The following is a 71,415-nucleotide window of genomic DNA, read 5'->3' as shown; positions in this document are numbered from 1 at the left end:
CTTCTGGGTTCTGGGACCCTGCACCACTAGCTGCTGACAGGTAAAACTTGTGACATGGGTGCTTGTGCAACTGACTGTGTCTGTCTTGGGGCAGTTGATTGTCTGTATTGATTCTTTCCTCTCCTTACTCTGTGGTTTTGTAGGTGTTAATTGTTGCTAATTAACTGGTTACATTAGCTAGCAACTGTGTCTTGAGCTGGTCCATGAGTGAATGGTGATTGATTGCTAACTGGTAACACAGTAGCTTAGCAGCCAGGCCTGCAGTAGTTCCTACTCCCCCCCCCCCCCCCCCCCCCGGCCCCCAAGACGGATACAGTTGCACAAGCACCCATGTCACGAGTTTTGCCTGTCAGCAGCTAGAGGTGCAGGGCCCCAGAATCCCCCTGCACCTATCTCCTTGACAGCTGGCAGGTGTTGTGGCTGCTGCAGGGGCTACCGTCCCTGCACCTTTCACCCTGCTGCACCTTAACACATGCAGTGTCACCCATGTCATGAGTTTTGCTTGTCTGCAGCTTGAGGTGCAGTTGCCCCCAAACCTCTGCACCTATCTCCTTGAAACTTGGGAGGCTTCATGGCCTCAGCAGGGCCCACCACCCCTGCAGTTTTCAGCCCGCTTTGTCTTGACAAACACAGGGCTATCTATGTCACTAGCTTTGCCTGTCAGCAGCTTGAGGTGCAGTTCTCCTCAAACTGCTGCACTGATCTTCTTGAAACTTGGCAGGTTTTGTGGCCTCACCAGGGGCTACTACCCCTGCAGTTTTCACCTCCCCCCGTGTTGTAACACATAGACATGACACGAGTTTTCTTTCAAGAATTTGGGGTTGGGTTTCCCCCAAACCACTGTATCAATCTTCTTGAGCATTGGCAAGCTTCATGCTTTAAGCAGAGGCTACAACCCCTGCAAATTTCATCCAAATCAGACAAAAAACAGGAAAGTTATAGATATTTCATTGATTCACATTATGTCCTATGGCCAGATCTCTGAAGTGGCTCTGAAGCTGTTCTGAAGTGCTTCAGAAGCTCCGAACCACTTTGGAAAGTCTAACTAAGACAGCACTTTGATTTGGACATGCTGCTTTAGACACCAAAGCTTCTCCAGGTCTGAAGCACAGTCCAAAGCCTTGCACAGTCCTAGTTTCTGTGACTGGAAAATTATATGGAAACACTCTCTACTTCTCCTTTGGAAGGTTACTGTTCATACCAAATAAGCAAAAAGTAGTGGTGGCACATAGGGGGTGCATGTGTACCCCCTGAGAGCGGTCGTGCACCCCTTCATAGCCAGCATTCCCCACTTAGGCAATGGGCAGGGGGGCTGGTGGGAGCACTGTTGTCCCCCCCTGAGAGTGCCAGCTGAGGAATGGGGGCATCAAGAGAAGCATCTGGCCCTTTTGGGCATGCTGCTGGCACTTCCGGGTCAGTGTGTGCAACTGGCGGGGGGACTCCCTACCCCAGTCAGTGCAATTGGCCACTGAAGGACCTTCCCCCCAGTTGCTGACTGGTGCCTGGAGTGGGGCAAGTGCTCCCCCTGACTCAGGAGGCACCAGTCACCCATGGCAAAAAGCATGGACACTGGGATTCCTGGAGCATTCAGTCTTCTTCCCTGCATGCTTGAATCCTTATTTCTGGGACATTGAAGGTGGTATTTTATAAACCAGAACTGCCTAGTAATGAAATCACTGGAGCTAGTACTGGCACCTGATGGAAGCTGAAAGAGACACTCTATTAACTCCATTGCCAACGGGGCTTCCACTCTGAGTCCCTTCTGGTCCTACTGTAATACAAGTAGCTTGCAAGATCTTTAAAATTCCATTATCTTTTGTTCCAAATAGGCAGGAAGAGACTTGTTCACTGACCAGTTCCTACTGTGGAACTACACCTAAAAATTGCAGCTTCTAGCTAGAGCCCTTTCTGTGAAACAGATGGATGAAAGATGAGTTTTCTTCTGCAAACAACATTTCACTGAAAGTGACCATATTCATAGCCTGTTACACCTAGGTATTTTTATGACAACTAAGCTACACAGGAATTTTTTAACTTTCTATAGCTTATGACCTAGGCCTTTCAGTATAGACAGAGGCATGTGCAACTCTCTCCCTACCTTTCTTTCCAGCTAAGATAGATCTTATCTCAAGAGGAATAAAAGCCAACATGTCTTTTAGTTCTGTGTTTGTACAGTGCCTTGCAGAGAGGGACCTGATGCTATGGAGGTCATGGACACAATTGTAATACAATAATACCATATTTACCTGAATTCAAGTTGACTCTGAATTTAAGACAACCCCCCCAAAAATTAGATTCTATACATAGAATATTCATAAACCTGTTATAATTTTCTATGCGTGGAATCTAATTATTGGAGGGTTGTCTTACATTCAGCAGGCAGTGGGGAAAGCTTGGGAGGTAGTAGGGGACAAAAGTTGGGTGGAAGGTGGTAGGGGAGGCAGTAGCGGGTGGGGTGGTGGGAGGGGCTGTTGGTCGGTGGGTGGGAGGAGAAGGCAGTGTGAGATCAGATTGTGGAACAGCCAGTGTGGGGTGGTGGGGGGAAGCAGGCAGTAGGGGAGTCAAGCAGCTTGACCACTTTCCTCTACACCTTGCCCCCTGCCACAAGGCCCCCACCATTTGCCACCCTGCTGCCTACCATGCTTTACCAACAGCACCTGCCTTCCCCCCACTGCCTGCCCCCCTTGCTGCCTGCCCCAGTCTCTCTTTACTCTGCAGCCTCTGTCCCCCAGCCAGTTATCCTCACTTTGGGTCTGGCAGTCAGAGCAAAGGGAGGCACGTGCGGGGGCAGAGGCTGTTGTGGGAAGAGGTAGAAAGCAGGTGGGGCAGGGGGCAAAGGCTGTAGGAGGCAGGCAAAGGGCAGAAGCAGGGGGTGGGCCAGGCAGCAGCTGCTGTTCCTGGGTTGGGGGAAGAGCTGGACCCAGATTTGCAGCAGCCATCTACTCCCCCTGCCGTCTTGTACTTGAATCCAAGTAGTCCGTACCTGCCCAGCCGCATGTACCCCTAGCCCCTTTCCAAGTACTCCTGGGGGTCCATCGACTACCCTGGTCTAACAAGTGCACCAAAACCCTCCTTGTAGTGTGAGGGAGAGAAAGTGTGGATTGCAACCTGCCTTCTCTGTAGGGGCTGTTTCATTTGTATCATTGTCCCTTTAGTCCTCTCCAGGGGATACAGGACTTTATGATCACTCCACCACCAATTACAATCCCCATCTTCTCCAGACTGTCAGGCTCACAATCACCAGTGAAATGGCTGGCCTAAACAGTGGTGGTGGTACCTGCTACCTTGCACTCTTTTCTTTCCTTCTTCAGTAGAAGTATACAAATAGCTGTACTCTCTTCTTAACCTTGCCTTGGCTACAACGTGAACTTGGGCCAAAGATGTAGCATTTCCTTCTAGCTGTGAAATAACTTTCTACACTGGAACTGGCTCTGAAAGTTGCTTTCAAACAGATGTGTTGTTAGAAACCATTATTTTAAAAGCAAGCAAACACTCATTAGAGTAGGCGGCACAAATTATAGGGCTGTTCTTCTTGAAGAGGGAACAGTTATAGAACCTGCTCCCTCTAGTGTCCTGCAGGGCCTAGGTTGATATGAGATTTCCAAGCACTCTATAAGGCAACATGCATGTATTGCGCTTTTGTACTGTCTCATTCAATTGTTTTGTTTCTGCGTTTTAAAGGGATGCGTATTTTATCTGTAAATTACACATATGCTGAGGAATGGGCACAGCAAGAGGAAATGAACTAAACTGAAAAAGGTTCAGAGAACCACTATTTACTGTCTAAGAAAACTTCCTCAGAGTAAGAGACTAAAAAGCCCAAGCCATTTAATTGGACTAAAAGAAGATCAAGGGATGGCTTGATCACAATGCACAAGTGCCGAATTATAGAAACATTTTCTGCTGATTGAGGACTCTCAAGGCATTAAATGATTCAGTCACCAGAGACTGAAGTTAGTTAGTCAGAATGGAAACAGGTACACCTTTTCCCAATGTGGGTAATTACTGACTGGACTAAAGGCCTTGTTGCATGTTATTCTTTGAGAGGCTCAAATGTTGATTGGTGTTCAAAGCAGCTGCACCTTAAGGCTAAAAACCTTCTCTGACTTTCCCCCGTCTGCACAGCTGTGACTTTCCACTAGAGGGCTGGTGAGCCAGGACAAGATTGTTCCCCTGTGCACTGTGAGAGTGTGAGAGATGGGTTGGGGGTGGGGATGGTGGTGGGGGCAGGAATTTGAAGCTGGGACACAGAGAGTTAATGGGACAGGGTGGGTAATGAAATGGGAGATGGAAAGGAAATGGGGATGGGGGAAGGGCAGTGAAATAAAGCAAGTCAGCCGCTGAAGGATCAAAAAAGGTTAAAAAAAGGTTAAAAAGAAATAAAGAGGTGGTAAATTAAAGAAGGTCTCATGTTTTAACACATTGGTATTTGGGATGGGGGGAATGGGAGGTACTGATGGTGCTTCCCTGGGGTGGCTGGTAGGTGGAAGTGGTTAGAGAAGGCACTTTTGGAGGAGATACTGCCCCTGTCCCAGGAAGGAAACCCCAGCTCATGGGGACCTGATCTGGCCCCTACCTTGTTCCCCTCCCCCAACCCCCTAGACCCCACTCCTGGACCTGTCTGTGCCCTGAGACCTGGCTAGTTGGCATGTGCTCTGTATGCTGTTTCACAGGGTTGAACCCCGGAGGGGTGGAAAGTTCACACACATAGAAGCAGGAGGGGGAGATGGATTGGAACCAAAACCACCTGCTGGGAAGTATAGTTGAAGGAGTGGAAAGTTCGTCCACATAGAACAGGAGGGTAGAGAGGGGACACTGCATCCTAGGATGCTGGAGGAATGCAACTTGGGTGGCTCATCTGTAGGGAGTTGGCCACACGTTAATGAATCATGAGCTAGGTAACACAGATCAGAAATAAGTCTGCTCTAAAATTAGCATAACGTTGAGCCATCCAACATTAACATTAGTTTCAGATGTTAATGTTTGGACAAGAGATTACAAATTCCAGGGGCCTCCTAAAATTAATGTGTAACAAGGCCCTAATATAAAAGGGATCTTGGTCCCCTCAGGTCTTCATATTAATACTGGGTGGTTCAAGTTTATAGGTAGATGCAGGAATTGTGTCTATGATAGCTGGTATGCAGCTGATCAAGCTAAGTCAGTGGTGCCCAACCTTTTGGCTCTGCAGGCTGGATGAGTGATGCAGGGTCAGTCTGTGGGCCAGATATGGTCTATGGGTCAGATCCAGCACATGGGGCCATGACCTGACCTGATACACAGGGCTGGCCTAACACATAGCCCCAGATCTACAATTTGGCTCCAGCTCCACAAACTGGATTGTACTCTGTGCCACACTATGCCCTGTGCACAGGGTCATGTCACTTGGCCACTAGGGCTTGGAAATTTAGCAGTGTAGAAATTGTGGCAGTGTTAATCTCTGGACTCATGGGGGGCCTCATAGACCTTCATGACATGGTTTCATGGGCTAAGGGTTGAATATCCCCAAACTAGGTGATTGAGCCATAGAGGTACCACATGTCTGGACCCAGATTGGCCTTTGGATTCTGTCTCACTGGCCTAAAGAGGTGATGGAAGATCTGGGCAGCTTCCACTCCTCCAAAAACTCCTGTCTAGGCATATGCTTCGAAGGTCTGGGTGACCTCTCATGCATACACCATGATCCAGAAGGATCAATGGTTGTTAAATGTATGTGTGAGAGAGAGAGGAGCTGGCAAAGTGTAGGACGTGCTTCTCACATTGCTAGGTTTGGTCTTGAGCAGGGAATAGAGCATCAGGAATAAATCTTAGCTTCTGCATTCAACAGAAAAAAGATCACCCAGGTTATCTGTTCAATGAACCTTGTCTTGCTAACCATGAGGCTATGTTATACTGCTAGAAGCTTTTTTTCAGAGTGGTCCAGAAGAGTAGCTGGGTGGTCATGATGAATGTGTATCACAGTGGGCCCACACATTCATTAATGCACCTTATATACTGTGCATTTTGTTTAGTACTTGCTTAGAATGTGCAGTCACTAGAGTTATCGCACAGTAGCACTGGTGCAGTTTTTTCTTGACACTTACTGTGTATTAGCCTAATAACACTGTGCAGTAAGCTATTAGCATATTTTTTAACCACCACATTAATGCACAGTGTTATTGGGCTAATGCACAATAAGCATCTTACGTAGATGCTCCCAGTGGGTGGGTCTGGGGAAGCCTGAACCAGATGCCATCTTCCAGCCACTTGCAGGTGGTTAGTATCTGGATACACAGTAGCAGAAGGAGAAGAGCTCCTTCTCTGTCCCAGCAGAAAGTTCCACTAGCACATGCTTTTCAAAAACTCAGGTGCCAAATGCCTGCTGTAGGCAGAGCTAGAATTATGAAGTGCTTGGAGAGGGATCTCTACAATCCACAGGGCTATGGCGATTCTGCATCATGGGTGACTGGTCCCTCCTAAGACTTGGGGGGCACAGTTTGTGGGCAGCAGTGTCAGCAGCATTGGTGGTGGGCTGGTGACCAGCAACCACCCAAAAAAGCCGGTCGGTGGCAGGAGGTGGAGAGGGGAGGTAGTGAGCAGCGACTGCCTGCAGAAGCCGGCAGTGGCGATGGCAGGGTGGTCAGCAGTTACTGCCCACAGAAGCCAGCATTGGCATTAGCAGCGGCCAATCTCAGGCGGGGCATGTGCCCCCCTGTACATCCCTACCAGTCACCTATGTTCTGTGTTGATGATCATCTTTTATCTCAGTTACTGCAACTTCCTTCTCATTAATTGTCTTGTTTAGGAGGAGGATTTGTTAGTATCTTGGAGGAGCGGCTTTCAGTGTAATGACATAGGTGACACTCACTAGTAAAGGGCCACACAGAGCAGTGGAAGTAGAGAATAACTGTAGCATCAGCATTGAAGGGGCTAGGACTTATTTGTCTGAAACACTGAGCAGCATAGGATCTGGCCTGTGTCTTCCTTTCTCACCCCAGGCCCTTCTGTCTTTCTCAGGATGCCTTTGTTGCCTTCCACAAAGATAAGGAGCTCGTGAAAAAATATTTGAAACCACTACAGATTGGGGAGTTAGCACCAGATCAACCTACCTCTGAGCCCAGCAAAAATGTGAGTGCCTGGAGAACCAGATGTGGGATAGGATATGGGCTCCTATGGGGGAAAAAAATTATGGACCAGCATCTGTGATCTCCAATATACTGTGCATTCAGCATTGTATCACAGATGGGAGTGCTGAGGTGCTCATCTGGGCTGCTAATACATGAAAAAATCTTGGAATCACATACACGTCACATGGAGTTGCAAGTGGTTTACACGGCTCATTCTATGTCACTGAGACCCCACTCAGAGCTCCTCACTAACATATACCCTCATGTATACCAGTGGCTGTTAACAATTCTGTATGCTGTCTGCTACAATGAACTACCCAGGAGGAGAAGCAAAGCAATAGAATATCTCTTGTGGCTCTGAAGGATGCTCTGTGCACAGACAATGCAGTAATTTTGTATGTCTCAACAGAAACTGCTGGTGGAGGACTTCCGTGAGCTACGTGCCACTGTTGAGAGGATGGGACTCCTGAAGCCTAACTACTTCTTTTTCTTCCTGGTTTTCCTGCACATCCTTGTACTGGATGCCGCTTCCTGGCTCACTCTGTGGTACTTTGGCTCATCCTTAGTGCCTTTCCTCATTGGTATGGCACTGTTTGTTACTGCCCAGGTAATTTTATGCAAATCACCACCACAGTTATGGGCTATTCCATTCTTCAGCATGCATTTTCCCTGTAGTTTCCTCTCCCTAGACCAGGGGTGGGCAATTATTTTGGGCAGAGGGCTGCTTACCCAGTTTTGGCAAGCTGTTGAGGGCTGCATGGGTAGCCCCACCCCTTGACAGGTGCTCCGCCCTCTGGTCACCATCTTGGGACCAATGTCCCAGGGAGTGGGGCATAGGCTGGCAGGGGTCTGTGGAGCTGGGCTGGGCTGCACCAGCACGGAGAGGAGGGGAGCTGGCTTGGCTCCATAGAGCCCCTGCTGGCTGGGACCCCACGCTCCTGCCACCTTGCTCTGGGCCCCACTGGCACTGGTCCTGGGACAGCAGTGTGGGCCCCATGCTCCTGCTGGCTCCCATGCCCACTCACACCCAGTGGCCCTCAGCTCTGTGATACAGGTGGGGGGCAGTGCACAGCCCTGACCCCCTGTTCACCGGCAGGGAAGAAGCTACTACTGAGCACGAGGAAAAGTGGCCCCTTGCCTGCCCTGTGGCCAGCACTCCCTGCTGCAGACCAGTCAGCCAAACCTCAGTCCCTGGAAAAATCATGGAGCAGGTCCTCAAGGAATCCATTTTTAAGCACTTGGAGGAGAAAAAGGTGATTAGGAACAGTCAGCATGGATTCACCAATGGGAAAATCATGCTTGACTAACCTGATTGCCTTCTATGATGAGGTGACTGGCTCTGTGGATGCAGAGAGACTGGTAGATGTGGTGTACCTTGATTTTTGTAAGGCTTTTGATACAATCTCCCACAGCATTCATGCATCTAGGCTAAGGTAGTATGGGCTAGATGAATGGACTGTAAGGTTGCTGGAGGATTGGGCTCAGAGAGTAATAATCAATGGCTCAAATGAGGTGGTGCTCTCCCCTACCCTGGGGGTCTTCAAGCGAAGGCTGGATGTGTATCTAGCTGGGGTAATGTAGGCCCAGCACTCTTTCCTGCTTATGCAGGGGGTCGGACTCGATGATCTGTTGAGGTCCCTTCCGACCCTAGCATCTATGAATCTATGAATCAATGTCTAGTTGACAGCTGTGGAGTGGAGTGAAGTGCCCCAGGAGTTGGTGCTGGGGAGGTTTTGTTCAATATCTTCATCAATGACCTGGAAGATGGCATAGAGTGCACACTCAGCAAGCTTGCAGATGACACCAAGCTGGGGTGAGTAGTAGATATGGTGTAGGGTAGGGCTAGGATTTAGAGTGACTTAAACAAATTGGAGGATTGGACCAAAAGAAATTTTGTGAAGTTTAGGAAGATGTGCACAGTCCTGCGCTTAGGATAGATCAATCCCATGCACTAGCACAGGCTGGGGGCTGACTGGCTGGGCAGCAGCTCTGGAGAAAAGGACCTGGTGGTTGCAGTGGACAATAAGCTGAATATGAACTAGTAGTGTGCCCTTGTTACCAAAAAGGCTAAACGCATACTGGGCTGCATTGATAGGTGTGTTTACAGTAGGCCAAAGGAAATGATTATTCCTTTCTATTCAACACTGATGAGGCCACATCTGGAGTACTGTGTTCAGTTTCAGGCCCCCCCATTACAGAAAGGACGTGGGAAAATTAAAGAGAGTCCTGTGGAGGGCAGCAAAAATGGTGATGGGGCTGAGACACATGACTTATGAGGAAAGATTGAGCATACTGGGCTTATTTAGTTTAGAGAAGACTGAGGAGTGCTTTAATAGCAGCCTTCAACTACTTGAAGGTAGGTTTGAAAGAAGATGGAGCCAGACTGTTCTCAGTGGTGGCAGATGACAGAACAAGGAGTACTGGTCTCAAGTTGTAATGAGGGAAGTTTAGGTTAGACATTAGGAAAAAATTTCCTACAAGGAGGGTAGTAAAACACTTGAACAAGTTACCCAGAGAAGTGGTGGAATCTCCATCCTTGAAGGTTTTCAGAACCCAGCTAAACAAATCTTTGGCTGGGATGACCTAATTGGGGACAGTCCTGTTTTGAGCAGGGGGTTGGACTAGATGACCTTTTGAGGTCCCTTTGAACCCTAATTTTCTATGATTTTATGGTCTTCCTTTGAAGTTGGTGGCTGCCTAAATAATGCTCTGGATACAGTGTCAGAAGTTATGAGCATTTTTCCTGGTATACTGTATTTTCTTGCAAACAACACACAGGCTTTTCCCTCAAAAAACAAGATGCTGGACATATCAGTGTGAATTATATATGAGATGTATGGTAAGAACAATTGCTGCTGGTTACTCCACAAAAGTGACATCTGCATATGATTCATAGGGAGCAGAACAATGAGCAGGCTCAGCTTCCTAGGTGATGCTACTCAATTACTTATTGCAAGAAAAGATCTTTTCTTTTCTATTCGGCCTTTGACAACCAAGGTGTATTTTTTATTCTGGAGTGTGTGTATGTGAGAAAATATGATATGTTTGATGTTGAATGAAAATTGCAAATATTGTAGTTGAAATGTCTAAATTGTGGATGGAAGGCCAATGATGCCACCAGGATTTTGTCACCTGTTTTTAGTTTAAATATTAGGCCAAGCAAGTAAGAACTCAGTAATTCACAGGCCCAGTTAATTGCCAAGCTTCTTTTTCTACTTGAGTATAGCACTGCTCAGTGTTTGTAAGACATCTTAATATAAATGCAGCAGGACTCTGGTGTCCTTTTGGCTGTGTTTGAATGAGATTTGCTACTAGAGTATATGGAGATGCATCTGTTTTAGTACTGTTGGGGAGATTACTGAATACTGTGCCAAAACAGACAGTGAGGCTAGTAGTTTCTTGATTGTATTGAATACTTTTTGTTGTACAGTCCATCAGACCCACATGTTATTTTGAATTACCAATTAGTCAGATCAAGAGCAAGACCTTATAAAGGGGGATAAGACAAAATGTCTCATTTGTTGATTACAATAATTAGACCTAGAGGTTCAGACACCACTCATACAGATGCACACACATCAGCCTACACATCATTACACTAAGACATACACAAACACAAAACAACCATTCCATTCAGATATTATAGTTACCAGCAGCAGTTGTTCAATAGGAGTACTGGGGTGGCTGGTCCAGGCCTACTGAGAGAAGATGCAGATGTCCGTTCACGCCACTCTGAACTGCTATGTCCGTATTCCAAAAAAGCAGCAGTTGAGAGAGACTCACCCAAGCCGGTATATTCCAGAGTCCTCTTTTATAGGGATTGGCATCCTTTGTTTAGCACTTTGGGGTTTTTTCATACCCATTTTCTGTTTTTACAGTTGTTTCTCATCCATGTTCTGCTTATCTCAGCCCGAGGTCAGTTTGGTCGTAAAAGTTGGTATCACAGCCTTGGAGTGTCCTTGCTGTCCATCTGTCAGGAAGTGTGCATTCCTCCTCCTCATTATCTCCTTTGTGCCCTAGCCCTCAAAGGGATTTTTCAGCCATCTTTTAATTAGTTTACTGACTAGTAACTTACACATTTGGCACCTTGTTGCTTACAAACACAGTTAAATCTTCTTTTCTTGTCTCTATGCCATCCTCTCACCATTCACCCTTTCACATAGACTCATACATATGGGACATGCAGAGTTCATTCACTTATGTTAAATGAAAGAATACAAAATGGAGTTTGCAAATTACTTACAGGACAAGAGTAACATGGTTACAGTTCACTACTATTACGCTGTATGTTAACATCAGCTATATTCATTCAGTTTATGCTAGACACATACTGAGTCTATTATGGAAATTTCTTAATAGTTTTGCTAGCTAGGCTAAGTTTGGTAAAATTTTCCTGTTGGCCGTATATGGGGACCTACCCAAATTGTGATGGAAGTGCGCTGCACAGCAGTTCCTTTAATGTTCTTGCTGCATATTCTGTCCCCAGCCCTGCCACTGATTGACTGAGGAGACCTGGCAGCTGCACTGCTCACTGATGATTGGTCATGAGGCAAAAACCATGGTTTTAAATATGCTGTGGTTTTTGCCTCCCAGCTGATCAGTGGTGAGTGGCAGGGCTGCCAGGGCCCCTCTGCCAATCAGTGGAGGGACAGGGGTGGGCAGCAAAAAGAGCAATATTAAAGGAGCTGCTGTGTAGCACATGTCTGCCACAATTTTGTTAGGTCACCATCCATATCCAATAACCATTTTATGACAGGAAGGTCTTTGAGTCCAGGTGAGGCATGTAATGCCTTTACTTTGTCCAGGTCTGACTGACTTTCATTTTTTGCTAATGTTATGTCTAACTCATTATCTTTGCCTTCCCACATTTATATTTCTCATTTAAAGTGAGACCAGATTGTGGGAAGCATCTCAAAACAGCATGTAAATGATCATCATGTGGGAAACATCATCAAAACTTCCTTAAACCTGTGAAAACATGAGTACATATTGCTTGTATGGTTTGTCTTTTGTTGTTAAATGAATCCATTTTCTCTACTAGACCTGGCCTTTGTGCTTCTAGCAATCCCAGTGTTGGTCTGAGGCATGGGGATGCTCAGGTGACCTTTTTTTGTCACTCTCACTGTTCATGCTGTTTGCGTCCGTTTGCTCTACGGTGCTGCTATCTGCAGATACTCTTTCTTCATTGCCCCAGGAGGCTGACTCAAATTTGTGTTTGGATGTGGAAGCTCAGATGGGTTTACTGTCACCTAGGCAGTACACCAGCTGCGGTCTTTAACAATCAGCCCAACTTAGTGAAACTTGCCTTTGACAGGTACCCCGCTCCCCCCCCAAGGTCACTATGAAAAACAAGTCTTGCAGAACCTGTACTTGCAGTGCTCTAGTCTTGTGCCACTGTTTAACTGTCTTTTTATCAAGATGTCTATTTCTACTTGTCTCTTTTGCCACATTTGGTTCTTTTTATTTCTGCCCCATTAACAGCTCTTACTTTTAACTTTACTTCTCAAGTCATCCAGCTACAGCTTTTGCTACTTCCTTCTTTGGATCAACTTCTTTGATCATTAAGTGTGTTTTTATTTTTTTTACCTTTCTTATCAGGTCATTCAGCAGTCTTGTGAAGCCTTCTTTTCACAAGCTCCTTTTTTTGGATGTTTAGCTTAACTATTTTTGCCCTAACTGGAAGTATGACATCCAGTAGGAGAACTTTTAACTCTTGCACACTTTTGCACCATGTAGTTAGGCTGTAACAGAATTTTCTTTTTTTTCCAATTTTCCCTTGAACTGGCTACAGACTTCTAGTATTAGTCACCCCTTTCAGAATTTTATCTGCTCTCTGCAGCTATCCATCCTAAGATCAATTGTACTCTTTTGTAGTGATTGCAGTAACTACAGCCCCAATATCTATTTTGAATTAAACAGTCCAACCAGTTGTGGATCCAGTAATGGGGCAAGTGGGGTGTAGCCCTCCCACTTTCACTCACTATGCATGTGATGCACATGGACTGTATCCATTTATCTGATATAGTTTTCTGCACATGTCTAATGTACTGGTCATGTAATTCATTCATGTTGTCTCTTTATTGTGTCTCTCATCTTAACTTTCATTAAAGCTTTTGTGAGTGTGAGTTCTGGATCCAACTGCAGTTGTGCTGATAAGCTGGTGTCTCTGGTGCCCACAACAGTTCTGTCTATCATGAGTTCTTCTTTCAAAACTACATAATAGCAGTGTTTAGCCATAGTGGGCACGTCTACATGTGCAAATAATCTGGAAGCAGTTTTCTCTTAAGTAAACTACTTGAGAGTAAACTCTTCCAGGCACACATCTACACATGCAAGCATGTGGGAGCAGATTTGCTGCTCCTAGCAGCAAACTACTTCCACTCCTGGCAGCCCTGCAATGGGCCCCTGCAGCAGCTAGGGGGAGCTCTAGGTTCCCTCTGGTTGATAGTCCAGGAGACAGCTGTCTCCTGGGAGCTGGCTGTTGCTGGGAAAGACTCTGCCACCATAGCTCAGGAGTTGAAAAAGTCCCCCTGCCCTGGTAGTTAGGGAGCTCCCAGCCTCTGCTCCATGATCGTGGAGATCTTCCAGCCTAGATCCTGCTACCACAGGGCTTAGGCTGCATGATATAAGGATCTCCCCATGCCAGCCCCATGACCACAGAGCTGGCACTGGGGGGGAAGGATCTCCCAGTGCTGGCCCCAGGACTGCAGAGCGGATGCTGGGAGATAAGAATCTTTCAGCCCCAGCCCTGCAACTACAGAATGGGAGCTGTGAGCTCCCTGCTGGTAGGGAAGGGGGACATTGTCCCTGCTTGGGATCCAGTGGCAGACCCTGGCCTAGCAACAGGCAGCTCCTTGGGGCAGGAAGTTGACTGGGAGATGTTAGGCATCTACATGTGCGCTACTGTGTAGTTACTAATCATGAGTGAATTTGCTACTTGCATTTGCAGGTAGGATTTACTCATGATTAGAGCTAATTACTGTGCAGTGAACATCTGCATGTATAGCTGTAGATGCTTGCTGTGCAGATTGGCTCTAATGTGCAGTAAAGCATCTTGTGTAGACAGTCTCTGTGTGAACCTTAGTGATAAAATCCCTGGTTCCTGGAATCTCATATTAAATGTGGCCATTTCATATATAAGATTTGGACTGTCTGTAAAATAGGCATCAAAAGTGTCTTTTTTTTTCTCCGCAGAGAGGGGAAGGGCATGTAGAATATCATCCCCAGATTATCCTATGGCAAAGACAAGGATACTTACTGATATTCTTTTGTTCTGTCTGATAAGCTTGAAACCATCTGGAACCTCTCAAACCTTCTGCCTCAGTGATGCCAGCTGCTTGCTTTCTCACAATCAAACTACTCTAACACAGTCATTTTTGTTATGGTCTCCATAGCTGCACTGGATTTCAGCTTGTCTCTTCCTTACTGCAGTTTGCAGAGTCTCCCCTGACTCTGTCTACTTTCTGGAAGTTTGGGGACTCCTCTCTTTCTTTCTTTTTCCTTTTTTGTTTCTTAAAGAGAGGGATCAAACTCCCTTTTGATACCATGTAGTGAGAGAAAAAGATACATGTCCCCACGGTGTGGTTTCTAATCTGGTGCCCCTTCCAGTGACTGCCTGATCTTTATTACTGTCTCTCTAGACCTCTGTAGTGGATGTAGAGGACCAGGACTCTGTGATCACACCACCATAACAGTGATGCTGGTTAACTGTGCAGATAATGCATATTGCTCAGTATATTTGTAGTTATGTTGAGAAGGAGGTTTGAAGGAACTCACTTTACTTAAGGTCAGATTTTTCCTGCCTGACACAAGGCACTGAACGCTATAGGGGTGTTGGCCATGCTAACCTCTGTTAGTATGATCTAACCTCCCCTTGCCAGCAGGTCAAGGGAAATGATTATTTCCCTCTATTCAGCACTGGTAAGGCCACATCTGGAGTCCTGTGTCCAGTTTTGGGCCCCCTACTACAGAAAACATGTGAAGAGAGTTGAGTGAAGGGCAACAAAATGGTGAGGGGACTGGGGGACGTGACTTATGAGCAAAACCTGAGGGAACTGAGCTTATTTAGTCTAGAGAAGAGACTGAGAGGGGATTTGATAGCAGCCTTTAACTACCAGAAGTGGGGTTCAAAAGAGGATGGAGCTAGGCTGTTCTCAGGGTTGGCAGATGACAGAACAAGGAGCAAGAGTCTCAAGTTGCAGCAAAAGAAGTTCAGGTTAGATATTAGGAAGAATTTTCTCACTAGAAGGGTAGTAAAACAGTGGAGCAGGTTACCCAGAGAGGTGGTGGAAGCTCCATCCTTGGAAGTTTTTAAGACCCAGAAAGACTAAGCTTTGGCTGGATGATCTAGTTGGGGATGGTCCTGCTTTGAGCAGTGGGTTGGACTAGATGACCTCCTGAGGTCCCTTCCAGCCCTCTTTTTCTATGATTCTATGATTCAAATCTTGGGACATCATGCAGTTGTACTCAGTCTAGTGAGCTTTGGTCTATTTCAGTCCCAGTCCTTCTGAAGAGGAGGTTGTGTGAGCAGACTATTGCTGCTGGAAGTGATTCTATTCCAAGAAGTGAACATGAAATATATCTTTGAGGAAGTGGATTTTGTCTTGGCAGCTCATTTACCTCCTTACTCTATTTCACTAGATGGCTTCCTTCATGGCAGTCTTCCTGCCATATCAAGAATGGGGCTTATCTTTTATTGTTTTCTGTCCAGAGCTCATGGCACATATTTGCAAGCCAAACTTCCCATGTATTCCCATAGGAATATGAAGCCCTCTGGAGCTCAGGACTTGTCAGAACTGACAGATCTGGATATTTCTCCTATATCTAGCTCATCCCTTTGGAATTACTAATACTCAGAGGAGCAGCATACTTCTTTTTTTATAGGCCAACTAAAGTTCCTGAGCCCTGCCCCATACTCAACTGTTGTCAACAAAAAGAATTTCTTATGTTCTGCAATCTTACTAGTTCAAAAATACATGTATAGGCAGCAGAGTGAAAGTGAAAAGAAAGGGTATTCTCAGGATTTGTACTCAGGATATCAGATTGTGCTCTTCCCAAAGTGGGCTGCAGGGAGTGGTATTGAGTAGTAAACAGTGGGCAAGATGTTTCTGGGCTTGAATACATGGGAAGCTTACAGTGATATCACCCTGGCTCTTTTTCCTCAGTGATTCTTTTGTCTTTCAGGCCCAGATCAATTGGTTTCAACATGATTTGGGGCACTTTTCAGTTGTCAGCAAAACTACATGGAACCGGTTGCTTCACATCCTTGTAATGGGTGTTCAGAAGGTATGTATCAATCATGGGAATGCTTTGCAGAGCTGATCAGAATTGTTCAGCAAATGTAGGAAGCCCTAGATTCAGGCAGGAATCTTTTTGAGGGATTTTATTCTAAATGAAGCAGGGAGGGAATGTTTTGCAGCTCTCCTGGATCAGTGAATAAATGGCAAAATGCATATTTGATAATGTGATAGTTTAAGTCCTCTGGCTGTTACAGGGAATGTTGGCCAGTTGGTGGAATCACCTGCATAACCAGCACCATGCAAAACCGAACTGCTTTCGCAAGGATCCTGATCTCAACATGCACCCTATCTTGTTTTCCTTGGGAAAGACTCTTTCTATAGAGGTGAGTGTTAGGACTGTCTGACAACATCTCAGGCTACTGAAAGGATATAATGGGGAAAAAAGAGGTAAATCTAGAAGACTGTTAGATGTGGTATCACAGCCATGTCCAGTTATTCGCTCTGAACAGACATCAGTCTGTCATGCCTGGCTCCAGTGCCTGGTTCCCAGAGTCTTCTATGCCTCCCTTGGCTTGCCTCAAAAGAGCTACTCTGTTCTGCCAGGGAGGTACATAGCACTCCTATTTTCTCAATAGGAAAACATATACACTTCTGTTAAGTCATGTCCTAGTAGTCACAGATGGGAGAGGACTGGGTGGACCAGTATAACTGCTTACAGCAGCTCTGACTTAAATGTAACGTAAGCACTGTCAAGAGGTGCCTCGGGCCTAGTGGTTAGGACACATGCCCAGGAAGTTGGAGAGCTAGGTTTCAAGCAACAGTGAGCCTGAAAGACTTTGATTTCACTCTGCTGTTTCCCAAGAAAATCCTCCAATTCCTAGGCTAGGGACTAGGTGAGGCTGTGGGCATTCTCCATCTCTCTTGCTGAAGATAAGCTACTAGGCAGTAAGGTACTGTAAAAGCCATGGTAAAAGAAGGAGAGCATGCCATATAGAGTGTGACCAGCCTAGTCACTTATTTGATTTACATGCTGCTTGTCTAAACAAAGGCTCAGGGTGGTTTAAAATAAGCAAGCTGAATAACTTAAAAAACAGAGAGTGACAAGAGAACAACAACAACTTAAAAGGGAACTAGAATATCAAGATAAAACAGAGACTTCCAAACAACATCTCGTCCTAGGTTTGGTTGATAAATGCCCAAATAAGAAATTCTTACAGAACTTACAAAAGATGTCCAGGTTTGGGCTCCGCTGAGTCTCAAGAGGGAGAGAATTCCAGAGAGCTAAGAAACAAATGCCAAGAATGACCTTCACATTTTTACCAGAACTGACATACTGATGATACGTGTAGGAGGTTGCTCTCTGCTGACCTTAGGGATCGCCATGAGGCATAAGAGGTAAAGTCCCTTTGGCATGTAGGGCCAAGAATATTTAGGGCCCTATAGGTCAAAGCCAGAACTTTGAATTACACTTGGAAAGCTATTGGGAACTAGTGCAGATTCTGGAGCACTGGAGTTATTTGTTCCTGGTGACCTATTTCTGTTAGAAGGGGGGACGCTATGTTCTGCACTGGCTGCAGCTTCTGGATGGTTTTCAAGGCCAGCCAGCCATACATTGCAGTAGTCTAGCCTTAAGGTTGAGAAGGTATGGTTGACAGTGAACGGATCAGAGTCTGAAAGAAAGGGTTACAGCCTTTTTACTAGATGGGGCAGGAGAAAGCTATATCAACCACCTGAAGATCCAGGTGCAGCAAAGGATTCAGGAGCATGTCAGGGTGAATCTGAGCAACAAGGGGAAACTGGATCCCATCAATGATAAGTGTGTCCTAGTTCCCACTAAGTCAAGTGGTCTGCCCACCACCATCATCTCCGGCTTATCTAAATTCAGTGTCAATTGTTCACTTGCACCCAGTCCCCGAGTGCAGCCAGGCACTAGGAAAGAACTGAGATTGTGGGATGATGGTCGGAAGAGAAGGAGAGGTAGAGCTGGGTGTCATCAGCATACTGATGACACCTCACTGCACAGTTTTGCCCACTGGCCTCATATACACATTGAATAGTAGGGGCAATGATACAGAGATCTGGGGGGCCTTAGGAAACATTCTGAGAGGAGGGTGACACTTGCCCATCACCAACCTCTGAGGCCTCCCTGCTAAGAAAGAATGGAACCAATTTAGAGCTGTCCCTCAAATACCCACCTGGTCATGTAAATGCTTTATCAGCACCTCATGATGCTGCTTCTCTGTACTCCTTCTTCTCTTTGACCTTAACAATCCTCTTTGGGAAGATTAATAGCGAAGTGGAGATGGGTTGGTAGATGACTGATTGGGAAGTGTCTGATAAATTCTTTCAGTAGCCCAGGTATCCTACTATGGTCTGGTCTCTTTTTGTAGCTAGGAAAAAAGAAGAAGAAGTTCATGCCTTATAACCATCAGCACAAATACTTCAGCTGTGAGTATTTTCCGTTTCCTGAAGTAACTTGGGGACCTCTCCTAGGACTGACTACAGATTCCTCTGAAGAGGAAGAGAAGAAATATTCCCTTTTATGTTGCAGCCTGATGGGTGATCTTAGTATTTTGGAAAGTTGGAATAGATTTCTTTGCGATTAATGATTCTAGGATGTGGTTGCTATATTGTTCTTGTTCTTTCCTCCAGTTTTGGCCCCAGCTTTCTTAGTTCCCTTCTTCCAGTTCATTATAATCCATTTCTCAATCAAAAGAAGGAAGTGGTTGGTAAGTATTCTGAGCATTATTCAGAAAACTTTGCAAAATGTAGCCACAGTATATCCCTTCCTGTATTAACCTCTGTCCCCTTGTAATGCTTATCACACATGGGAAGTGATAATGGGGTCTAGAATGTAGGAATCAGCCTGGGCCTGTTTTAATGGAAATGGATATGGCTCAGCCAGTTTGTGTGAGAATACGGTTCCCCAGTCACATAAAAGTTGATGGATGAGAGCTACCGTGTGTGAGGGTGACTGGAGATTACAGGAACATTTGCTAGGGCTTGACTTCCACTGGGTCAAGGATGGCATATTACAAAGAACACATTTTTGTGTCATAGTTTGGCTTATGCAAGAATGAGAAGGAGAGTGCAATGTGGATGAATCCTTCTTTCAATCTTTTGTCAGGAATTGTTCTTGATTGTAACCTACAACATCCGCGTCTGTCTTATGTATGTTCCCTTAATGGGATTTAAGAGCTTCATGGCATACTACTGGCTGGCCAGGTAATATTTGCTGCCTTTTTTGTCCATTTTGATGCTAGTCTATCCCTTCCCTGTTGTCACTTTTAGCAGTTTCAACATTGGAAGGAATAATATAAGACTATTCATATCCATTGTTGATTTCTAAGTTAATTATGGTCAAGTAAGAAAGGAGTTGGAAATTGCTGTGGATCACTGAGTGATGTTCTCTGGTAAAAATGTAGTGATGCTCCAAAGATCCACCAGAAGTTGGGATGTAGAAATGATGGGATCGAAAGTCCTGCACTGCAAAGTAATGTTATTGTATAATCAATATAAAACATGATTTGAGTTTGGGTGGGGGAATTTTTTCAGTGTATTACAAATTTGACTTTTAGAACTTGCTACTAGAAAATCACTGTTTTCCAGGCAACAAAATGGAGCTTTTAACAGTCAATTTGGAATAGATTGGCAATGAAGGCAGTATTTGTATATGTGTGTATGTGTATTTGTCTGCTCAGGTACCTAGAGAGCACCTGGTTTATCTGGGTTTCACAAATGAATCACATCCCAATGCACATTGCCTATGATCAGAACTTGGACTGGGTGTCTACTCAGGTAAGATCCTCTCCACTCCTTGACACTTGGGGTCTGCAGATGTGAGTCTGAAGTCACAGACTCTTGCTCTAGGAGCTGCAACTCTAATTTGGACTGGGGGTTTCTTTTTGTGATGCAGATGAAAAATCACAATGGGCCTCCAAATTTAAAGGACAGTTGTAGCAAATGCATTTTAACAAACTGATTTGAAAATGTGATATTTTTTGTGAAAACCTTAATTTTCAGTGACAAAACTTGTTGTCAAGTTGACAAAACTTTCCTCAAATTTTCCTTGACTAATATTAATGCTAAGACCAACGCTGTGACTTTACTGCTTGTCCCAAAAAAGGAGAAGCAACTGGATTCATCTTGGATGGAATTTTTTTTTAAATTATTATTCGAGGCATCATGATGTAGTGAAATAAGGAACAATGTGCAAGCACTAGCCAATTGCCCATCATGAATGAGGGAGTGTTTACATACCACCTTCTCCCCCCCTCCACTCACCCTTTGGGGCTGGCCATGTAAACAGTCCCTCTGCTGCTGCTGCCTCCTCCTCCAGCCTCTGGCATGGTGGCTCCCTCCTCCCCACCTGCCTCTGTCTCCTCCCGTGGAGCAGCCGGGCTTCCCTCCACCTGAGGAGGTGGCGGCAGTGGCAGTGGCTCCTCCTCCACACCCACTCATCTCCACCTCCTCCATGGAGCAGCAAGGCTTCCCTCTGCCTGAGGCAGTGGCGGCAGCTCCCGCCCCCCGGCCCGCCTGCCCTCCCTCCCCCTCCCATGAGGCTGCGGGGCTTCTCTCTGCCTTAGGTGGCAGCAGTGGTGGCAGGGGCTTCCTCCCCCCAGCCCACCCTCCTCTTCCTACATCTCCTCCCATGGAGCAGCAGGGCTTCCCTCCACCTGAGGCGGTGGTGGCAGCAGTGGCGGCTCCTCCCTCTGCCCACCCGCCCGCCTCCATTGCCTCCTGCAGAGCAGCAGGGCTTCCCTCCACTTGAGGAGGCAGCGGTGGTGCCTGAGGAGGCAGAGCGCGCGCAGTTGCCCAAAAGTGTTACAGACAGACAGACGCACAGACAGACACACACAGAGACAGACCAAGCCCTTTATTATATTAAAATAACCATATCTACACTAGGGGATCATTTTTCATAACTATTTCAGTTAATAAACATCAGTAAATATACTACCAGTATAATTACATAATTAATTCTGCTCCAGCTGAAATAGTGGAGAGAATTCAGAATAACTATTTCTTATCCTTCAATATGCATCTTTCCTGCCTACTCAAATGGGAGCGGTGAGGTAAACCTTTTACGGGGTTTTATGGACAAATCTATATCGTTCCTGAAGGAAAAGCAATTTCTTTAGTTCCTGTGGGCTAAGGCAATAACTATCTCATATCGCAGCCTATCACTCTCACCCAAACCTTGGTCCTGTGTTCAAAAGAGTGACAGCTCCAATCCCCCATATCAGATATCCATTCAAGGCAAGGGAAAAGGTGCGAGAAGGGCTGGTGCTGAATTATATTGATGTCTAGACAGAATTAAAATGGTACGTTTGTTTCTCTTTATTTTCTACTCCCAGCTCCAGGCAACATGCAATGTGAACCAATCCTGGTTCAATGACTGGTTCACTGGGCACCTGAATTTCCAAATTGAGCACCAGTGAGTATGGGTATGGAGAGAGAAATGAGGATGTAAGGGGTATCTCTGAGTAAGATTATCCAGCACCCACATGAGAAGCCATATCCCGAGGGGGAAAGTATTATTATGTTCCTTTATATACGTATGGGGTGTCCACACCTGGAGAATGGTGTGAAGTTTGTATTTCCACAGCTCAAAAAGGATATAGAAGAACTAGAAAGGGTAAAAAGAAAAGCAGTGAGGATGACTAGTGCTCTCCCCATATCGAGAAACTTCTGCACAGAAGAGACAAAACAGGATAGAATTTTTCAGCTTAGAAAAGAGACTCTTGAGGGAGGGGGCATGATAGAGCTCTACAAAATTATGAAATAATGCAGAGAAAGTAAATAGGGATTTATTATTTTCTGTCTCCCACAATATGAGAAGTAGGGGACCTAAAATTGAACCCTGAGGCAGTAGGTTTAAAAATAATAAAAGGAAGTTCTTTTAAACACAGTATGTAATCAACTTGTAGCATTCATTTTCACAAGAAGCTACAGAGGCTGGAAAATTAACCAAGTACAAAATGGGATTAGAACAATGCCTGGAGGAATGGTCCATTAATGATAGGTAGGAGTGCAGCCTCTGAATCAGAACTTCTTTAACCTTTGAGTGCTGAAAGCTGTGGTGGGAGAGGAGCAGGGAATGGAAAATATTGGATGTAACCTTTTCATTCTCTGCATACCTCATCCTTTTCCAGCAGTAACTCTGCTTCTGTGTGAGACAGGATACTGGGCTAGAAGAACCTATGGTCTGACTCAGTAAATGGCATTTCTTATGTCCCTATGTTTAATTAGTTTGGTACCATGGGGAGAGAGGGGATTCTTTTGGGACAAGTAGGAAGAGGGAAGCAAAGTCTTGCCTCTCTTCTTCTCTTCACAGCCTTTTCCCTACGATGCCTCGACACAACTACTGGAAGGTGGCCCCCTTGGTGAAATCCCTCTGTGCTACACATGGCATTGAGTACAAATCCAAGACTTTACTCACTGCTTTTGCAGACATTTTGCAGTAAGTGTCAATTAAGAGAATGGTTTTGACTATAGTGCATAGCTAGGCACAGTCAATAGCTGCAATGTAGGAGAAGTTTGAGAGAGGATTAAAGTGAGTTAACAGAGACATTAGTCTGTAGATGGGATTCAGAAGCTTAGGGTTTTAGAGTCTGTGATGTGGACCTTTTCACTTTGTGTCATCTGTTCAGACCCAACTTGTATTATCATAGATTCATAGATGTTAGGAGCTGGAAGGGACCTTACAAGATCCTTGGGTCCAGCCCCCCTGCACTAGGCAGGAAAGATTGCTGGGGTCAGATGACCTCAGCAAGGTGGGCATCAGGATGCTTTTTGAAGATCACCAGGGTGGGTGACTGTACCACCTTTGGGGGAGCCTGTTCCAAACTGTTGGCACTCGACTTGTAAATAAGTTTTTCCTTATGTTGAGTCTGAAGCAATCTTCAGTCAGTTTGTGCCCATTGTTTCTTGTCTTCCCCTGGTGGGCCTTGGTGAACAGATGCTCCCCCAAGCCCTCATGTATGCTCCTAATATACTTAGAGATTGCCATCAAGTCCCCTCTGAGTCTTTCTTCTCCAGACTGAACAGTCCCAAGTCTTTCAGCTTTTTCTTGTATGACCTGCTCTCTAGACCTCGAATATCAATGCCTTCCAAACTCTCAAACTAGTCCTAAATATCTGAAACTGCTGTCTGCCCTAAAAAGAAAAAAAAAGTTTAGCCTCCTCTTAAATACCCATAATGCAAAGCTGTGTAAAAATAGTTAGGCTAGAAGGTTACCGATTGTGAAACTCCCTGTAAATACAGGCTGTGTCCACACCTGCAGGCACATGTAGTTTGTGGTGCCACAAATCTCTTAAATTGTGAACAGTGATGCTAATTTGCAGTGTGGGGGCAAAGTTGCTACTGCGATTTCCCAGTAGCAAAAAACACCTCTGGAAAATAAACCGGCACAAAGCACGCCAAAATATTGTGACCCAGGACAAATGTGGAAAAAGAGGAGAAGGCAGCTCTGGGCTGGCTGCTCCCCTGTCTTTGTGTACCACTCCCCAGCTAGCTGGGGTGCAGGGTGCCTGCCAGCTAGTTCCACACTGAGACACCTTGTGCCCAGCCAGTGCCAGCCCACAGCACATGGAGCCTGGCTGGGAGCCAGGAGGAGCTGGGCCCAAACAGTTGGCTGACAGCGGGGCAATGTGTCCTGCAACAAGGTCTACATGGGGTGGTGGGGCATGCACGGTGACTCAAAGTACTGGCACACATTCGTGGCACTACTATTTGGGTTACTGCAAGCTCACTTTCCTGCTCATCTGGATGCAGACGCTGAGTGTAATATTCACCACTCCTGTAAATACTTTGGCAAATGGACAGTAGGGTGCCTAAACAGATATTTCAGTTCAACTTCCATGTAAAACCAAGAATTGAATTAAAAATAAATGATAGTCATTGTTACTTATTTTTTTTCACCCAGTATTTAAAATGAAACCCAAAGGATAACATTTACAAAATCATCTTAATTTCTTGGATAACATTGACAACATTTCTTAATTTCTCCAAAGTCCCAATTTAAAAAGTGCTGTGAGCAGTTTGGAGCCCACATCAGTTCAACTAAGTTCTAAGGATTTTTTGAAAAATATATCTTTAGGCCCTAAACTGCAGTTTGTTTTCTGTAGGCACCTTGCAGGTTCAGTAGCCACCCCACATGCAAAATGGATTTGGGCCACTGGCAGGAGAGTTCCTAAAGTCCTTTAGGAAGGATAATTTATCCAAAAAGTACATATTAAGAAATATACATAGAGAGATAACAGAAGGGGAAATCAAGAAAATATGGCTACCCTGTCTTTTTTTCAGAGATGTTTCATTTGATTGTTACTAGAAATCTTTTTCTTCCTTTTTAAATTAAACACAGAGCTTAAGCTCAAGATATTTTTAAAGAATTCACAACAAACAGAAAGAAGCCTTCATTTTTTTAGCTAAATTGTATTTCACATTTTATACATTTTAATAGAAACTCCTAAGGCTTTTTACATTTGAATTTAATTAATCTCGTGTAGTAATTTTTTAAATTTTAATTAATAGATGGAATTTGTTGGATTTTGATTACAAATTACTATAGAAGCAGATTACCCAAAGTAGGCAATGCTACAATAAATAAATAAAAATCCTCTGAATAAATACTCTGAATTTCACGTTCACAAATGAAAGTTTCCAGAACCAATACCAAAAAACAAAAACCTAAAAAAGGAGTATTAGCATGAAATACAATTCAGTATAACAGAAACAGCAGAAAATATAAAATGAAAAAACCTGAAATTTAATCCTTTGTTTAAATGCCAAGCAAAATATGTGAAAGGACAGAAGACTGAGCAATTGTTTAAATTCAATTTTCCTGAAAACTTTTCAGAAATATCATAAGCTCTAAGTTGATCCAGAAAAGAGGCTTTTATTTTTCCTTCCCTCCTTTATTTTAACCAGTACAACCAGCAGAAATGAAAATATTCTGTTATGGATACTATCCTGCTTGCTATAATTTTCTGATACTTACTTTCATTCTTAATACTTATTACTAGGGCTGTGCGAGGCTTCAGACACAGCTTCGGATCTGGAGAAGCTTCGGATGCTTCAGGGTGTGAAGCAGCACATCCAGGTCAAAGTGCTGGCCTCGTTTGGCTTTCCGAAGCGGTTTGGAGCTCCCGAAGCGCATCGGAGCTGCCTCGGAGATCCGGCCATATGGTATAATGGGGAGACGATAAAATATCTATAACTTTGTTGTTTTTTGTCCGATTTGGATGAAATTTTCAGGGGTGGTAGACTCTGCAGAGAGGATGAAGCCTGCCAAGCTTCAAGATCAGTGCAGGGGTTTGGGGGAACCACTACCCAAATTATTGAAAGCAAAACTCATGTCACGTCTAGGCGTTACAACATTGCAGGGTGAAAACTACAGGGATGGTAGCCCTTTCTGAGACCACAAAGTCTGCCAAGTTTCAAGAAGATCAGTGCAGGGATTTGGGGGGAACTGCACCTCAAGCTGCGGACAAGCAAAACTGGTGCCATGGGTGCTGTGGGACTGACTGTGTCTGTCGGGGTGGGGGGCAGGGAGGGTAGACACTGCTGCAGGCCTGGCTGCTAAACTGTTGTGTTCTCAGTTGCCAATCAATCAATCATGGTTCGCTCCCAGACCAGGGATTCAGGGACGGGCTCAATACACAGGACCTGGCTACTACACAGTGACTTAACGAGCATCAATTAGCACCTACAAAACCAGGCTAAGGAGAGGAAAGATTCAATACAGACAATCAACTGCCCCAAGACAGATGCAGTCTTGGCACGAGTTTTGTCTGTCAGCAGCCAGGGGTGCAGGGCCCCAGGACCCCCCTGCACCGATCTCCTTGACAGCTGGCAGGCATCACAGCAGGGGCCACCATCCCTGCAGCTGTCACCCTGCTGTGCCTTAGCACATGCAGTGTCACCCATGGCACAAGTTTTGCTTGTCGGCAGTTTGAGAGGCAGTTCCCCCCAAACCCCTGCACTGATCTTCTTGAAACTTGGCAGGTTTTGTTCCCTCAGTAAGAACTACCACCTCTGCAGTTTTGACCCCCCTGTGGTGTAACGCATAGCCATGACATGAGTTTGGCTTTTAAGATTTTGGGGTAAAGTTCCCCCCAAATCCCTATACCAGTCTTCTTGAAACCTGGCAGATTTTATGCGCTCAGCAGAGGCTACAATCCCTGCAAGTGTCACCCAAATTGGACAAAAAACAATGAAATTATAGATATTTCATTGATTCCCCATTATATCCTATGGCCAAATTTCCGAGGTGACTCTGAAGCTTCAGAGCCGCTTCGGCCATATAGAGGCAGAAACTCAACCCAGAGCTCCGGATTGGATCCCTGGCATCCAAAGTGGCCAGATATGAAGTCAGATCGGGTCACTGCTGACTCGCACATGCCACCTTAATCAAGGCCCTGTTTCTGCAGACAATCATGTATATAGCTTCTCTACTGACAGTAGATCCAGTGACAAAGTAAAGCAAATAATGGTTAAGAGGATGAAAGCCTAAGGCTCAAGTCCAGGAACCTTCCCTATACTAATGTGCGAAGAACTGGCCACAAAATGCCGGGAGGAGTCCTGACACTACTATTCAGATGAAAGGAACCATTCATGTTCTTCCACTCTCTTGGTCCTCATTTTTCCAATTATGTGAACTCTTTTGGTCTCTCCTCTCCTGACTGACCAAGTAGCTATACTGAACCTCTGTCTACATGGTGACCGTTCACATCCAAGTCCCTCCTCAGTCTATCTCTGCCATCAACTCCCCCAACCCCCATTGGCTCTGTACCATTATATTTATTTTTTCAGGGAAACCATAACTCCTTCCCTTTTTCCTTCCACCCCATTCTCATTCACTTATTTTGCCAACTTTATGGTCCCCCTACATGGGCAGATCTAGGATTTTGAAAAGGATGGTGAAGATGATGTGTGTGATACATCATCACATAACAGAATACATTTTTGTTTAGTTAAAAAGAAACTAGAGGCCTTACTAATATGTTTGGAGCCTAGGGCTATATTATTCTGTTCAAGTTAAAAAATGTATTATTGTATTAGAATATTCATTAATTTGGTCTATTTTATATTGGGTGCATTTATACAAGATACTAACTGTGCAGTAGCTTAATTCTACTGTGCAGTAGTGTGCAGGGAAAACCCCATACTAATATGCTACTGTGCAGTAGTATTAGGGTACTGCACAGTTATTGTCACTAAAAAGCCATGCACTGGTGCTACTGTGCAGTAGTACCAATTACTGCATGTTGATTTAGTCCTTGGTTATGCAGGTACTAAATTTAATGCACAGTAACTATGGCACATTAATGCATATGTAGAAGCACCCATTGGGCACATCTACACATGGTCATATGCTGCCTTTTTTACTGTGCCATCATTTGGTACTTCATTTTGGAAGTATACAGGAGGGTGCAGTAACAGCTGTACTGCTCTGTGTCAGCAGCTTGGTTATCTTTGGCCACTACGTTGCCATAGCAACACACTATACCAAAGGAGTACATTGCTAAGGCAATGTAGTAGTAGCATCATAGATTTTGCCAACAGATGCTACAGTGCCATAGTGTCTTGTGTAGATGCACCCATTATGTGTTAAACCCCCCCCCCCACAGCAACCTAGTTAAAAATAAGCAAAAGATGTTACTTCATTTGTCTTGTAGCCATTGGAATAAAATATATATCCAATTTTCAGATTCACAAAACAAAATCTAGCCTTCTTGACCACCCTGACAGTGCATTTAGTGCTTCACTTGGCACATCTACGTGTGCAAATAATCCGGGAACAGGAAATACGAGTGCCAGGACTGCAAAGTCTGCAAAGTTGTGAAATAGTGTGTCAGGACTTCTCCCGGTATTCTGTGGCCAGTTCTGGGCACATTAGTACAGGGAAGATTCCTGTACTTGAACCTTTGAACATCATCCTCAACCATTATTTGCTTTACTTTGTCACGGGATCTACTGTCAGTAGTGAAGCTATACACATGACTGCTTAATTAAGGTGTAGATAAGAATGAAAGTATCGGAAAATTATGGCAAGCGGGATAGTATCCAGGAGCAGCTAACAGACAGCAGAATTGCAGAAAAAAGGAAGGCTTGGTTAGTTGAACATTGAAATCATTAAGAAGGAGAGTGGGTCATTAACACATGTGGAATTAAACATTTGGAAGGAATCAGGTAAATTACAATGAGCCTTGAAATCAATTGACCCCATCACTGCTACCTGCATATAAATGCTGCTGCCGCCACCAGGCACTTGGTTTTAAACTTTGGGTGAACCAGGAATCAAAGAAGAGGTGCATTTGCACTATTGCATGCCCCCTTCCCCTGGATTCACCTCTGTCCCCCTCTTACTCATGGTTTCAATCCATCTCCCACCTCTTCCTTTCTGAAAATGCTTCTTTCACAACATTATTTTTTCATCTTCCCACTTTCTCCACTGAGACCAAGAAGCAGATTGCCCCCTTCCAACATTAATATCATCTTCCATCTCATTTTGCTTTTGCAGCTCCTTGAAGGATTCTGGGGAACATTGGCTTGATGCCTATCTGCATGGATAAAAAAACTACAATTCTTCATGGGGATCCTTTCAATGTACAGCTGCAGAGACAATTGGAGAGTATGGTGGACTTTGGGAGATAAATAAGCCTTGTCTAGTGGACTGCAGAACTGGATAAGATTAATTTTAGTATGATTAGGGGACTGAAATATTTAAATTTAGCCTTTTTCTAAATGCAAGTCACCATTTGCTGCTCTTGCTGAATTTAGTGACATGAATGGATGAGATATTGGCCTGAGCCTGGTAGAGAGAGACTTTTAGCAGTCTCTTTCTCTCTTAACATTACTTGCTGTAAATGGAGGAAGGAGACTGCCTGATTACTTGCCTGAGTGAAAGAATTTTAAGGAATATTAAGTCTTTCTGAAATGCTGTAACTTGGAAAAAAGTCACAGGAGAGAGCCAACTGAAGAAGACACAGAGAAATGTTGGTGATGGGAAAGGGGAGAAAGAAATCTTCATTGTTAAGGACAGAAATTGCACATAAACTGGTATAAGTGATCGGAAACTGGTTCATATAGGTAACACGACAGCAGTTCAGTGCATATAAATCACCTATAAATATAAAAAATGGCAAGAGGAGGCTGAGGGGGGGGCCTGGTGGCTGCCTACAAACTCATCAGAGGAGATCGTCAGCAAATAGGAAGAGCCCTATTCTCCCCAGCACCACCTGGAGTGACAAGGAATAAGCTGATGGAGAATAGGTTTAGGTTAGAGATCAGGAGGCAATGTTTTACATTTAGGGTGGTCAGAATCTGGAACCAACGTCCTAGGGAAGTGCTCCTTGCCCCTACCTTGGGTAAATTCAAAAAGAGGTTCCATGATCATCTGTCTGGGGTCTTATGAGCCCAGCATTCATTCCTGCCTGTGGTGGGGGGTCAGGCTAGATGATCTGATCAGGTCCCTCCTGACCCTAGCTACTATGAAACTTCCAAAGTGACTGAAACCAGTTTAAGATAAAACCAGATGGATGTAGTATCAGACTTAACTGATTTAACTTAAAATGGTTTATTGAACTTCTGTCCCAGATCCCCTCCAGATTTAAGTTAACTCAGTCTCTCAGCATCCCAGGATTCTTTGCATCTCCCACACAACCTCTCCCTCCCTGCTCCGCAGGGTGGATAGGCTAGTCTTGGCTCAAACTTTTTGCTCCACTTGAGCAGGGAGGCATGCTCTAGTGTCTGGCCTGGGCCACTGCAGGCATGTGGCTGCATTTCTGGAATCACAAGTGAATATAATCACTTGCTTATCAGTTCAATCTATGCAGCTTAGACTAACCTGTGAAGATTGAACTGATTCAGCCTCGGGCTTTTTTGACTATCTGTACTTAGCCCATGGACTTCCTGTAATCCTTGTAAAATAGGAACAAAAACCAACAGATGGGTTGAGCTCAGGCACAGGACCAGAGAAGCTATGTCACTAGGAGTGTGCACAGTATCCCTTATTTACTTTTAGTGTGTTTGTGTTTTTTCATAGCTGGTCTGTGTTGTTTTCCTATGCGAGATGTCATACATATTTTGATAAATGTATTATTGGACAATCAGTACGTGGGTAAAGGATAGTGGTTAATAAGTTATTAATATATAAATTTCACCTACCACAAAGCTTAAAAAATAATTATTCAACTGTCTTGTGTTTATCCTGAACAACAGGAAATGTATGAGAAGTACCACCACCTACACATATTCTATAGATTTCTTTGTCAGAGGCAGAGGACTTGGAAATTACACCTGTTTGTAGCCAAGCAAATTGGGAGGAAACCAAACAGGTTGTTCAGGGGAAGAAAAGAAATGGCAATTTTACTCAAACACATTTAAAAGTATATTATGATGTTCTGGTATCTGAACTGAGAGATAAGTTAATGCATTTGATGTCAATGAAAAATTAAAGTACCATTTTTACTCAAATATAAGATAAAATTTTTTCCCCACAATCAGCGCAGGGAAAAAAAGCTCCCCTCTTACATCCACATACTGAGAAACTTAATTAAATATGCTGTCTATCAATAAACTGCTGTCAAAATCTCAGTAATGGAAACCAATTATGAAGTTGATTAAATGCAGCCAACACTGAGCATGATTACAAGACACATGGCTCATATTGGGCAAACATTGATAGGACCCTACCACAAGAATATATTAATGCAACCTATCTGAAAAAGATATATGGTTATGCCCAGTGTTGCCAAGTCTTACGAGAAATAAAAGCAGTACTGCCTTTAAAAACAAGCCCCAAACAAGTACAACCCTTTTAAAAAAGAGGGGGTGCCTGCCAACTTGTGACTCTCAAAAAAGTAAAGTTAATTAAAAAAAATATAGGAAGCCCAATTCTGCTTGTTATAAGTGGACTTGTCAACACTGGTTATGCCCATTGTGCTCAGTCCCCTTCAAGCACTAACTCTTTTTCAACTTATGGTGAGCCACTGGATTGAATATATTTTGACTTCTCCTTTTCTCCCACAGCGGAGAAGTGCTTTTCTTTCTCATTTCCAGTGATTCCTGTTTATTCATCAGCCTTAAATGTCTGGCGAACATCACCAAACAGGACCTCAAACAGTTCACCCAGATCCCTCTCTAGCCCCCTCTCTCAGCTTGGCATGTATGATTATTGTGGCTCCATCCTTCATGAGGCAGACACAGACAAGGTTGGCCACCTCTGGGCTAGGTATACAATAGCTGCTATGGATAAACCTAACTTTGTAAAAGAATAAAACTATTCAAAAGGGAAGTGGGTTATTATCATCAGTGAACGATGGAGCGATTAGGTAGGTTATGTAGGTTTTAATAATTAATAAAGCCATAGTCTGTGCTAAATTCCTGGGGTGGATGTTCAGTAAAGTTGGGAATTTTTATTTGCAAGTCAATTTTCTAAAGTTACTGTGTCAGTTTCCTTTCAAGACAGGGACTGTGAGGCCAGAGGTAGAAAGGCTGTTTTGTTAAAGATGTTCTCCCACTGGTGACTGTGTGTTTTGGTCCTTCATCAAAATTCAGTGAGCATTCATTCTGGAATGCAGGGGTTCTTACCCACATAGCTTCCCAGAGGGCATGTGGTGTATTGGACAGGGTATGTGATGGTTTTGATGTGCATGTGTAGGATCCATGGATTTTTATGGTTTTCTAGCAGTTTGTTTTGGTCATAGTGATAGAGGAGCATGACCGTGTGCTGACAAACTTTGCATTTTGTTCTGCTTGGTGTTGTTCATCAGAGGGTTTTTTTTTTCTGATGATGGGGTGGGGGTTGGTATTAACTTGTAACTGTTTAATGATCTTTCATAAAGGTTAACATAGCATGGCTATCAATTAATCCATGATCGTCACTGAAGATACTGCTGACTGTAAAAGGATTGACAATGTCTCTTTCTCAAAAATGCAAGACAGTGAAGCTTGAGGCACTCAATACCAGACCCATGCCATAAAATAATAAGAGTGATGGTTCCTCTAAAAGGAAAATTGTTGGCAGAGACCTGACACTCTCACCACATGTGTATTTTCAAGCTAAAAAAAAAAGCAAGAAAAAAAGGCTGAGCCAGGATGACTAAAGAAGGCAAGGAAACTACTTATACATTTCAACTGAACTAGCAACTAAAGAAAACAAAAGACTAAATATATATCTCAAGCAAAACATGTAAAAGGTGCATTGAACATAGAAAAGATGTCCTGTATGTGACTTCCTCATATATCTCAAAACAGACACCCAATGTTTAAGGTCTTACAAATGTTTCAATCATTCAATATCTGTCTGAAGTTCTGTAAATAGGTACAAGCTATTGCAAATTTGCCCCATTAATAAACAGATACCCAGACATAGGTCTAGTAACCAATGCTTCTAGGTAACCTGTTTGGCTACTTAAGGCCCATCACATTTAATTGACCTATAACTTCAGTAGCTGTGAGAAACACAAGTCTTCATACCTGGACAAATCCAAAACCAGGAGCCAGGTAGTTTAACAATTGTAATGTGATGGTCACCCTTTTCCTCCCTGTTTTGTTTGGACTTTAATCAACCAACCATCAAAAAATAGTGCTTTGAAGCTATACCGTTAAAACAGTATAAAAAGCAAGATAGAACTGCCAGCAAGGTGTGCAGTCCAGAAAAGATCAAGAAACCACACTGCACCCAACCCACAAGTAAAGGATCTTGCTTGGTGAAGGCTGCAAGACAGGACCAGCTTCCCTCCTTGCACTGGTGAGAAAACATGCCTGCAGCTTAATATGTACTAGGACTTTGCGTAATACTTTTTCCCAATATAAAATAAGCTATTTTTCTGCCATTTAGTCTTACAGCTTGTTGGTAGTTTTTAAAGCAAGCCTTTCTGCTATGAATCAGCTGAGTGTTGTGTCTGTTCTTAAAGTACTAGATCTAAAAATCCAGTGTATAACTGCAACAGATATCTTTGATGTTAATTAGCCGTACTATGAGAAAACTCATCGTTAATGGCTGTGTGAATGTTGTGCAGAGGTGCTAGACAAAAGTAGACCTGGCAAAGATTGGGCCATATTGGTACAAACATATCTGGTTAAGGAGGTGGTATGGTTGAGAGACATGTGTTCTTAGGAATGCCACAACTTCACCACAGGGGGAAAAACCTGCCCAGGAAGCAGGGGAGGGTTTCCCCTAACTGTAATTGATGTGATCCAAACTAGGACTCATACTTTCTGGCCTAGTGTCAGTGCCAACATACAATTATGCTGGTAAATGTGTACAGCTTAATACATCACAGTGTTGCAAGTAGAAATAACTTTTTTGATAAAGCATAAAGGAGAGACACTCTTGCCAATAGCTAACTTCATCCAGTGGCAAAAGAAAGAGATAGGAACAGCAGCAGAACCAGGAGTGAGGTGAAGGGAATATGGTTTAGCCACATCTCCTTTTGGCTGGGCTGTGCATGTGCAGGGAGCTCTGGGCTCAGCAGGTAATCAGCATGACCTCTGGCTGAAGGCAATGCTTTCACACAGCTCCAAAGCCCAGCGATGAACACCGCCAGCACTCATTCCTGTTCTTTCCCTGGACTCTGGAAAGTTGGTGGCTCCAGCCATAACATGTGTTGATCTGCTGGGCTTCTGCCAGAGCTCTGTATGTGCAATGAGCTCTATGAGAAAGCATGAGTCCCAATTTGGATCACATCAATTACATTGATCCACCCTCAGGTAGATGGTGTTCAAAATGCTGTATTCACATCCTGGAGCGGTGTCTTTGAAAATGTAAGTCTCTACCTGACTGTTAGGATATTGAGTTTAGTGTTTATGGGAGTCCAGATTGTAGTCACCTTCAATGTAATATGGTTGTGTAGTTGATTAAGGAAACTTGAGAAGCAATAAAAACAAAGCATAGAGTTTAAATAAAGCATGCCTGAAGCAATAAAAGAAAATGAAAGGGTGGAACATGTAGGCAGCAAGGCAGGCCCTGTTCATAGGAGTTAAAAGATTGGAGGTCTTAACTTCTACAGTAGACATGTTCATAGAATCATAGAAGTTGGGTCGGAAGGGACCTTGTAGATCTTCAAGTCCAACCCCTCGCCTGGGCGGGAGAAAAGACCGGACTCAAATGAGTCCAGCCAGGTAGTCATCAAGCCTCTTCTTAAAGATCCCCAGGGTAGGAGCCAGCACCACTTCCCTAGGAAGCTGGTTCCAGCTCCTAGCCACCCTAACTGTGAAGTAGTTCTTGCGGATGTCTAATCTAAACCTACTCTCCAGTAATTTGTGTCCATTGTTCCTTGTTATGCCAGGGGGCGCTAGGGGAAACACCATATCCCCTAAACCCTTCTGGTCCCCCCTAGTGAGTTTATAGACAGTCACCACCTCAGCCTTCTCTTGTGAAGGCTGAACAGGTTTAGGTCCCGCAGTCTTTTGTTATAGGGTCTGCCCTGTTGTCCCCGGATCACGCGGGTGGCCCTCCTCTGGACCCTTTCAATGTTGTCCACATCCCTCCTGAAATGGGGCGCACAGAACTGGACGCAGTACTCCAGTTGTGGCCTGACCAGCGTTGCATAGAGGGTGAGGATCACCTCCTTGGCCCTGCTAGAGATGCACCTGTGGATGCATGACAAGGCCCGGTTAGCCCTGCCAACCGTGACCTCGCATTGTCGGCCCATGTTCATCTTGGAGGCAATAATGACTCCAAAATCCCTTTCTGCCTCCGTACTCTCAAGAAGGGAGTTTCCCATTCTGTAAGTGTGCTGCTGGTTTCTACTGCCCAAGTGCAGCACCCTGCACTTGTCAGTATTGAAACACATCCTGTTTATGTCAGCCCACTCCTGTAACCTATCCAGATCTTGCTGCAATCTTTCCCTCCCTACTAGTGTGCTAACCTCACCCCAAATTTTGGTATCACCAGCAAATTTAAACAGGTTGCATTTCACCCCGTCGTCCAAATCGCTGATGAAGAAATTGAACTGCGCAGGCCCAAGGACCGAGCCCTGGGGGACTCCGCTGCCCACTTCCCCCCAGGTTGAATATGACCCATCCACCACCACCCTCTGAGTACGACCCTTGAGCCAATCTGCAATCCATCTGACTGTGTAGGCATCAATGCCACGGTTGCCTAGTTTTTTAATGAGGATGGGGTGGGAGATGGTGTCAAAGGCCTTGCTGAAGTCAAGAAAGACTATGTCCACAGCAACACCTGCATCCAGTGCCTTTGTGACCTGATCATAAAGGGCAATCAGGTTGGTCTGACATGACCTGCCCCTAATGAAACCGTGCTGGTTGCCCTTGAGCATCATCCCTGAAGCTGGCCCATCACAGATGTGCTCTTTGAGGATCTTCTCAAAGAGTTTCCCAAGGATAGAGGTAAAACTGACGGGCCTATAGTTGCCTGGGTCCTCTCTCTTCCCTTTTTTGAAGATGGGGACTACGTCGGCTATCTTCCAGTCATCTGGCACCTGGCCCAAGCACCTTGAGCACTCGTAAAGCAGTGCCAAGGGTCCTGCAATAACCCCAGCCAGCTCCCTCAACACCCTGGGGTGGAGAGCATCTAGACCCGCTAATTTGAACACGTCCGGCCCATCCAGAATCTCTCTAACCCAGTCCTCCCCAACCTGAGGTCTGGAGGCGTTCCCCTTGAGTCCATCTGGCATCACAGTGGGGAAGTCCCAGTCCCTGCACAAGAAAATGGAGGTGAAGAATTTGTTAAAGAGTTCCGCTTTCTCCTCTGGCGCAACTACCAGATTGCCCAGTGTACTTTGCAGGGGCCCCACATTACCCGGTGCCGCCTTTATCCTCCCTATATATTTGAAAAAAGACTTTTTATTATCCTTGATCTTGGACGCTAGTCTTAGCTCTATGTCCGCCTTAGCTTTCCTGACAGCCCCCCTACAGGCCCGAGGAGAGGAGTTATACTCCTCTTTGGAGATAGCACCCCCCTTCCACTGGGCGTATGCCGCCTTTTTGGTAAGCAGGCATTCCTAGATGCCCTTGGTGAGCCAGGGGGGCTTTCGGGCACTCTTGCCCCCTTTGCTTCTTGTTGGGATGGTCACCCCTTGGGCCCTGAGTATCGTTTCCTTAAGGAACAACCACTCGTCCTGGACACTGAGTTCCCCTGCCCTCAAGGACCCCAGCACCTCTCCCACTAGTCTCCTCAACTTGTTGAAGTTGGCCCTCCTAAAGTCTAGGGCTACCGTCTTGCTGCAGGCCCTTAACACCCTGTGCTGGATGGTGAATTCCAGAAAGTGATGATTGCTATTGCTCAGGTGGTCAAGAACCTGGAGGCCCCTTACCAGGTCATCGCCTGTGGCCAGGACCAGGTCCAACAGGGCATTTCCTCTGGTGGGACTGTGCACCTCCTGGATTAAGCGGAGGTCCTGCATCTCAGCTAGGAACCTCCTAGAATGGTCCATACTGCCTGACTGTTCCTCCCAGCAGATGTCCAGGTAATTAAAATCACCCATGACAACTACATCCCTTGTCTTAAGTGCCACTGCAAGCTGGACTGAAAATTCCCGGTCCAGCTCCTCCCCTTGGTTGGGGGGTCTGTAGTAGACCCCCACTGTCAAATCGCTCTCCCCACGGTCCCCTTGAATCTTAACCCAGAGGGCTTCAGCCTGCCCTTCCTCTGACCCCATTCTGCTGGCAGAGGATGTGTAGTGCTCCTTGACATAGAGCGCCACACCCCCACCTTTCCTTCCTTCTCTATCATGCCTGTAAAGCTTATAGCTCCTAATGCTAACTGCCCAATCATGGGACGAATCCCACCTCGTTTCTGTTAGCCCTATGACATCTGGGTTTGAACTAGCTATTCTGAGGGTGAGTTTCTCCTGATTATTCCCCATACTGCGAGCATTGGTATATAGGCATTTAAGGCCTTGCAAGACTGTGTGTGCCACCCCCCATTTAGGGGGACTTGTCTGGACCCCCGTTCCTTACTTTAGCACTCCTTGTCTTTGTCACCTGTCTTGCTCGGATGGCATCTCCTCGTCTTCCTGTGGCTCCCTCCCCCGGCGAGGCTAGTTTAAAGCTTGCCATATGAGATCAGCCAACCTGGAAGAGAAGACATGCTTGCCTTTAGGAGAGAGATGAAGCCCATCCCACCCCAGCAAGTCCCCTGCTCGAAAGCATGGGTCATTATCAAGGAACCCAAAGCCTACCTGGCGGCACCAGCTGTGTAAGCACCAGTTGACCACGCCAATGCAGGCCTTGTGTCGCTGTCCCCGCCTACTCACCAGAAGAAGAGAGGAAAATACTACCTGAGCCCCTGTCTCCTTCAGCTTGTCTCCCAGAGCCTTGAAATCCTTCATAATGCCATGTTACATGGCTATGTAAATACTACCTAGATAAATAAAGGTGAAATATGACTTGGACTTCCTTGTGGATTCCTTATTTGATGGATGACCAGTTTGTGGTACAGGGAGTCTGATTTGCAAAGGTATTGAGCACCAGCACCTGTAGCTGAAGTATAAGGGGGCTGTGTATTTAACATATATAGTGCTATAAAAAGTTGAAAAAACCTAGTTTTGACAATCCAAAATTAGTGGAAAATGGACAAGTTTAACCTTGATCTCTTTGTGAATCATTCCCCATCTCTAAATCAGAGATGGCATTAGACCCATAGAATCATAGAGAAGTAGGGTCATCCAGAGCTCATCTAGTCCAACACCCTGCTTGAGGGAGGATCATCCCTATCTGAACCATCCTATGCACAATCCATAATCAACTGTGTATGACTACCATCAATCCTGACACAACACAGACATGACACCGTATCCTGCCATAAGTAAAGCAGGGGAACCATGGCAGCCAATGTCTGGCTTCTCTAAAGGTTATTGTAGAGATGAGGAGAATATGATGATACTTACAGAGCTGGCAGGAGCCAGCAAAGGAAAAAAGAGCTCCCAGGTAGCTACAGTTCTGGAGCAGCTGCTCTGTAGTGCTACAGTGGCCCCAGAAGGAGAGAGAGATGGGAAAGACCCGGATGAAAGAAGGAGGAAGGCCACATGGCCTGGAACCCAGGAGCGGGGGGAGGACAGCTGTAGCAGTGCCAAGTCAGCATTCAACTGGCTGAGGAGCTTGGAGGAGCTACACTAAGCTGGGAGCTACTGGCTGTAGATGAACCACTGGAGATGCAGTGCAAAAGACGGAACTACATCGCAGAGAGGAAGGGCTAGCTGGGAGAAAACGGCTGAGCCCTTATGGAACAAAGTAAAACTTTTCCTTTCAATCTCTCTTATTTGAGGGATACACCAAGCAGGCATCTATCTAGAACGGCAGAGCTGGGAGTCAGAATACCTGACACAGTTTGCTGTGTTTAAAGGGGAAGGAAACCCTTTAGTGGATTTATATATCATGAAGAAAAAGGGAAATTTAGAGATTTCAGCCCAGAGGGGCCTCGTTTAATTTCATTTAGCTAGAATTACTTGTTCTATTTCAAGAAAAAAAAAAGGGGATTTAGCTTTTGTTAGACTGGACACTAGACTTACCTGAGTCAGATGAGGCAGTCTGGTAGTCCTCAGGTACTGAAGTCCATCGCTCCACTAGGTAAGGCATTAGAGACCCTAGAATATAAATAAAATAAATTTAATAAATAAAAGAGAATCACTAAAAGGAACAACCACTGTCAGTTTCAGTTTAACAAAAGCCAGCTAAATTTCTGGGTATCACTAAGCTGGGTTATATGGGAATTTGGACCCCCAGGAAAAAACAGTCCTAGATAGTGGTGTGAGGTCATGTTTAAAAAAACCCAAAAAACTCAACTCTTTCCAATAGAGATCTTATTCCAACATCAAGACGTGGCAGGAAACAGTCGGGATCACCACTTATACGGCCCTGCAAGTGATCACGATACGTATGATTAAGGTCAGGATGGTTTCTGTTAGCTTCACTGTTTGTTAAATAATATGACAACCTCACAGTTATCATCATATGGTCAAGAGACCCCAGGTAGAGGGCCACATTCCTTGCTACAGAGGAAGGCAAAAGCCCTCACTCTTTTCCCATGTGATCATGGGGTAAAATTTCCTTCCTGACCTGCAAATATTGCAATTGGTCTGACCCTGAGCAGAGGGGTAAGACCCTCCAACCAGAAGCCTCTGGCTTTGGTCCCAGCGGGAACACTGACACATCCAGTCAAAATTCCCAGCCTTGGCTACAGCCAACAGCCAGTGCTTCTGATGGAGGTTTAAAAACACCCTGATATGTGTAGAAGAAAGGGGCAGCAGGGGCACTATTAGTGAGCCTTACCAGTGTGTTGGAAAGATAAAGTCATTAACAATTGCAAGCACTCAGATATTATGATGATGAATACCTCAGATAAAGCCCATGAGAAAATTAATTCTGTGGAAGGTGGTATTTTGTGCAGTATCATTTAGGCCTGGGGAGATCACATGGTGAATAATGGGTTAAAAAGTTGCCTCAAATAGCTACCTGTTTTGTGCACACTGTCCAACTGGTGCATTGACTATATGGAGTGAACACATTATGTTTTTTAAAAATAAAAGGACTGCGTTGTTAGAGTGTCTTGTATATTTGCATGTAAAGAGGCAATATTTAAAGAGGCAATAGCAACCTCCAAGCTAGAATTAATGAAATATCTACAACTTTTTTGTTTTTTTGTCTGATTTGGATGAAATTTGCAGGGGTAATAGCCTGTGCTGAGAGCATAATCAGTGCAGGGGTTTGTGGGGGAACTGTACCCAAAATTTTTGAAAGCAAAATTCATGTTACGTGTATGTGTTAAGCCACAGTGGAGTCAAAACTGCAGGGGAAGTGGCCCCTGGTGAGGCCACAAAGTGCAGGGATTTGGGGGGAACTGCACCTCAAGCTGCGGACAAGCATAACTCATGACCTGGGTGACACTCTGTGTGTTAAGGTGCAGCAGGGTGAAAGCTGCAGGGATGGTAGCTCCTGCTGAGGCTGCAAAGCCAGCCAGCTGTCGAGGAGATCGGAGCAGTGGGGTTCTGGGGCACTGCACCCCTGGCTTCTGACAGGCAAAACTTGTGACATGGGTGCTTTCGCAACTGTGTCTGTCTTGGGGTGGTGGGGGTTGTGGGGGAACTACTGCAGGCCTGGCTGCTAAGCTACTGTGTTACCAGTTACCAATTAGTCATGATTCACTCAGGGACCAGCTCAAGACAGTTGCTACCTAATATAACCAGTTAATTAGCAACAATGAACACCTACAAAACTACAGACTAAGGAGAGGAAATAATCAATACAGACAATCAACTGCCCCAAAACAGAGACAGTCAGTTGCACAAACACTCATGTCATGAGTTTTGTCTGTCAGCAGCTAGAAGTGTAGAGCTCCAGACCCCAGAAGCCCTGCAACTATTTCCTTGACAGCTGGAAGGCTTTGTGGCCACAGCAGGAGCTACCACCCCTGCAGCTTTCACCCTGCTGCGCCTTAATACACACAAGGTCATCTGTGTCACGAGTTTTGCCTGTCAGCACCTTGAGGTGCAGTTCCCCTCAGCCCCCTTCACCAATCCTCTTGAAACTTGGCAGGCTTTGTGGCCTCACCAGGGGCCATCATCCTGGCAGTTTTGACCCCACTGTGGCTTAACATATAGACGTGACATGAGTTTTGCTTTCAAGAATTTGGGGTGCAGTTTCCCCCAAACCCCTGTACCAATTATCTTGAAACTTGGCAGCATTCATGCTTACTACAGGAGCTACCACCCCTGCAAGGTTCATTGAAAGCAGACAAAAAGCAACACAGTTATAGATATTTCATTGATTCCCCATTATACTCTATGGTCGTAACTCTGAGGTGGCTCTGAAGCTTTGGATCGGATCCCTGGCACCTGAAGTGGCTGGATCCGAAGCTGGATTGAATAGCTGCATACTCGCACAGGCCTAATGATAAGTCCTGCACTTAGGATGGAACAGTCCCATGCACCAGTACAGGCTGGGAACCAAGGGGCTAAGCAGGAGCTCTGCAGAAGAGGACCTGGGTTTTATAGTAGAAAATAACCCCCAGGTCAACAGTGTGCCCTTGTTGTGTAGAAGGCTAAGAGCATACTGGGCTGGTTTAGCAGTTCGAGGAAAGTGAGTTTTCCACTCTATTTGGCACTGGTATGGCTACATCTGGAGTCCTGTGTCCAGTTTTGAGCCCCTCACTACAGAAAGGATGTGGAAAAGTTGGAGACAGTCCAGGAGAAGGCAATGAAAATGGTTAGAAGACTAGGGCACATAACTTCTGAGGAGAAGCTGAGGGAACTGGGCGTATTTAGTTTAGAGAAGAGAAGATTGTGGTGGGATTTAATAGCAGCTTTTAACTACCTGAAGGGTGGTTCTAAAGATGATGGAGCTAGACCAAGGGTGGATAATTATTTCAGCTGCAGGGCCACTTAATAATTTTTAGGGCTTGTTGAGCCACATCCATCTCTCTCATCTCATCTTGTCTCTGTCTCATCTCATTGTCTCATTTCTCCTTGGCTCTCCGTCTTGTCTCATCTCTCTTTCTCCCTTCTCTCTCTTTGCCTCCTCTCTCTTTCCCTCTCTTCTGTTCTGTCTCTCTCTTCTCTTTCTTTCCGACACTCCCTTCCCTCTTTCTTTTCTTTTTTCTGTCTTCCCCTCTTCCCCCTCCCCCTTCTTCCAAAACCCACCAGAGCTGTATTTTCCTGTAATTAGTGAGTGTCAGCCTCAGCTATGGATGCTGACAATAGGTTCAGGAGCCTCCTAGCATCGTGGAAACTCTGACTTGGAGCTCTGACCTGCTGGCAGCTCTGACCTGCTGGTAACATGAGTCATGGACCTAGGCAGGAGCTGCTGCCATTCTGGCTGGGTGGCAGCATCAGTTGTGACACTGTCAGCAGGCTCCACATTGAGGCTCCAGAGCCTGGTGGTTGCACCCATAGCTGGTGCTGCCACCCAACTCCTTCCTGGGTCCACAGCTGACACTGCTGACAGGCCCTCCCTGCTGGCACTGCTGATGGATTGAGGCTCCAGGCAGAACCCCCCACCACACTGGTAGGACGGTGGTGTCAGCTGTGGATGCCAGGCTCCTGACACTGCTTACTGGCAGTGTCCAGAGCTGACACCTGCCTGCCCACTGCAGCAGAGGCCCCACCTGGGTCCATAGCTGACAGCTGATACTGCTGGGTGGAAGCAGTGCTGCCTTCCCACCCAGCATCAAATGGTGGCTGTAGTTGCTGGCCACCCGTGGGCCAGACCAAATTAGTTGGTGGCTGTCCACCTGTTGTCTGGGTGGAATCTGCTGGTAGGCTGGATCTGGCCCACAGGCCATATTTTGCCCACCCCTGAGCTAGAGTGCTCTCAATAGTGGCAGATGACAGAACATGGAGCAATGGTCTCAAGTTGCGGCAAGGGAAGTTTAGGTTAGATATTAGGCAAAAATTTCTCATGAGAAGGGTAGTAATACACTGGAACAGGTTACCCAGAGAGGTGGTGGAATCTCTGTTCTTGGAGATTTTTAAGATCCTGCTAGGCAAAGTCTTGGCTAGGAGGATTTGTTGGGCATGATCCTACTATGAGCAGGGAGTTGAACTTGATGATCTCCTTCGGTCCCTTCCAACACTAATTTTTTATGATTCTATATGATTCTAAACCAGCCCTTTTGTGGTGCTGAATAGTTAAATTTCAGTGCATTGAAAATATAATAACAGAGTAGCAAGTAAATGCAAACACCAAACAACGTCTCATATACAGGCTGTGGGAGCAGTTGGGCAGACATGCCGGGAGCTGACATTAGCTCTAACAGGCATCATGTACAGTCACGTTTGCACGTCAGGCACTTACTTAAAAAAGCTTAAGGTGTTATTTAATCAGCATTGCCCTAGGCTTTTTTCTTTCTTGTTTTCTATTTGGGTGGTACCATTCAGGATTGGTTGAGTTTGCTGGCTTGCCTAGGCAGTTTCTAGTTATAGAAATTCTATCCCAAGCACATCTGGCTGTCTGAAACTCTTACCAGTGGCACAGCAGTATGCAAATCCTCTTGTGCTATGGAATGAAATTCCTTAGAGTGGGAAGGCCAGTCATACACTTTTATATTGAAGGGTGTGTCTGAGATAGTTGGAGCCAATGGGCTGGCAGAGTTTCTTTTCAGGGTGTGTCATAGAATGTAAGATGCTATGCATCAGGTAATAAGACAACTGGTTCAGTTTGCATCAGGGCAATGTGGCAGCAGATCTGGGAACAGGACATCTGAGTGTGAAGAGTGTAGCCAGCAGTGAAGATGCCACCACATTCTGGCCCCTCAATAATTATATCAGAGCCTGTTCCAGATTTTCCCCAACTTTTTACTTGGGAGGAGATTGCAGTCCATACTGGCCAGGGCTGTGGGACCTCAGGGCAGGACCGGTGGCTGGTAATTGACAGGAAAGTCTATGATGTCAGCAAGTTCTACCTGGTGCACCCTGGAGGCAAGAGGATGATCAGCCATTATGCAGGGCAAGATGCTACGGTAAGACTTGCAAATAGGAAGCAGCACAACTGGATGGTGTTTTATCAGCTACAATACAGAGCAGGATGGCATGATGAGACCTGTGGGAGGGTATCTGAGGTTTTCGGCAGTATGCTTGGCTGCCTGACAGAGTGACATAGTTAACAAAAGAGAAGGAGAACAGCGAAGAAGTCAACATCCAGAGAGGTAGTGCAAGTTATTATTTAGGATAAAGGACCTAGGGAAGACACAAGATCCTAGGGCAGATTATGAAGGCAGAGGCATTATTTTGAACCGGTGGGCAAAGCTGGAGAAGTGTTAAAGGCAGAGATATTTCAAAGACATGCATGAAGGGAAAGGCTGGGAACATGGAGGAGGAATGAGCTAAGGAACAACAAATAACCATGAAAAATTCTCCATATTTAAAATAAATCTGCTGGGAATTTCTTTTGGTATCTTTGGAGCTTATTTTCTATGAATGAACTTACAGGGATGTTCAGAGAAAAGCTTGAGAAAAGCTCACAGCTTATTTGCAGAATGTTATATTTGCTGTTGTAGTTGTGTGTATTCTCCCTAGAAATGCAGTCTGTATTAGAGCATAATCTTGAGAGATGAAAGAGCCAGATTTAATTCCCTGCCCCGACAGGTATTTTCTGTGACCCTCAGCAAATCTCACAGCTTCTCTGTGCCTCAGATATCCATTGGTAAAATGTAGATGGTACTTCCACAGGAAAGCTTAAACAAAGTGGACAGCTTATTTGCAGAATGCTATAGTTACTGTTGTAGTCATGTATAGTCACCCTAGAAATGTGGTCTGCACTAGCGCATTAGCTTGAGATCTGGAAAAGCCAGATTTCATTTCTGCCTTGACACAGAAATTTTCTGTGACCCTCAGCAAATCTCATAGGCTTTCTGTGCTTTAGTTATCCATCAGTGAAATGTGGATAGTACTTCCCACCTCACAGAGTGCTTGAGAACAAAACATTAAAATTATGAAGTGTTTAGAATCAAGCTTATAGGGATCTTATACATTTCTATGAAACTTGTAACATTTATAAGGAAGTGGGACAACTTTTCCAACAGGGAAACCATGCAGTGTCTAGAAATGAATCACTCCAAACTTCACCTTTAAGGTCCTCCTGAGGGCTACCTTACCCTTATTTCCAACTTCAGTTGACTCTTTAATTGAATTGTCTCCTGTCTACTATCACCTCATCTATATCTGAAACATTGCTATGTACTGTTGTTTTTTCTTCTACAATAGCAACAGAAGCCTATCTCCTTTGCTCTGTACTCACCAAAGAACCCCTAGTTGGTGCCATGGTCACTTCCTACTAGTTGGCTCTAACCTACTGTAATGAAATTAAGAATGCTTTTTCATCTTTTGTTCCATGAAGATTAGCACATCAGTTCCCAGGCTTTTATGGGGAGTACAAATCTCAGTAGTCCTGCTTATACTTAAGTCTGAGGAATATATGATAATTTCCCTTTCACCTTAGGTCAATGACTTGGGGGGGGGGAAGTAACAAGGGTCCCACAGAAAAGTAAAGAAGAAACAACAACTAGTTGTAGGGGAATATTAGGGCTTGTGTCTGTGTGAGAAGAGCAGAAGAAAAGCATATGGATTGCCTCAAAATCTCCCAACAGGCAAGAAACTATGTTTTGTGTGTTAGGGTTTTCCATTAGTCAACCCCTCCCGCTTCTCTTTGCCTGCCTGTAGCTCCCCAAAGCCTCTCTATTTCTACTTTGCTCTAAAATCTTAGAGCAACTTAGATAGTTTTTGGTTGCGCTGCAGCTGCAGCGAAGACTATGTTCTGCATTTCTGCTTGCTTAGATTCCTTTGGTTTCTCTCGCGGCTGAATTTCCCCAGTTTTGACATACATTAGAACAGCTGTTTACATATGCAGCTTGGCAAGGAATTAACTCTAATAAGCCCCAAATGTCCTGGGAAAAAGGTGTCATTTTTGGTAAGTCACAGGTTCTTCATGGGTACTAAGGGTGAAACAATGCATTTGTATGCCTGTAAAATCCCAGAATAAAAAGGTTCTTCTTTGGGGAAATCAGTCCTCTGTTTTTAGCCTGAGGGTATAGACATTCCTAACACTTAAAACATTTAAAATACAACTTTAAACCGCTGGGACCCTAGATGAGCAGGCACTTTAGGCTGTTTTAAACTTCCCGGAACATTTCAAAAGCACACTGGAAAAATGGAACGCTATTTTAACCTGGTCCCCCTTGCACCAATTTAATGTTATGTGTAGACACCATGCATTTTTGCCTACTGTCTTGTCATTCCTCCAGGCATCCCACACTGCACTGCTCCTAACCCATAGGACCCGGTGCTTAGAACTCATACCAATGTGCATGTGGGCACTTCTGCCCAGGGACAACTGTGAATTGGTTCCCAGTCAGTGACATTCTTGAAATGGTTAAAGTGAGATGTCTGTCTGCACCCTAAATGTTCATCTTTCAGTATGAAGTGAAGTAGGCAACCATTTCCTTTTACTGTCTCATTTCAGTAAATTCAGATAGATGTTTCCCCTTTGCTCTTCCCAGTCCTTCAGTTGTTAATACTGAATTTCTTTTCTACATAGTATGATGCAGTGATTAGATAGTGATGCCTTGAGACATGACAAAAACAGATGCACTCCTATTTGTTCCTGCTTTTTATTGTCTAATAAGAACAAAACCCAGTAAATCTGTGTTTGTAGAGTACATCACTGCAGTTCAGTAAAAATAATAAAGATACCCCATTGAACCTCAGAAATTGTTGTGGTCTGGTAACATTTGAACTGGCAGCATTAGGAAACAGTGAATTTCTCCAAAAGCATGCCAGCTCCACCTACAATGCACCTGTTTCAGTGGAGGGAAGGGTGATCATTTGCAGTTTTATGAGTGCTGAGGGCTGGAGGTGAATAACCCTCTGTTATCACAGGTACACAGAGAAATATATTTTGATATTGCCCCTTAGAAAGAACTGAGGTGGAGCAAGGTCTTTTTGCTCTGAATCCAGTCTGTACCCTGGGAATGAAATAAAATGCAAGACACGTTAGAGAGTATCATTCACTGCCTCATGGTCCCAGTGTGAATTTTTTAATTGGTGTATCTGCCTGCTCAAGACTGTCAGGTTGGCAGTAATGCCAACCTTCATGAAAAATCATGAGACTCCTGATTTCCAAGTCAAATTAACTTTGACTCATGATCTTAAGATTTTGTGATTTTTTGTGTAGAGAGTGCCAAGCTGGTAAGTCTATGGAGGGGAAGGGGAAATGGGAGTGGGAGAGGGAAGGGGGAGGGGGGACAGATCAAGGTCCACGGTGAGGGAGGGAGTGGAGCAGGGGCTGGGGTGAATGGGGCTCCAGGGACAGGGGGAATCATGCAACAGAACTGCAGGTGGCTGTCTGTGCGTGTGTGTCTCTGTCTGTGTGTGTGTGTGTATGCATGTGTCTGTCCCTAACTGCAAAGCCACAGGCCCCCCCCCCCCCACAGCCCTGCTCCTGCCCCTCACTCCTGACCCACAGTACCCCACATCCTACCAGGGTGTGTGGGGGACCCCCACCCCCAGGCTCCAAAGCCTGCACACACACACACATAGACCCCCCACATGTTCAGAAATAATGCCCCCACACACACATACACACACTTCAAAAATAATATCTCATGATTTACATTCCAAATCTCCTTATTTTCAAGAATTTGTCTCATGATTTTTGACCTGTTGGAGTTGGCAATACTAGGTTCAGAATCAGCAGTGAAATGACTGGCCTAAATAGTGGTGGTATTTTTTACTACTTGAGCACTCACTCTCTTCCCTTTGCCTTCAGTAAAAGCATAGAAATTGCTATATTCTCAGAACTGTCAAGGTTACAACATAAACGTGAGCAGAAAATATACGGTTTCATTCTGGATGAGAAATAACATGCATATTTGGAACTAGCTGCTAGAATTGCTGCCAGAAAAGTTTGTTGCTAAGACTCCTTTGAAGAGTCAATATGTTCTAAAAGCAGGCACGCCTCATTAGAGTGAGTGGCATTAAGCAGGCTTTATGAGGCTGTTTTTGAAGGGGCAGTGACTATAGGAGGCATGGGTGCCACAAGTGGCACGAGCAGCCTTCATGTGTGGCATGCAATAAAACAGGGAAGGAACAGAAAGCAAAGTGTCAGAGAGAGAAGCAGAGCAGGAGATCAGGCAGGTAGCACAGGGCTAGGAGTAGAATGCAAAATAGCAGACCAGACAAGGGAAGGGGATCAAAGTGGCACTCTGGGAGGGTGCATGGCTAGCTCTGTGGCATCCTTGCTCCCTCTGGTGACCTGGGAAGGCTTGTTTGAGATGAGCTTTTAAAACACTCTGCAAAGATTCATCTGTGCAGAGGAATAACTGGACCCATACTGGTGGCAGTGCATGGGGAAGCAGCTGCAGCAGGTCAGCAGCACTGAAGCTGCTATTTTGTGCCCTGCCCAACCAAGTTGATGCCCAGGGCCAGTGCCCCAGTTGCCCTCTTTTAGTTGTCCTATGGCATGTGTGAATTGTGACTTGGCACTGTCTTGTTCAAGTCTTTGATTTCTGAGTTTGAAAGAGATGGGTATTTTGTTATGTAAAACTCATGTTCTAAGAAGTGAGCACAGAATGAGGGAATGGAATAAATTGGAGATGTTCAGAGAAAGACAGCTTCCCACCTGAGAAGCCTTCCTCATAGTGCAAAACTAAGAAGTCCAAGTTAATTAATTGAACTAGAAGAAGATTGAGGTGTGGCGTGATCACAATGTGCAAGTGCCAACCTGTAGAGAATTTTTATACTGAATGAGGGCTCTTAAGGCTTTAAATGAGTCAATCAAGAGAAGCTGAAGTTAAATAAGTTCAGACAGGTAATAGGTACAAATTTTACCAGTGAGGGTAATTACTGACTGAATTAATTTAAAAGGGCTTTTGTGGATTCTTGGTCTTTTGAGATCTGTATATCAGGGTTTGAATTACACTCCAACTCTTGGCGGTGGGGAGGGTCTGCAGTGTGAGGGCGGGTGCAGGAAGGAACCACCGCCACCACTGCCGCTGCCACCTGAGCTGCTTAGTTTCTTGTGGGATGAGCTTTCATCTCTTATGGGGGAGGCTTTTGTCTATTATAGGGGGGCTCAGCTCCCCCATAATTTGAATCCTGTGCATATCAATAGTGAGTGGATCTCCAAAAGATTGGGTTAAGCTGAGCCAGCAATTACAAGTAGGTGCAGGAATTGCTGGAAGCATCCTATGGTTACTGGTATGAAAGTGATGAAACTAGGTGATTCTAGAGAGAACTAGGTTCCTTCTCACCTTAAAACCTGTGAAAAATATTGCCTGAAAGGGAACAATCTTGAATCTTGAACAGGAACAATACCATGTGGAAAAAAAGAAAGGTACTGAGGGTTGTGCAAAATAAAACGGAATACTAAAGGCACACATTGAAAGGGGGTGAAAGAAATGAAGAAACTGAATGGGGAAGGAGTTTGGGATGAACTGGAGTTGGAGGAGTGCAAAAAACAGACAGACAGAAAGTATAGTTCTAGCAAGAAAGAGCAACCCAAATGTTAACCAGAGTCATTTCAGTAAAGATTGGGATGAATCTGGGGATACTGGGTGCATCTACATATGCAGTTAATGCACATGAATAAACTACAGAAGTTATAGTTCTGGAGTTTTTTGCTCCTGGGCATGCTGAGAGATGTGGGTGTTTTAGCATGGGGCTGCACCCTCATGCCCCACCAGCCCCACCCTGCTGCACATGGAGCCCTGTTGGAGCAGCCCTGGGTGGGCAGGGAACTGGGGCTGCTCCGCAGCAACCTCCCAAGCAGCTTGCCAGCCCAAGGATGGTCTGACTTGGCTCATGGTACTGCGGAGGGGCTGGCTAGGGCATGAGGGTGCTCCAGTGTGGGGTTGGTTGGCAGGCAGTCCCTGCACTAAAGCACACTGATGCCCCAGTCAGCCTTGTTACTGTCTACATATGTGCTGCGGTGAATGAAACAAGACTCCCAGAGGCTGCTACTTGTGTTTAGCTGGACTACTTTGTGGTGGCATTTATTAGTCTACTGTGACCCTATAGGGTTGCACATGTAGATAGTAATATTCTACTGCAGAGCTAATTAGTCAGATCTGAAGTAAATGTCTTGCGTAGATGCACCCAGTGTAGCTCAACAAGGTTGGAAAAAGCCACTTGCCTACCATTTCCAAACTAAGAAGATTTAATCTGAGCAAGTGCAACACCTGTGTACAATACCCTAAGCAAATCACTTACCTGAATTTACTGTATTGTTTTGCATATCACATGCACTCTCTCTGAAAATTAGCAGCCCAAATTGGAGTGCATGCCTCAAGTGAGGAAACTGATTTCTGCACCTGAATGGAGGCAGGGGAATGCTGAAATGATGTCATAAGGCAAGACTCAGCACGACTCAGCTAGATCATAACCCTCTGGTTGCATGGAGCAAGAGGGCACACCATCAGCACCATTACCTCTCCCCTGCTGCAGAGCTGATACCTACAGGTTTACCCCTTTCACAGCCAGTGCCAAATGGGCAGTTGTTGTTGACAAAGAAGAGGGAGTGATACTGATGATAGGAATGCCCCTGCTCCAGGGTTCAACTCTAGCTGAGCTGGTGCCCTGCACAGATGCTCTGGAAATTGTTTGTCTTCCTTCTGTCTTCCCAAAACAAGGAGTGTGCCTTATTTAGTGGTGTGGGATATGTTAATAAATATAGTAATTACAGTGCTTACATTTCTGAGAATAGGTGAGAAAGAGACCTTCATTCTGGTAACCCTGCAGTAATAGCTTTATAATATAGTCATGTAGGTGTACTGAGTATTATACAGGCAAGTTAAAAAACAAGGTTCTTGCTCCTTAGCAGCTATCCTCTAAGGCAGTAGTTCTTACACTTTTTAAATTCAAAGAACCTCTAGTTCAACTTGAGGCATCCATCATTAGACTTGAGGCACCCCTTGGAAAATGCCAGTTTTTACTTTTCATTCATTTTTGACAAAAGAAAAAGAATAGAGCAATTCTTTGGTTACAAGAAATTCAGATAAACTATAACAGATCTGAAGGTTTTGACATTATGGATTCCTATTTGAAATCCCCAGGTTTATTTATGAATCATGTTCACACACCTAACAATAGGAATATTGACACACATGAATGGGTCTAAAGGCCATGGCACCCTGGGAGAGAATTAATGGTCTAAGGACTTAATCCAGTTCCCACAGAAAGGACACTCAGGGTGACAGTCTTTTCTTTACTATCTGCCCAGTTGTCTAGAATTTGTCATCTACATGGTTGTCTAGGGGACAAAAATGCCATTTATGTACAGCTTGGAATTGTACCCTGGCCACTTAATCCAGCATGCATGGACGATTACATATGTACTCAGACTTGGCATAGTCCCTGGAAACAAAATGGGAGAGACTCTTTTCCTTCAAATAGCTACATGGCTAAAGTACTCATTTGGGAAGCTGGAGGTCCTCTGTTCACCCTCCCCCACCTCATCCTGAGGAGTTAAGTGATTACATTTCTCTGGTTTTCCATACAGCGAGCTATGCACTGTACCACAGCCATATTCCAATTCGTTTTCCAGTGCTTTTTTCAAAGCTGTTCCCCTGGACAGCCATGAGTGGAAGATTTGTGGGGCCTAGCTAAAATGTATAAGCCAACAGGTATACATTGGTCAGCAATGTAAGTGCTGGACCGAAGGAAAGGAGTTCCAGGTTCTAGCAAGGTGCTTATTTCCAGTAAGGCAGAAACTTACCCCAGTGTTACTTTCCACCCATTTTTTTTCAGTGGCTATATTAGTAACTCAGCTTCAGAATGAGCACTGAGAAAGCACTAGCAAGTAGCTGACCTATGGCCTGGTGGTTGGGATCCTACGTTAGGAATCCAGAGGCACCCAGGCTCAGATCCCTTTTGGGGAAGAAGGGAAGGGACTACAATCCCAGACTCCCGGGTGACTGCACTACCTCCAGAGGTGTGCAATAAGAATTAGGTGACCTGTCAATATATCCCTGTCATCTGTTCACCCAACACAGGATGTAAAGCAGAATAGTGATGGCATATCTTTCTTTCCACATTCCTAGTTTATAGAAGTTATGTCTCTATTGGGTTGCAGGCCTCTCTGTTTGTCTGCTTCGTGTTTTACAGATGGAGGAATAATGGTTGGACATGGGTTTGGAACTGTTAGAGGAAAACTTGCCATTGAGTTTGTCTCTGGTTGTAAGAAGGACTAGCTTTGTGATTATTCATATCTGTTGAAGGAACAGACAAAGAGAAGGACATGTCCCTCATATCATGAGGGCCAGTCATGAATAGGGATTGGAATATCAGGACCTCACCCCTGGATTCTGTTTTCTGCCATGGATAGGGAGTCCCCATAGGGATGTGTTCACTGAAAATTGTCTTGCTAAGGGTGTGGTTATATTATACCTTAAGTGGATTTTTCATGGTGATTAGAAAAAGTAGTAATAGTCCTGCCCTGGAGATCAGGGTGAATGTGACATACTTCGGGGAGAAAGAGAGGGGGAAGGCCAAGAGGAAGGTGAGTTCAAAGTATGAGTTACTGGTTGCTTATCAGAAGTAACCCCTTTATGGTTATTTTTATCTCCTGTGGGAGCAGGCAAAGGGTGGAACACATCTTTCACATTGTTAAGGCTGGCCCTGAACATTGATCAGAATATCAGGAGCAAGATCGTGGAGTGTATTTGACAACAGAGAGAAACACCCAAATGAAACTTGTCTCGCTGTGTGTGCAGCTAAGTTATACCAGTAGTAACTTCATTTTGAAATTCGTCCATAAGAGGAGCAATTCTAGCCAGGAAGTTGTGATGTATAACAGTGAGTTAGTCCCTGATAGTCTGAATGGGCTACCATCCCCTGAGCAGTTGCAGATTGTCGTGGGAACTTTTGGGTACACTGCATCAGTACATGGGGACAGAGGAAAATTGCACCACCACAAGCTCCTCAAAAACTCTGGTGAAGAACGCCCATTGTAGAGCAATGGTATTGACCTCAGAAAGAAGTCTCTACCATCGAAATTGCAATGGAGATTCTTGGTTGATGATCATCTTCTGCCTCAGTTATTACGATCCGTGCCTTCTTCATTGTCTTGTTCAAGTTGAGGATCTCTTAGTATCCTTGAGGAGAGTCTTTCTGTGTAATAAAGCAGATGACACCCAATAATAGAGGGCCACGCGGAACAGGTCTACATCTTCTCTTTCTCATCTGTCTTTCTCAGGATGCCTTTGTTGCTTTCCACAATGATAAGGCGCTGGTGAAAAAATACTTGAAACCACTGCTGATCGGGGAGTTGGCACCAGATCAACCTATCTCTGAGCCCAATAAAAATGTGAGTACCTGGAGAACCAGATGTGGGATGGGATGAGGACTCCTATGTTGGAAAATGAAAAATGAAATGGACTGGTGGCAAGACTCAACAAACTGTGCATCCAGCATTGCATCACAGATAGGAGGGCTGAGAAGCCCACCGGGGGAGGTAATGCAGGCACAGATCTTGGGTTCAACCTCCCCTGGGGTTGTGGGCATGTCACATGGTCCACCCCATGTCACTGGGACCACACTCAGAACCCCTCACTGTCATATTCTCCAGGATCAAACAGTTACTGTATATAGCAAAGGTTGTCAATCGTTGTATTTCCCCTTTGTCACAGAAATGCCTGTTAAGGGAAGGGATAACAAAGTGTCTCCTCTTGCTCTGGAGGCTGTTTTGTAACTCCAGAGATTGCTTTTCTGCACAGTATGCAGTATTAATGCGGTAATGTATTACTGCAACATTAATGCAGTAATGTTTTGTTATCCACAGAAACTTCTGGTAGAGGACTTCCGCGAGCTGCGGGCCACTGTTGAGAGGATGGGACTTCTGCAGCCTAAACACTTCTTTTTCTTCCTGATTTTCCTGCACATCCTGGTACTGGATGCTGCTTCCTGGCTCACTGTGTGGTACTTTGGTTCATCCTTAGTGCCCTTCCTTGTTGGTGTGGCACTGTTTACTACTGCACAGGTAAACTACCCAACCCAGCAAAACAGCTGAGGTTATTTTTTTCTTTGTCATGCATTAGATAGTTTTGTTCCAGCCACCCCGACCTGTAGTTTCTTCTGTTTAAGCCCTATAACCTTTCTGGTAGCAATCAGGTACCTTCTTCATTGGGTTTCTGTTAACATTGGTTAAGTGGGCATATAAAGCAATGTCTTAGAAGTATTTGGAAGGGGAGTTTGAAGAACTCATTTTCTCTATGGTCATATTTTCCTGCCTGATGAAAGGTAGGGAACATTACATGACTGATGGATGTCCTAGCCTTCTTTTCACAGCCCATGATTCTGGGAAGGAGTGCAGAAATGCTGAGCGTAGGGAGCTTGGATCTCAGTCTTCCATGTAGGCTTCAGTGGGAACCTGAAGGGCTAGGTGGCATGAAGTGCTGCATGAAGTAAATCTGTTTCATGAATTGAATGGGAAATACGTTTTTGAGGAAGCAGAGCTGGTGCTGACAGCCCAAGTCCACCCTCACTCCAGTCCACTAGACACCTGTCTTGCTGTATCAGAATTGGGGCTGTCCTTCTCTGACTTCTTGTTTCTGAAACTCAACACATATTCTCAAGCCAAGACTTCTATCTGTTGTTATAGGAACAATGAATTTACTAGAGCTCAGGACTTGTTATTACCAGGGATCCTGGTTTTCTATTATAAAAATTGCATATTCTCTGATAAAGCCCCCAAAATCCATTATTAAAATGAAAAGTCCCCTGCAGCCCCCCGAGCCCTGCTGGTGCCTCTCACTGCCCCCACAAAAGCTCCCTGCCCTACTCATGCCTCTTGCCCCCACCCACAGTCCCTGCCCTGCTGGAGGGGGCTTTCAGCTGCCAGAGCTATGGGGTCAGGGACCCAAGTCTGCAGCTCCCTGCCCCCAACAGCAGGCAGCTGCAGCAGAAGCATCATGGAACCAGATCTATCACTGCTGCTGCCTGCTTGGGTGGGGGCAGGGCCAGCTTCTGTCTCCCCACAGCCCTGCCTTGCTCCCCAGCCATGACCTGCAACCCCCCAGCCCTGCCAGAGGGGCCCTCAGCCCCCTGCAAGCCCCACTTGCCTCAGGTTCCAGAAGCAAAGAGTGAAGCTGAGTTGAGCAGAGCTGTGGCTGACTGAGCACCTCAAGGCCTGCCCTTCCCTCTCCTCCTCCTCCTCCAGGCAGAGCTGGGGGTTTCCTGCCCTGCTTGCAAACAGCTCTTGCAGGCTGGAACTCAACCACCCTGCAGAGCTGTTTGCAAAAGCAGGGAATCTGTGGGTTTCTCTGCTAAAAGGAGAAATTCACATTTTCTCTGATAGAAAGGGGAAATCCATGGTTTTCTCCATTTTTCTGTGGGTTAAATGGAAAACCAGGATCCCTGGTTATTACTAAAAGACCTGTATTTTCCTCTGGTCTCCAGCTGATTCCTTTGGAATTACTAATATGCAGAGGGAACAGCACACTTCTGGCTTTTAGAAATGCAACTAACTGCCTTTTTTGCTTTGCTGCTGTTTGAGAATAAGTTCTTTCTATCTATCTATCTATCTATCTATCTATCTATCTCAGAATGACAGTAGGGTCCTTAGGGCAGATATAAAGTAGGAGTTAACTGATAAAATTTTTTTGGCTGATATTGATGGCCAATTGTTGACCAGCCATATTGGTTGATACCGATCTCATTGAGGATATGCAGCCTGGCAGCTTAGAGAGCAGCATCTGGCTGGTAAGTCTGTGAGGGTAAAGGGACATGGGGGAGAGAAGACGTGTAGCAGGGAAGATCAAGGCACCCACAATGAAGCAGGAAGTGGGGCAGGGGCAGGTGCTGCCCATATGGATGGGATGGGCCATTGGAGGGAGCCATGGCTTGTTGTGGGGGGGGGGGGGGACACACAAGGGAGGGGACAGCTCCAGCCACTGCACGCACCCCTGGAGCAGGCATGGGGGGCACATGCCCCCTGGATCTGTGTGCGGCGTGAGGGCTGGGCACTGTGGGATGGTAGGGCTGGACCCATGCTGTGCTTCAGGTGGGTGGTGGTGGTGCTGGGGAGAGGGGCTATGGGGTGGGCTATAGCCTAAAATTTGCCATAGCTTTCCTGTAGCTCCCTCTCCTAGTGCTGCCACCATCTGCCCTGCCCCACACACCCTGAATGCAGCCAAGACCCAGCCACCCCTCTGGGAAGAGCCTGGTGCAGCCTTGTCCCCAAGCACACAGTGGACAGCCTGCTCTTGCCCTGTGCACAGATCTGGGGAGCACATGTACCCCATCCCTCCCTTGGGGGTGCGTGCAGAGGCTGGAGCTGCCCTCTAACTCCCTGCCCCTGTGCCCCCAGATGAACCATGGCTCTGTCCTGTGCCCCGCCCTGTCTGGGCAGCACCTGCTTCTGCTCCAGCCCCAGCCCCAGCCTCAGCCCCACTCCCTCCCTCACCATGGGGGCCTCGATCTGTTCTCCCCATGCCCCTTCACTTCCCCCACCCTTTACCCCCAACAAACTTACTGGTCAGACACTGCTCTCCATGTTGCCGGGCTACATTCCTGGCCAAGTATATTCTGTGGCTGTGTGCATGCACATGGCATTCATCAGCAACATTATCAGCCATATCATCCAAGAAAAGCTGATTGCCAATAATATAAATTTTCCTTTTATCGGTGCCAATATGATATGGACCAATGTATCAGTGCAGCTGTAGTATAAAGGTTAATTTTTGCCAATAGGTGGACCTAGGATTTTGAAAAGGGGGGTGCAGGTGTTGTGGTACATCATCATATAACACAATGTGTATTTTTTCCCAGTTGAAAAGAAACTTTACTAATGTATTACAGGACTAGGGCTAAATTATTCTATTTTAGAGCCATGCAAGCACAAATGCAACTATGTCTGGTGGAAGTTGGGTGGGACTTACTGCCAGCCCCAGAGTGGGCAGGGACCTGGTTCCAGAGGAGTGCATCTGTTACCCCAACCTGGCCACAGAGAAAACGACTACCTGTGCCCCAATACCTGGATCCCCCAGGCACTCCACCATGGTCCCAAATTGTCCCTCACTGCCCTTTGTACCTTGTGCCACCTAAAATACCTCTTGACTCCACTCCACCACTTCACATATCCTCTATGCTCAGCCCCATCCATTGTGCCTCAAGCTCCATCAGATACCTCCATCCTGCACATGCCCCATTGAGTCCTACCCTGTGCCATGACTTCCTTCATGAACTGAATAGACCCTGCGCAGACACATCCCTTCCCCACCACAACCCAGCCCCCTTGATCCCTCACCATCTCCCTTACATTGCCCCACTTAGCCCTCACCTGCCCTTCTGAGCACCCAGACCTCACTATGATCTCTCACACCCCTGAACCTTCCTCACCCACAATTCCTTTTGCTCCCAGCCCCCTACTTATACCTCATTTCAGCCTCACAGGTCACACCCCCCATTAACCCCACACCCCTTCTGCCCCTCACCTTCCCTACCCTCCTAATGCCCCAGCCCCTCCTCACCCTAAATCCTTCTAGTCCACAGCACTTTCCAAAAGTTCCTTGGTGCCATAACCCCGCAACCAGCCCCGCATTCCCCAGGAGCCCCATCCCCTTAGAATCCCTCCCAAACAGTTCCCTCTGTCCCTCACAGCCCCTGATCATGGGGCAGGACACAGCTGTAACTGTACTTCCATCCACTTTCCCTTACTACACACCATCCTCACAGTGTGCCCATAGCTTCCCACTCCCAGGATCTGCCACTGTATTTGTTTTTATAAAATGGGATGGCACTGCACTGACAGAACAGAAAGAGAGGGGTTCCTTTATGGGTTTCCATATGATATTGCTAAAGCTGTTTCTCAGTGATTATTTTTTCTTCCAGATCCAGATGTCTTGGTTCCAACATGATTTGGGGCACTTTTCAGTCTTCAGGGAGACAAAATGGAACCGTTTGCTTCATATATTTCTAATGGGTGTTGTGAAGGTAAGTGTTGATCCTAGGAATGATTCCTGGAGCTGACCAGGATTGTTTAGTATATGGAGCATACCCATAAATTTAGGCACCATCTTTTCTAAGAATCTTCATTCTAAATGCAACAGAAAAGGGAATGTGTTGCATGTTTCTTGGATGAACAGATAAATGGCCAAGTGATTAAAGTAATTTTTAATAGCAATGTGCTTTGAATCTTCTGGCTTTGACCTTCCTTCAGGGAGCACCAGCCAGCTGGTGGAATCACCTGCACAACCAACATCATGCCAAGCCCAACTGCTTCCGCAAGGACCCTGATCTCAACATGCATCCTCTCTTTTTTTCCTTGGGCAAGACACTCTCTGTGGAGGTGAGTTGGTGGAAGTTTGAAAAAACTCAGTATATTCAGAAAAATCTATTAGTAAAAAGGTCTTAGGCCATAAAGCTGTTGGATGGAGATTCACTATTTAGCTTGGTTCTCCTCTCCTGGCAGACATCAATCTGTTTGAAACACTTAGCAATGAAAGTTTATTCTTTGAGATCAGAGCCCCTCATGCACATTTCCAGGGGAAGCTGTTACCAGATTTGCCCATCACTTTGGGGTGTGCTCATTTATTAGGGGTACATTTCTGGGGTCTCTATAAGTCTATCAATGTGCTGCTTGTGTTACTTGTGTGTCTATACGGAGCTGTATCTCTCCTTTCTGCAAGTCCTCACCCCCAGTGGATCTATCTTGCAGGACTCAGGTTCAATGGGTCTGGGTTCCTCCAACCATCGGATCAGTCAAACACATATACATACATACACACACAGATTAACAGGGAATGCCTGAGCCAGGCTAGACTATTCAGCATTGACAGGCTGACACCCTCATGTGCCTTGAACTCAGTTCATCCCTTATTTCAGCAGGACAATAATAAATGCAGTTAGACACACATACACACACGCTAACAGAATACGTCTGAGCAGGCTGGGTCCAATCAGCACTTTCAGCTGATACCCTTATGCGCTTCAAAACTCAGCACATCCCAATCTCTTGTTACAATGGTCGTAGTAGTAACTCCATCGATGAGCAGACCCCACCGTAATTTTGGACATTACAGGGAACTTTGGCTTAGGTAAAAGAAGCGTTGCTGCAGAGCAAATGGGGAGTTCAAGGGGAAGGAAGAGTAAGTGAGGTTCAGAGAAAAAGTATAGCAACCAGCTTGACCATAAAAGTAATTTATTGCCAGGTATGTGAACTTGTGATGATACCAGTAGTAACAGCCATGTAAGAGAGACAAATAAAAGTTACACTATTACGTAGTTTCAATGAGGTATTTGGGGAAGTCTAGCTCAAGTGTGGTCAGCAACAGTCAAATTTAGAAAACTGTGTCTGGAGTAAGAAAGCAAAAGTCAGGTTCCTGGAGTCAAAGGGAGAGGGAGAAAAAGAGCTGGGGTCAAACTACTCAACAAAGCTTAAACCACTCAAGGTTCCCAGGTGTTTCTTGGAGCTTGCAGACCGGTAGACCCCTCAGCATGGCCAGTGGTGGGATTCCAGGCAGAAAAAGAGTGGAAATGGTGCAGCTTTTGGATCCAAGCACCAAGACAGAAACTTGGGTAGGGGTTTTTGTAGAGAACTAACAATGACTCAACTAACAATGACTCAGGGGAGAACACTAGGTTTGTTTATGGGTAAACATCATATGCTGGATAATAGGAACTGATAACTCCTGGCTATGGGTGGCATTACTCTGAGGGAGCTCACAACAGGAAACCCTCACTATTAGTGGGTTTGGCATTCGCGGTTTCAGATATTCACAAATGCCAAACCTGCAACCTAAATTCACTTAAAGGAGATCCTTGGGAGCTCTGCGCTTGCTGCTGCCAGACTCCTGCTGCCACCACTGGGCTCCTGCCACTGCACTCCCGCTGTTGCCAGAGCAGCTGTGTCCCCCCCAGCCACTGGGGGCACTGCACTCATAAACATGGATGGCATTCATGAGTGCAGTACCTGATTCACGGATTTCACCATTTGTGGGGCCTACGAGAACATATCTCCTGCAGATGGTGAGGGTCTCCTGTACAGACAGGAATATTCAGTGTTTTGGATACCAATAAAAAAGTAATTACTAGAATTGGTCTGATAAATGCTGAACTTGGTCTATGCAGACATGGCTTGATTAGCATTTGGAGCAGAGATCTCCCATCATGCAGTGCTCCCCTGCTTCTCTGGTCCCAGAATCCAGTGCAGTCCTTGGCTTGGAATCTCTGTTCTCCATCCCGAATTCTAATGAAGGTGCTTTCCTGTTAATTTCCATATAAATGAGTGCAGGGGAGTTGCTTCACTCCTATCACCCTTGTCTGGAGGGGTTTAGGTGTGTCTCCCACTGCATCTTCATTGTCTTTTGTAAGTCCTTCCTCTAATCAGCCTTTGTTCAGGCAGAGGCGGGGAGGGGGTGAATCCTTTGTGAGTCAGACAGGTGACATACTGTTCCAGGGTTCCCCAAGAACACAGAGCTGAGAGGTAACAAAGCCCATGAATTGGATCCCTCCTTGAGCAGTAGGATTTGTATTACTGCAGCGTAGGATCTAATACTGGTGCAAGTTGTCACTTCATCCCTAGCTGCTTGGACACATTTCCTTGTAGTTCCTTACAAGTGTGCAAGTGGTTTCTTGCTTTAACACTTCAGGGACAGTACAGCAGGTAAGCTGGAAACCCAGTCTTTCTTAGCAAATAATTTTTTTAAACACAAACCCTTTAATCTCATAAAAGCACAAAAGGCTCATGGATTGGTGGTGAAGAAAAATGACCTTGAAGGCAGGTTTTATGGTATCATATCAGCCCATTTGTTTAATACTAGGGCCAGAGTGTCTCCCCTGCCTTCTTTATCCTAGCAACATCTACTTAGAAGAGCAGTGCAGACCACATAGGATGCCCCACAGATAATACAGGCATCTATTTATGTCATCTACATCACACAAGCTATATGCTATGTGCTATTAATTTCTATATGAGAGACATGAACTCAAACAAACAAAGCCTGCCTCTTATTTCATTTGCAACACTGTGGGTGCATCTACACAAGACACTTTACTGAACATTAGATTAATGTAATGCACCATAAAACATCAGTGTCTACATGTGTGCAGGACTCACTGCACAGCAAATTACAGTTTGGTACCAAGAAATACAGGTGCTAGATTAATGGCGCATTAGCTCCTGCATAGTGGCAGATGTGTAGACATTGACTGGGAAAATTTGCTCCCTGTGAGCTCAGGCAGCAGGGGCCCCTCTGCTGCCTGGCTAAGCCCCAATGTGGGGGAAGCTGTGCCAGCTGTGAGGGCAGCTGTCTCTGTGCTACATGGGGACTGAGACATGTCCTGATCCCCATGTAGCCAGGAGAGCTGTCCAGCAGCTGGGACTACTGTGTTCCAACCATGCGGAGATCAAGTTGGGACCAAATCTCCATGTGGCTGGGAGAGCTGTCTCAAGGAATACAAAGACTATATTTGCAAACAGTGTTGATCATACGTTGACATATCTTCCTTCAACAGAATTACTAAGAAACAAATGGATTGTTGTTCTTAATGGGGTCTTCCCTACTCTCTGCTGTCAAATTTATTTGCATGTATATATGCCAGCTGGGTTTTTCAGTACTTGATTAAAATGGTAGCCTCTTAGGGCAACATTCTATTTCCCTTTGTCCATCCATCTGGATATTTTCTAGTCATCTACTCAGCGGTTTTATTTAGCCCATGCTGTATATGGTGGCTACATAAGCCTGTGTGCATAGACTGAACATGTAACATAAGGCCATGTACTGTACTGGTCAGGCATGCATTCAGTGGTGGTGGGTGTGCGTGTGCATGCATGTGTGCACATGTGCATGCACACACCCCTGTGCCTGAGTCCCAGAAAAATGATGGGGTGTGCAGAATCCTTGTTTGTTGTAGATGCACTTTCTGAGTGGTTAGTACACTGGCTTAGGAAACTGGTGACCTTTGCTTTAGGTACCCTCCTTGAGCAGTGGGTTTCAATTGGTCTCTTTCTGACTTCCTAGCACAGTGCTTTAAGTACCATGCCATGAGTCAAGCATTAGCTAAAGTTTGTTGTTCCTTTTGAGGCTAAGTGACTTGGTCCTGCATATTTGCATTTTGGCTGCTTAGGAGGCCAGCTTCACTAGGAGTGCTGGAGTGTGTCCATGCTGTTTTGTGGTAGTTAGAATACTGTAGGTTCAAATCCACTCTGCGCAAGGGGCTTAGAATTGGGGTTGCCTGTTTTCCGGGTCAGTGCTCTAACCACTCAGCTGCTAAAGCTAGGATTTAAGAATGCTGTTCTGAGGAGTCTAATGCATGATGGTCAGAGGTTTCTAGCCAGCTGATTGTTTTTAACTTTTATATCTAGGTACTCCTCCAGAATGGGAATGAAAATGTTGCCATGCATTTGTATAGTGAGTGCATAGCCAACTTTGCATGTTCAGTCTATGAATTTACACCTATGCTATCACCTTGCAAGGAAAGTACAGTTGTTACCTGCAAGTGCCAAAAATGACTCTTATGCAGCTAGGAAGCTGCCACTTAGGTACACAAAGGAAATAGTTTTCCACATGTATTTCTATCCAAGTTCTTCAGAGTCTCCTCAATATAAGGAGTTCAAAGTTGCTCACAGACACTAACAGTTGTTACTCCTCTCATTTTGTAGCTGGGAAAGAAAAAGAAGAAATTCATGCCTTACAACCATCAGCACAAGTACTTCAGCTGTGAGTGTCTCGAGCTTCCTGCAGTACCATGGGGCCTTCTCTCAGAAGTGACTACAGCTTTCCATCCCTAAGCTTATACCTTTCAAGGGCCAGACAAAGGATGTTTCTTTCAATGTTGCAGCCTACTGGGCTGTGATCATTAAGCTTAAGAAAGCTTGCAGGGGGTCAGCATTGCCAGCTGGGTTTTACCAGGTAAAAATGAGGTATATCGTGATAGAAAGAGTGAATATTATATATATATATATATATATGGGGGAGGGAGGTAAAGAGAATGAAGAATGGTTAAAGGAAAGAGTAAAGAAGGAGGTTGAGATAGGAAGAAGGATATAAAGGAAGAAAAAGGATAAAAGAAAAAGAGATATGGATGAAATTACCCTTGTCCCTGTGCTATTCTGTAAATCCCTAAGCAGTATGGGACCATCCTTTCTTCTAGTTCTATGGGATGTATAAACTTGTGAAATTGTTATAATCTTCCTGTTCTTGTTATCTCCTTCAGTTTTGGCTCCACTTGTACTAATTCCCTTCTTCCAGCTGACTGTAATCCACTTTACAAGCAAGCGGAAAAAGTGGCTTGTAAGTATTGAAACTATAGTGTGCAAAATGTAGTCACAGTGTCCCCTCAAAAACTAGATCTGTCACTGATGTATATGCAAGGTGTTTCTGGGGACTTTGTTTCAATTGATTGGCTCTGTTTCCAAAGAGCCAGGAGAAAACAGCTTTTACATTCTCAACCTCTTCCATTAATGTCTCCCTAGGCAAAGTAAAAATGACAGACGAAGGCTGCCGAATGTATAGATAGACATGGATTTATAGGCCTGAATGTTGGGGCTTGCCTCCTGCTGATGCAGGGGAAAAAGTTGGGACTATGGGAGAATTTTCTGGGGGTCAGATTCATGTTGGTACAGAAAGATGGAGTGGAGCTTCAGGTTACATGCAAGAAGCATCTCAGGGGGAAAAAAAGGTGCCACGCTGCCTGGTATAGAAAGGAGAATGGGTATGCACTGCTATAAACTGCCCAGTGAATGAGGCCTTCTTTCCTTCTGCTTGGCAGGAACTGTTCTTGATTGTCACCTTCAACATCCGAATTTGCCTCATGTACACACCTTTAATGGGATTTCAGAGTACTGTGGTATACTACTGGTTGGCCAGGTACCTAGAGTTATCTTAGCTGATTGTCAAGTCCATGCTTCTTATCAGTATTGCCATATTTAGCATGGGGAAAAAATAATTATATATAACTACTAATACAAATTGTTGATTTAAGTCAACCATAGTCAAGAAAAAATGAGCTGGGAATCTGTGAGGGCCTCTAATAAATATGCAGTACTGATCAAAAAGAGAAAATACTGCACTACAAAGTATTTTTTTATATAGTCAGTCTAAACCCTCCTGTGAGTTTGGATGGACAGACTCGTTATCAGATTATTACCTATTTGGTCTTTAGGATCTACTAGAATAATCAATGGTATTGGCATGCAGCAAAGTGAATCTCTTAATGAACATTTTGGAACAGACTGAAGGTGATGACTGTGTGTGTATGTATATTTGCCTACCCAGGTACCTAGAGAGCCATTGGTTTGTCTGGGTTTCACAAATGAACCACATCCCAATGAACATTGATTATGATAAAAATGATGACTGGGTATCTACACAGGTAATAACTTCTCCACTCCTGGGAATTATTTGGACTGCACTTGTGTATTCCAGTAGTCATAACCTCATGTTGCAATATAGACTGAAAATCATAAAGGGCATGCAAGTTTACATGCTAGTAGCAGCAATTCCTTGAAAGAACAAGTTTGAAAATAGGATATTTTTAAGTGATAAAACCTTTGGAAAAATTTCCTCAACTGTTTTCCTTAATTAATACATAATATAGCTTCTTATGCTAGTTTTTAGTTTCTCTCCTTGTCTTGGATGAGGAATAGCGAATAGATCCAGTTTTAATGGAAACATTTAAAAACATGACTATTTTATCTTTGTATAGAATCCACACAAGGGGATCATACAGCTTTAAATTCTCTTTTTTCAAATACCTATAGTTATACTACCACAATAAAAAAATTTGTGTAGTCAAGCCTTTCCCACAACAAGTTGTTTGTGCTTTTGCTGTAAAGGCAAAAGAGTCCAGAAAAAAAACCTTGTGTGATTCCTCAGTTTGCATCTCTTTTCTCCATCCATTTGAGAGGTAAGAGGAGAACTTCTTTAGGGAGTATAAGAGACAGATATGTGGAGGAGCAATATGGGCAATAATCATCCCATATTGCAACATGCTATTTTCACACAGACCTTGCTCCCCTGTTCAGAACAATGATGGCTATGATTCTCAATGTCATTGAGCCATTTCAAGCTACAGCAAAATACAGTTGTAAGGCTGATGTTCAGTTATTCTTCAATTCAGAAAGATAAGCAGAACATGCATTTAAAAAAATTGTTTTCCTGTCCAGCTCCAGGCAACATGCAATGTGAACCAATCCTGGTTCAATGACTGGTTCACTGGCCACCTGAACTTCCAAATCGAACACCAGTGAGTATGGGTAGGGGGACAGGAGTGGGAATAATCAGAAGATACCTAAGTGTAAGATCCTTCAGTGTCCATGAGAGGCCAAAACCATAAAAAAAACAAATCAGTTTGGTATCATGAAGTGGGAGGGATTCTTTTGGGATACTGAGTCAGGGGTAGTAAAATCTTGGTAGACATGTCTCTCTTTCTTCCACAGCCTTTTCCCCACAATGCCTCGACACAACTACTGGAAGGTGGCCCCCTTGGTGGAATCCCTCTGTGCTAAGCATGGCGTTGAGTACAAATCCAAGCGTTTACTCACTGCCTTTGTAGACATTTTACGGTATGTATCAAGAAAAAGAATAGTTTTGCATAGTAGTGCACAAGTTGGCATAGGCTGCAGTAGAAGAGAAGCTTAGGAGTTGATTAGAGAGACAGACAGATCAGCCTAACCATATAAGATGCAGGTGGGATTCAGGTGCTCAGGACATTAGTAACTATGTCATGGAGCTTTTCACCTTGTGTCATCTACTCAAAACCTTCTCTTCTTATCAATCCCTTCCAAATTCTGCAAATATTAGTAAATGCCTGAAATGGCTGCCTGCTCTATAAGGAAAATGAATCTCAGCTCCCTCTCATATCCTATATGGTGAAGCCTGTGTAAATAACTTAGTATAAAATGTGCCCTTTCTGGAATTGCCTTGGTACATACTGGGTGCATCTACGCATTTATTAATGCACAGTAGTTACTGAACATTTAATTTAGTACTTGCTTAATGAAGTACTAACTAAATGTTCAGTAACTATAGTTATTGCACAGTTGCGCCAACAGTCACTTTTTTAGTGACACTACTGTGCAGTAGCCTAATAATATTGTGCAGCAGCATATTAGTGCTGTTTGTGCCGTGACACACTTCTGTGCAGTATTATTAGGCTACTGCACATTAAGTGTCTTGTGTTGATGTGCCCCCTGAGATCACACACAACTAGTTAGTAAAAGGTGATGCTAATGGATTGTAAGGTGCTGAAGCAGACATATCAGCTCAACATTCATATAAAACAAAACATATTTTAAAAACATGGATTTCAGCTGTCCCTTTATATAATGTTCATTGTCTATTTTAATATTAAAGCCTTTGTATAACTTTGTCAAGAGTGCCTAAATGATGTTAGTGCCCAAGTCACAATTTCAAGAGTGCCCTAAGCACTTATGAGCCAATGTGTCATTGAAAAAAAAAATTAGTGGGACTCTAGTTCCAAGGACACTTAGGGTTATTTGTACTTTTTCTCTTTAGGCTTTAGGTTGTGTATGAACTCTTTGCAGGTTTAGTAACCTGGCAACAGTCATCAAGGATTTAGGTTATTGGAGGGAGAAATCATGTAGTCTCTGGATAAAATATAATTAATTCAAAACTATACCTCTAAGAAGATACAAAAGATTAAGAGCTAACATCCCCAAAGGGAAAAATAAGAAAATATGCTTATCTGTTATTAGTTTCTTTTTAAAGCTTTGGTTTCCTGCAATTGACCAAGACTTTCTGTATTTTAAACCAAACTTTTAAATGAAATTAAAACTGGTAGGGGGAAAAAAGCAACGTTAAAAAAGTATGGAAAATAAATAGGACATACTCTTAATGATTTGTTTAATCAACTGATCTTTCATTTTTATTTAAATAAATTTCCTGGATTTTTTTTAATTTTAGGATTATATAAGAATGATATATATTAATAAGAAAAGAATTTGAAAAACAGAGTATGGTCAATTGGAAAAATAACCTAGAACCTATGACTATATTTGATTCATCAAAACTGGGACTGCTAAAATAAAAAGTATTCTGTAAACATATCAAAGCCCTGAGACATTAAATACAGTTTCCAGAGGTAGAGGGCAAACATGGACAGAAAGCAAAGAGTAGAACTACAAAGGGAACTGAATACTGTCATGGGGTACTCCACACTTTTTTTCAAATACTCTGCTCTAATGGCAGTCTGCTTCATTCTCATCTGCCTGCTTTGATGTTAATAGATATATATAGTGCAGGAGGCTGCCCTTATCTTAGTATAATGACCACCTGAATTGCTTTAATTAAACACCCTCCTCCCCCATCCCAGGAGAACCTGTAAAGATGGCCTAAGAGAATTAAATTTATAGTGCCATGAAACTGCCAAATTGAAAATAGAATATGTATTTTTTATTTGGTTTTCCTGGAAAAAAACCAAACCAAACCAAACCACAGAAACAAAAACTTGCATCCTCCAAAAACAAAAACACACGTTAGTTTCCAGGATGCTTCACAAAAAATGTATATTTGAAATAAGTGAAAGGCATATTTCCTGGACCATCTTGGCTCCAACTTCAGTAATATTTGAAATCAGGTCCTCCTTCCAAGAAAATCAGTTTTTGCTTGTTCCATTTCAACCAGGTATAGGTAAAAGTATTAAAATGAACATTTTAATCATCTGATACTTGCTTACTAATGGTTTCTGATACTTACTTTCAACACTACCTTGACTTTAAGCAAGACCACAGTTCACAGTAGTTTCACTACTTCCAGTAGCTCCAGTATTAAAGTTAAACAAATGATGGCCAAGAGGGTGAGGGCCCATGTCTTGTAGCAGAGAATCACATCAGTTTGATCTGGCTTGCCCAATATCTGTATAGATTGCATACTTCAGCAGGACCTTTCAGTGCTTTTATCTAATAGCTGATTCAATCAACTATCATAATGGCAGAAGACCAGGGCTAATGGGCCTTAGCCCCCCAAACATGGGGCAGAGGTAGCAATGGGTAGGGCCGCAGGGCTGCCCAGCTTTGGGCTCTGGGCGGCTGCAGCAGGGGGGAGGGGCATGTACAGACACAGGCATGCAGCAACAGCAGACCAGCTGTGTGTAGAGCACTGCCCACCACAGCAGGTAAGTCGTCATGGAGAAGGGACATGTGGGGGCAGGAGCTGGGGTAAATGGGGCCCCAGGGCTGGGGCTGGGGCAGGTCGTGGGATGCTCAGAGCCCAGGCAGCTTATCCAGGGCTGCGGGGAGGATCCCACCACTGTGCGCACCCTGGGGGCCCAGGGGGCATATGTCCCTTGGATTTATGTGTGGGGCAGAGGCAGACTGCCACCATGGGCTGGACTCTGTGTCCCACTGCCACTACCCTGGGAGCAGCGTGATGCTATGTGCCTGCTGCATGCTGACTTTTCTGTGTCCCCTGCTCACCCAGTGGTGGCAGGCACATGGTGTCGACCCACTCCTGAGGCAGTGGCAGCGGGGCACAGAGCTTATCTTACAGTGGCAGCCCGCTTCTGTGCTGTGCATAAGTCTGGGGGGCACGGGCCTCCCAGGCCTCCACCAGGATGTATACAGTGGCAGCAGCCTCCCTGTGCCCTGGACAAACTGCCCAGGCTCCAAGCATCCCATGACTGGCCCCAGCCCCAGCCCCAGGGCCCCATTCACCCCAGGCCCTGTCCTTGCCCCTCCCCCTGCCACCACTCCCTCCCTCACTGTGGGGGCCTTGATCTGCCCTCCCATGCCACTTCCCCATGACAGATTTACCTGCTGGGGGGCTGCACTCATCCCCCCAATAATATTTTCTTCCTCTGCATATGTCAGCTATAAAAGTGCCACAAAGCTCTGCTGAAGCACATGATCTATACATATGTTGGGCAAACTGGATCAAACTGACATGATGTCTCTTCTAGCAGGGGGGCTTGGCAGTACTGGTGGATTGTTGTCCAGGCAGGGATAAGCCTGAGCCTGCACTTCTCTGCTTATCTCCATATAACTCGCTTATCTCCTCACATCTTGAGGTACCCAGCAAAGGATCTTGAGGTACCCTGGGGAGCCCCATCATCCTGGTTGAGAATCACTGCTCTACTCTCATTCCCTACCTTATCCCAACTATACCTTCTGTTTCTTTTTCTTTTGACTAACTGAGTAGCTTGACTGCCCCTCTGTCTACCTGTCTGTTGGTGCAATCAACTCCAACCCACCCCTTGGCTCAGTATTTTGACATTCATTTTTTCAGGGAAACTATGACCGATCCCCAAAGAAGTTTTTCTTCCTTTCTGTCCCTTAAACCCCGTTTTCCTTTCTACTCCATTTCTCATTTTTCCAACTCTGAGGTGTCTTTGCTTCTGGTTCTCAATCCTTCTCTTACCCTGCCTCCCTTTCTAGGAGCGCTTCTTTCATAAAGCTAGTTTGCCATCTCTCTCCCCACATTTTCCATTGAGATCACTAAACAGATTGTCACCTTCTAAAAGTAATGCCATCTTTGTTCTCCCTGCTCAATCCAATTGCCATATTTATCAGGAAGGAATTTTACCCTATGGTCTGACTGGTATGACCTGTAGTGGGGATGCCTTCATCTGAAGTGAGGCATGTGGCTTCCACCTGGGGTCACTTGATCATATATTAATGACTTTTATAGAAGCAGGATGCTGGCTGCCATGGTTCCCCTGCTCTACATGAGGCAGGTTAAGGTGCTGTGTCTTGTGTTGTGTCTGGGTTGAAGGTAGTTTTCCCAAAAAATTTAGGTTATGGCTTTGTATGGGATAGTTTGGGTAAGGACGATACTGCCTTAGGCAGAGAGTTGGACTAGATGACCTATGGACAGCCCTCCCAGCCCTACTTCTCTCTAATTGGACTCTTTCTCTCTTTCTGCCCCTGCAGCTCCCTGAAGGATTATGGGGAACTCTGGCTTGAGGCCTATCTGCATGGATAAGAACTACAGCTCTTCACAGGGAATCATTTTAATGTGTTGCTGCTACAAAGACCCTGAACAGACTGTTGGAGAGCATAATGGACTGAGAGATAAATGGGCCTTGATTAATGGACTGGGGACTTGGATAAGCCTAATTTTAGTATGACTAGAGGGTTTAAATATATTTTGTCTTATTCTGAATGTGTTTCTCCATTTGCTGCTTTTGCAGCTCTGGAACTGGATGAACTTCTGGAACATTTGGACTGAACCTGGATGAAAAGGCATTTTAGGAATGGGAAGAGCAGTCTCTTTCTCTGCTGAGATGTTACTGTGCATGTGGGAATGAGATCAGCTCATCTCTTTCCTTATGTGTAATTTTTTGAAGAAACCTTAAGTCTCTCTGATTTGATAAGCAATGGAAATAGTGCAGGGGAAATCTAACTTCAGAAAATAAGGAGAAAATAAGGTGGGGAGTGTGGCGGGCCAGTAGGGGGCGCTCGTGCGTTGAGTTGCCCACCTCCCTGCGCCCGACCACATGCCAGGCTCCAAATGCCTCCCTAGGGGCACCTTATGTCCGGCCTGACCCCTTCCTGGAGCACATACGCTAGTCTGGGGGTAACATCGCCGTCACCACCCTGAGAAGAGACTGTCTCGGCCCTGTGTCCTCGGGGAAACACAGGCCTAAGAGTCCTACGAGTACTCGACCCGGTACAGGCACTTGGGGCACTTCCCCGAGTCAAGGGGGCAAAAAGTAAAGTTCTCTTTAGTCTGCAGATCTAACGGGTCTCTTAGGCATAATTTAGATCCACCCCTCAATAAGTCTTCCACACCAGTCACAAAGGAAGACTTTATTGGTTACAAGGGGAGGGTGAAAATAGGGTACAAGTTTGAGCAATATTCTAGAAATCCTAAAGAGCAAACAGTGTGGCTGAGGTAGCCTTTTGATCACGCGTCTGAGTTACTGCCAGCTAGATATCTAATCAGATCTTCAGTAGCTTACTCACACGCATCTTCCAGAGGCTGGTGAAGTTTACCCTCTGGAGGCAGGCGGTTTCTAACTCGTGAGTTTGGGGGAGAGAGCCAATTTTAGATGGTAAAGCTCCTCTGTGTCCCCCGCATGGCTGCTGCTTCACCTCATGGCCGAAGAGCCCGCCTCCTTGCCCGTCCTAACCTATATAGACCCTGTGACCTCATTCACCTGGTCCAGTGGAGGTTAGTCCCAGTTGGCTGTTACCCAACCAATTTGAAATACATTATCTGTTACCGGGCAGATTCCAGCTCCCCAGGTAGATGCCCCTCACCCAGGTGGCTGATGCCAGTCACATAGGCAGAGGGAGCCGGTCCCCCCTCCCTCAGGAATGCAGCCAGCTAAAGTTATGTAAAGAGACCAGCCTGAGGTGTGAATCCTTTGTGCTGGCCCATCTAATCACGTTGTCACAGGGCAGAGATTTTGGGGAGAAACCAAGGTGGCTTTCTGCCACACTTCCCCCCCACCTTTATAAAGCTTGGATCCGTAGCTTCACAGAGGTATGGAGACAAGTGTGCTAGTTTGGAGGGGTCACCTTCCACCCCTAAAGAGAAATTACACACCACATAATACTGATCCTCACAATAAAACATATAAAACATAATAGCACATTCAGGAACTTCCCCACCCGAGCGCTCTCAAGTAGGTCTGTGTCCATCCAACCCACTACTCAGAGTCCTTTCATGACAGGGCATCTGCTCTCACATTCTGACTTCCCTTGATGTGCTC

At 45.0% G+C, this 71,415-nt stretch overlaps 2 protein-coding genes across 3 annotated transcripts in view; both read left to right on the top strand.

Moving 5' to 3' along the window:
- Positions 1-28,920, top strand: part of LOC149871309 (acyl-CoA (8-3)-desaturase-like) — a 30,943-nt gene extending 2,023 nt beyond the window's left edge. Inside the window, exons 2-12 of the mRNA XM_090034913.1 lie at positions 6,994-7,104; positions 7,513-7,710; positions 16,287-16,388; positions 16,597-16,725; positions 18,733-18,790; positions 18,995-19,071; positions 19,470-19,567; positions 20,044-20,140; positions 21,700-21,779; positions 22,680-22,805; positions 28,869-28,920. Of these exons, the coding sequence (XP_089891039.1) occupies positions 6,994-7,104; positions 7,513-7,710; positions 16,287-16,388; positions 16,597-16,725; positions 18,733-18,790; positions 18,995-19,071; positions 19,470-19,567; positions 20,044-20,140; positions 21,700-21,779; positions 22,680-22,805; positions 28,869-28,920 (1,128 nt within the window). The remainder of the gene's footprint in view (positions 1-6,993; positions 7,105-7,512; positions 7,711-16,286; positions 16,389-16,596; positions 16,726-18,732; positions 18,791-18,994; positions 19,072-19,469; positions 19,568-20,043; positions 20,141-21,699; positions 21,780-22,679; positions 22,806-28,868) is intronic.
- Positions 28,921-43,472: 14,552 nt separating this feature from the next.
- On the top strand, positions 43,473-70,510 carry LOC149871308 (acyl-CoA (8-3)-desaturase-like). 2 transcript variants are annotated; one of them, XM_090032290.1, is made up of 12 exons: positions 43,473-43,769; positions 52,997-53,107; positions 53,582-53,779; positions 57,631-57,732; positions 57,959-58,087; positions 62,402-62,459; positions 62,956-63,032; positions 63,511-63,608; positions 64,017-64,113; positions 64,907-64,986; positions 65,180-65,305; positions 69,629-70,510. In XM_090032290.1, the coding sequence occupies exons 1-12, from the start codon at positions 43,542-43,544 to the stop codon at positions 69,678-69,680; spliced, it is 1,356 nt and encodes a 451-aa protein (XP_089888416.1). In that variant the 5' UTR covers positions 43,473-43,541; the 3' UTR covers positions 69,681-70,510. The 2 variants fall into 2 exon arrangements, with proteins under 2 accessions (XP_089888416.1, XP_089888415.1); XM_090032289.1 differs by lacking the exons at positions 63,511-63,608; positions 64,017-64,113.
- The last annotated feature ends 905 nt before the right edge of the window (positions 70,511-71,415 follow it).

The sequence above is a fragment of the Crocodylus siamensis genome, chromosome 2, assembly GCF_052110815.1.
Source record: "Crocodylus siamensis isolate JL-2025a chromosome 2, ASM5211081v1, whole genome shotgun sequence".
NCBI lineage: Eukaryota > Metazoa > Chordata > Crocodylia > Crocodylidae > Crocodylus > Crocodylus siamensis.
The sequence above is the reverse complement of the archived record's forward strand: the minus strand, read 5'-3'. Positions and strand labels throughout refer to the sequence as shown.

Bases quoted from the DNA above. Each gene is read 5' to 3' on its own strand.
- LOC149871308 (XM_090032290.1), top strand. From the start codon at position 43,542: ATGCCACCACATTCTGGCCCCTCAATAATTATATCAGAGCCTGTTCCA. The intron at 63,609-64,016 runs GTACCTAGAGTT...TTGCCTACCCAG, and splicing joins GTATACTACTGGTTGGCCAG to GTACCTAGAGAGCCATTGGT. The intron at 64,987-65,179 runs GTGAGTATGGGT...TTTCTTCCACAG, and splicing joins AACTTCCAAATCGAACACCA to CCTTTTCCCCACAATGCCTC.